General features: G+C 34.3%; 1 protein-coding gene across 1 annotated transcript; it reads left to right on the top strand.

Annotated features, from left to right (window-relative positions):
• Positions 1-44,022: 44,022 nt before the first annotated feature.
• Positions 44,023-60,486, top strand: Klrk1 (killer cell lectin like receptor K1). The gene is made up of 8 exons (XM_047550140.1): positions 44,023-44,139; positions 45,180-45,278; positions 46,693-46,800; positions 49,613-49,705; positions 49,903-49,938; positions 50,274-50,425; positions 50,730-50,833; positions 58,109-60,486. Exons 2-8 carry the CDS (start codon positions 45,239-45,241, stop codon positions 58,224-58,226), a joined length of 651 nt encoding a protein of 216 aa, XP_047406096.1. The 5' UTR covers positions 44,023-44,139; positions 45,180-45,238; the 3' UTR covers positions 58,227-60,486.
• Positions 60,487-72,089: the final 11,603 nt, after the last annotated feature.

The following is a 72,089-nucleotide window of genomic DNA, read 5'->3' as shown; positions in this document are numbered from 1 at the left end:
CTTTCATAGTGTCCCAGAGATTTTGATATGATGTTTCTTTGTTCTCGTTTACCTCTAAGAATTTTTTAATTTCCTTCCTAATATCTTCTGTTATCCATTCATCATATAATAGCATATTGTTTAATCTCCAGGTGTTGGAGTAGTTTCTGTTTTTTACTCTTTCATTTATTTCTAACTTCAATCCATTATGATCTGATAGAATACAAGGTAGTGTCTCTATCTTCTTGTATTTGCTGACATTAGCTTTGTGGCATAATATATGGTCTATTTTAGAGAAGGATCCATGTGCTGCTGAGAAGAAAGTGTATTCGCTCTTGGTTGGATGATATATTCTATAAATGTCTGTTAAGTCTAAATTATTGATTGTGTTATTGAGATCTATGGTTTCTTTGTTCAATTTTTGTTTGGAAGATCTGTCCAGTGGTGAGAGAGGTGTGTTAAAATCACCTAGTATTATTGTGTTATGGTCTATTTGGTTTCTAAAATTGAGAAGGATTTGTTTAACATACATGGATGAGCCACTGTTTGGGGCATAGATGTTTATGATTGTTATATCTTGCTGATTTATGTTTCCCTTAAGCAGTATGAAATGTCCTTCCTTATCCCTTCTGACTAACATTGGCTTGAAGTCCACATTATCTGAAATGAGGATGGATACTCCAGCTTTTTTGCTGAGTCCATGTGCATGGTATGTTTTTCCCCATCCTTTCACCTTTAGTCTATGGGTATCTCTTTCTATGAGGTGAGTCTCTTGCAGGCAACATATTGTTGGATCTTTCTTTTTAATCCAATCTCTGCCACTCTATGTCTTTTGATTGATGAATTCAGGCCATTAACATTCAGGGTTATTATTGAGATATGATTTGTATTCCCGGTCATTTGGTTCATTTTTAAAATTTTATTTATTTGTTTATTTATTTTTTGACACATCTTGGTTCCTCCTTTATTTGACAGTTCCTTTAGGGTAATTCCTCCTTTTGCTGATATGCTTCTTTGTTTTTTATCTCTTCCTCATGAAATATTTTGCTGAGAATGTTCTGTAATGCTGGCTTTCTTTTTGTAAATTCTTTTAGCTTTTGTTTATCATGGAATGATTTTATTTCATTGTCAAATTTGAAGGTAAGTTTTGCTGGGTATAAGATTCTTGGTTGGCATCCATTTTCTTTCAGAGCTTGAAAAATGTTGTTCCAGGCCCTTCTAGCTTTTAGGGTCTGGATTGAAAAATCTGCTGATATCCATATTGGTTTCCCCCTGAATGTAATTTGGTTCTTTTCTCTCACGGCCTTTAAAATTCTGTCTTTATTTTGTATGTTAGGTATTTTCATTATAATGTGCCTTGGTGTGGGTCTGTTGTAATTTTGTGTATTTGGAGTCCTATAAGCCTCTTGGACTTGATTTTCCATTTCATTCTTTAGATTTGGGAAATTTTCTGATATTATTTCATTGAATAGATTATTCATTCCTTTGGTTTGTTTCTCTAAGCCTTCCTCAATCCCAATAATTCTCAAATTTGGCCTTTTCATGATATCCCATAGTTCTTGGAGATTCTGTTCATGATTTCTTACCATCTTCTCTGTTTGTTCAACTTTGCTTTCGAGGTTAAATATTTTGTCTTCAATATCTGAACTTTGTCTTCCAGGTGTTCTATCCTATTGGTTATGCTTTCTATGGAGTTCTTAATTTGGTTTATTGTTTCCTTCATTTCAAGGATTTCTGTTTGGTTTTTTTTCAATATCTCTAACTCTTTATTGAAATGATCTTTTGCTTCCTGTATTTGCTCTTTTAACTGTCGATTGGTGCTATCATTCAATGCCTGCATTTGCTCTTTCATCTCATCATTCAATGCCTTCATTTGCTCTTTCATCTCATCGTTTGCTTCCCTAATCATTTTAATTATGTACATTCTGAACTCCCTTTCTGTCATTTCTTCTTCCATGCTGTCGTTGGATTTTATTGATGTAACATCTAGATTTGTTTGGGGCATTTTCTTCCATTGTTTTCTCATATTGTTCAGGAATCAGTGGATCATTAAGATATTGCAGATTTCCTCTATTGACTTACAATGTCCCTGAAGATTGCTAGTATATCTCCTCTTATCCTTCAGTAGCCTGAAGTCTTGGAGGAAGTTTATAATGTGGTGCTGCACAAGGAAGCTGCCTCTTTAGGGTTGGTGACCCTCAGGTGGGGTATATTCCCTTCCAGTGGGCAGAGGTGCCTCCACTTGTTGACCAATGGTCATCCAAAGGGGAACTAGGCTGCAGGCTGAGGCAAGGCCTGTTTGGGCCTGTTTCTCTGGTTTTACCGTCCTTGTGGGAAAACCTCATCCAGTAGGGAAGACTCACCCGGTGGGAAGGTCTTGCTGATCAGTTCCCCTCCTAGAGGTTCCCCTCAATCTACAACTACCGCCTGGGCTGGGCTGTCTTCCTCTGCAACGTTCCCAGGGGCCTGGACCTACCTCTTGGGCCTGGGAGCCTCACCCTTCGCAGACGAGTCTCCTTAGGCTGCCTCTCCCAGAGAATCTGCCTGTAGTCCTGGAAACTTCACTCCGCCCCTAGGCATGTCTCTGTGCGGCTCTTCCAGCAAGAAGCCACCTAGCTCCTGGGACCCTGCTCTGCACCTAATCACCTGGCTATGCGGCCCCTCCTCTGAGCCGCCACCTGGAGCCCCGTACAATAGCTCCGATACCCAGAGACCCGCCACACACCTCCTCCTCCGGACAGCGGCCGGGTTTCCAACGCAGTCACTAGGAGCCCAAGCAATTCACTTCGCGTCTCCTCCTCCCGCCAACCGCCCTAGGCAGTCACTCCAAGTGACCCGCCCTGTTCCTCCTCCTCCTCCTCGGGGTAGCCCCCCGGGTGTTCAGGAGCGGTGGCTCCGAGACCAAGTGACCCACCACGCTCCTCCTCCAGGCAGGCCACCAGTGTTCAGGAGCGGTCGCTTTTAGTCCAATCAACTCACCACTCGCCTCCTCCTCTGGCAACTGCCTGTGGCTCTGATGCAGTCACTCCTGGACCAAGTGACCTGCCGCACTTCTCCTCTTCTTCCGGGCAACCCCCCGGTGTTCAGGAGCAGTCGTTCTGAGTTCAAACAGCTCACCATGCAGCTCCTCCTCTGGCAACTGCCTGTGGCTCTGATGCAGTCACTCCTAGACCAAGTGACCCACCGCGCTCCTCCTCCAGGCAGGCCACCGATGTTCTGGAGCGGTCGTTCTGAGTTCAAACAGCTCGCCACGCACCTCCTCCTCTGCCAACCGCCTGTGGCTCTGATGCAGTCACTCTTAGGTCAAGTGACCCGCCGCGCTTCTCCTCTTCCTCCGGGCAACCCCCCGGTGTTCAGAAGCGGTTGTTCTGGGTCTAAACAGCTCACCACGCAACTCCTCCTCAGGCAGCCACCCGGAGCCCCAGTGGTTGCTCCGAGTCCAAGCGCTGTGCTGAGCCGCCTCCTCTACGATGATCCCAGTTGTCCGTGTTTACCGCTCCAGTGGGGGGGAGGGGCGTCTCCCCGAGCAACTCTACTTCACAAAGTTCCCTGCGTTCCAGGGCTACCACCCCATCCGGGACGCCTCCCCAATGGGAGAGACTCACCCAGCGGCTTTGAGTTGGTCCCAAGTCTCTCACTATCTCCTCTTTTGAATCTTGCATCCTGGAGCAACGTGAATGCAGCCGCCCCCTAGTCCGCCATCTTGAAACCTCCAGATATTTATTTTTAAATACAGACACTTTGAGCTTAAATTGAATATAATTATAATTATATTTAACATAATTATCACATTACTGAATATATTATGTATGATTGTATTTGTATGTATAGGTACATTAATATAATTATTAATCTTAATTTAAATTTAAAAGATTGCATGCTTTTTTGTACTCTTTTTCTCTGCTTTTTAAAATGTTTTTTATTGTTCAATTTCTACTATACAATACAAACATGTTGATTTAATTTTTTTTTTTTTTTTGGTACCAGGATTGAACCTAGAGGAACTTAACCACTGACCTACAACCCCAGTCCTTTTTTTTAATAAAAAAAAAATTTTTTTTAGTTGTAGATGGACACAACTTTATTTTACTTATTTATTTATTTATTTATTTGGTACTGAGGATTGAACCCAGTGCCTCACACATGTTAGGCAAGTGCTATAACACTGAGCCACAGCCCTAGCCCAAACCCAGCCCTTTTTTATTTTTAATTTTTATTTTGAGTCAGGGTCTTTCTAAGTTGTTTAGGGCCTTGCTAAGTTGCTGAGGCTAGTTTTGAATTCGCAATCCTCCTGCCTCAGTCTCCTGAGCTGCTGGGACCACAGGCATGTGCCACAGGTCCCAGCAATTTAATATTTTAAATATTTTTATTAGCACTCTACATTTTATAGCATATGTTTACTCATTAAAGTCTGATAAATTAGAAATTTTACCTTTTCTCAGTCAAAACTACCTTTTATTTTTACTACGTATGCTGTATTTTCTTCCTGAAATCTAATGCCGACATAGATTTTTAAATATGAAATTTGGCATGAATATTTTATACATTTAATATCCATTTTGGTATATTCACATCATTTCATTCCTTCACCTCCCCTTTTTGTATAACCAAGTTTTCATCAGTAATCAGTGTTTCATGTCTAGAACATCCTTAAATATTTCCTTTAGTTAGATTCAGTTTGTCATTAATTCCCATCATTAAAAAAATACTTGATAATGAATTTTTCAGTCATATTAAAAGAATAGTTTTACTTGTTATCAATTTCTACTTTACCCATCTCTCTTAAGACACTGGATATTACCATTATTAGAAATAGACACACTAACATATATTTAGGTTTTCTCTCATACACATATAAGAGAGAAAATATATATAAACATTTAGTATATATGCATGCATCATAAAAAGTAAATCATAATTATTCTTATAATATTGAGTAACTTTTGCAATTTTTATATTGTTATTTTCTTTGAAGATGAATATATGTATATTTTTACATCCAGATCCATGTATTTTTAACTCAGTGAATATATAACCAATTATGAGTTCATCTAAATGTTTTGGGAACCTGTTTAAAAATTTCCCTGATTATAGGGAATAAGGTAATATTAACAATAACTGGCATTTACTATATTTTAGTAAGTAGTATTAATATATATGCATATATTTTTCGTTTATTGATATAATACATGAGCAAAATTCACCAGAATCCCAGAGTCCTGGAGAGCCACAGTTAGCATTCTGGAGAGCATCTTTATAATCATCTTTCTCCACACATTTTAAGCATACCACATATGCACACTCATACAATTTTAGGTAAATGGAATCAAACTAAAGATACTATTTGTAACCTGCTTTTATCTACTCATTCCTTCAGTCAAAATGTTAACTGAAAGCTTAACATTTCCAGAATGATATTTTATGCATTTTCCTACTTTGATAGGAACAATGAAACATTGTTGATGAATAGATGATGAACAGATGAACAGATCAATCTTTACATGGGCAATGAAAGATAGATTTTATTGAAGTTATGCCAGAGAGTATTGTATTTATTACATGTAATAAAGGACATGATATATTACATTATTTAAATGAAAACATCAAGTGAGTGTCTGTAGGAATAGCAGATTTTCATAACTCAAATTAAAAAATAGAACATCTACTGGCAGAAGATGGTGGATTAGAGAATGGGTGCACTTCCCAGCACTTCCTCAGCTCAAGATTTAAAAAGCAGAAAGACTGCTCTTCACTGAGGTGGGTGATTAAGGGAATTCACTGAAATTCAATATTGGACAGCAAAATAATGATAGAGACAGAGCATGTCAGAGACTTTGAACATAATGTAGGAAATACTATATGAGAGATGTGCCAGCTTGATTGGCATTAGCATCACCAGGCCACTGCAGAGGGGAATGGAAGAACAGGCTGAGAGAGAGAAAAACATGCCAAATAAGATTGGCTTGGGGGAACCTGAGGATCAGAGTTGAGGAGGCTGACCTTTATTAGCCCAGAGACATGGGGGGAGTAGTTGGGTGAAAAGAATTTAAAATCAGTTGACCAAGGGGCAGAGAGTTTAGCCAGAATCAGTGCTGCAGAGGTTATGTAGCAGTAAGAGAGGCTAGAGATTGAAAAAATATTAAGGAAGTTGCCTGCCTGACCCAGAGATTGCCTATTGTGGGGTTCAGAATATATCTGGAATTGAAATTAAAACAGGTGCAGAGGGGATTTTTGCCTAGGGTGATCTGGGTTCAGGAAATTGAGGAGAAAGAGTTCCTTTTGTTGCTGTTGTCCCACCCAAGCATCTGTGAAGACACCAGTAACACACCAGACAGGTGCATCTGTACTCCAGGTGTGGTTCTGGGTAATTCACAATCATGGAGATGGAATATGTGAAGCTTGTCAACACTGAGACTCCCAATCCCAGAAGTGGAAATTTGGGGAGGCCCTTGAGGCCCAGGTATCCATCAGAGATGAGCATCTCCCCAGCAATAGGAGGGTGTGGACCAAATCTCAAATACCCACTGACAAGAGTTCCAAGGGTCAGTTGAGGCCAAACTCCTGCTACTGGAACTTGGAAATATCACCAACAGAACGGATTTCATAGAAAATAAAACTTCAAGCCTCAAAGACAGAACTTCAGTCCTTGAAAATAGGATGTTTGAATTTGAATACTCAGTGTGCAATAAAGGAAAAAAAAGAGACCATGATTAGAGTCTGCAAGAATTCCGAGCCAACATCAAGAGGTCAAAACTAAAAAACATTAGAATAGAAGATAGCATGGAGATAGAAGCTAAAAGCATTAAGAACCTGTTCAGTGAAACAGTAGCAGAAAACTTTCCCCACCTTAAAAATGAGATAGACATCCAGGAGATATATAGGAGCTCAAAGAGACAAAATAAAAACAGAAACTCTCCAAGATACTTCATAATCAAAATACCTAACATAGAAAATAAGAAAAAAAACTAAAAACTGCAAAAAAAATCAAGTTATTTTTATTGACAAACCAACAAACTCACTTCTAGCTTCCTAACTCAAATCCTATACTCAAGGAGATCTTGGAATGAAATATTCCAATATCCAAAATAAAACCATTGCCAGTCAGATTGTTAGATCCAGTGAAGTTTTCTTTCATCATAGATGAAGAAATAAAAATGTTCCATGATAAGGATAAATTAAAAGAATTCATGACCACTAAGTCAGCACTGCAAAGAATACTTAAAAGTTATAGTGCACATAGAATAAGCCAAAACCAAACCCCAAAGTTCTCAAATAGAAGAAACTCAGTAGAAGAGCAACCAATGAAATGAAAATCAAGACAGAATTAAATATAGAAAAACTATCAAAAATAGCAGGAGATAACAATAATATCTCCATAATAACACTGAAGGTGTATGTTCTCAATTCCCCATTTAAAGACATAGATTGGCACGGTGGATTAAAAGACAAGATCCAGTTATGTACTGTTTTCAAGAGACTCATAAGCAAAGACATTCATAGGCTGAAAGCAAAAGGATGGAAAAAATATCCCATGCAAATCAAGTCTAAAAAGAAGCAGGAGTAGATATTCTCATATCTGACAAAGTGACAAAACAAATTCCAAGCAAAAGTTAATCAGAAGAGACAAAGATCACTACATACTGGTACAGGGACCAATCCAACAAGAAAATATAACAAGAGCAATTACTTATGCCCCAAATATCAGTGCATCTAATTTCATAAAAAAAGAAAATTTCTTGACATTAAATCCCAGATAGACCTCAATACAATACTACTGGGTGATTTTAACACCAGTGGACAGGTAATTCAACATAAAATCAATCAGATATTTCTAACTTAAATAATACTTCAACTCAAATGGAGCTAAAACATATATAGAATATTTCACCCTGAAGGACCTGAATTTACTTTCTTCTCTGCATCTCATGGAAACTATTCAAAAATAGACCATACTCTAGGTCACAAAGTAAGTATTAGTAAACACCAAAAAATATTATAATCCCTTGCATCTTATCACATCAATATGGAATGAAATTAGAAACCAACAACAAGAAAACTTACAGTAACTATGTATACACATGGAGATTGAGCAATCTGTTTTTAAATGAAGAATGGATCACAGAAGAAATGAGAGAAGAAATCAAAAAATTCTGAGAACAGAGATATGGCATATCAAAATCTCTAAGAGAAAAGTTTATATCATTGCCTACATTAAAAAATAGATTCCAAATATAATGCTACATCTCAAGGCCTTAGGAAAGAAAGAATGTTCTAATACCAAAATGGGTAGAAGATAGGGAATAATTGAGATCAGAGCTTAAATTAATAAAATTGAGAATAAAATAATAATATGCAGGAACAATGCACAGTTGTTTTTTAAAAATAAAAAGATCGATAACCCCCTAGTCAAACTAACCAAAAGAGAAAAGACACAATTTAACAAAATTAGAGATGAGAAAGGAGACATCACTGAAGACACTTTTGAAATCCAGAGGCTTAATAGAAACTATTTTGAAAAGTTACATTCCAATAAACTGGAAAACGTAGATGATATGGACAAATTTCTAGGCAAGTATGACCTACCCAAATTGAACAATAAGGATATAGTAAACCTAAACAAACCAATATCTTACAATGAAACTAAAACAGAAACTAAAAGTCTTCCAACAAAGAAAAGCCAACGGTTTGAAAGAATTCTTAACTGAATTCTCCCCAATCTTTAAAGAAGACTAAACTCATCCTCAAATTATTCCATGAAATTGAAAGGGAGGGAACATTCCCTAATACATTCTACAAAGTCAGTATAACCCTGATACTAAAACCAGACAAAGACACATCAAGGAAAGAAATATAGACCAATATCCCTGATGAACAAAATTGTAAAAATCTTTAATAAAATATTAGCAAGTCACATTCAAAAACTCATCCAGAATGTAGTACACCATGATTAGTGGGTTTCATCCCAGAGACACAAAGTCAGTTCAACATATTCAAATTAGTAAACATAACACACCACATAAAAGAGTTAAGGACAGAAATAACATGATCATTTCAATAGATGCAGAAAAAATATTTGACAAAATTCAATACCCATTCTTGTTAAAAATGCTAGAGAAACTAAGGATACAAGGAACTTACCTCAACATTATAAATGTTATGTATGGGCTGCAGTTGTGACTTAGTGATAGAGTGCTCGCCTAGCACATGCAAGGCACTGGGTTTGATCCTCAGCACCACATAAAAATAAATAAATAACATAAAGGTGTCCATCTACAACTAAGACAATATTAAAAAAAAAAGTTATGTATGACAAACCCAAAGCCAACATCATAATAAATGAGGGGGGAATAAAAAAGCATTTCCTCTAAAATCAGAAACAAGACAAGAATGTCCACTCTCACCATCCTAGTCAATATAGTTCTTAAAGCTCAAGCCAGAGCAATCAGGTAAAAGAAGGAAATTTAAGGGATACAAACAGGAAAAAATCATCACAAATAAAAATAATAAATGTTGGTGAGGGTTTAGAGGAAAAGACACACTAATGCATTGTTAATAGGACTTCAAATTAGTACAACCACTCTGGAAAGTAGTATGGACATTCCTCAAAAGACTTGGAGTGGAAGCACTATATGACTCAGATATCCCAGTCCTTGGTATTTATCCAAAAGAATTAAAATCAGCATACTACAGTGATGCAGCTACATCAACGTTTATAGCAGTGCAATTTCCAATAGCCAAGTTATGAAACCAAACGAAGTGCCCATCAATAGATGAGTGGATTAAAAAAATGTGGTCTATGTACACAGTGGATTTTTACTTGGCCATAAAGAAGAATGAAATTATGGCATTTGCTGGTTAATGGATGGAACAGAGAACATTAAGTAAGTGAAATAAGACAGACTTAGAAAAATCAAGTGTCAGATATTCTCTCTCATATGTAGAAGCTAGGGCAAAGTAAGGGGAAAAACAGGGATGAGATATAAAGATAGAGGAAAAATCTGTGGAATAGAAGGAGAAAGAGGAGAAGGGAGGAGTGACCGGAAAGAGGAGAAAATGCAAATTTTACAAAATTACACAATGTGCATATGTAAATATACCACTGCAAATTTAACCTTTATGTATATCTATAAAGTACCAATTAAAAATCTATAAATGCTTGCAAGTCAGACCAGTAAAATAGAAGGAGGGTGATTGGGAGGAGGGAGGAGAAGAATGAAAGAGGAGGCAGTGGGAACCTAAGTAGACTAAATTAAATTTACACACGTATGATTATATAAAAATTAACACAATTATTATGTACAACCCTAATGCACCAAAAAAGCAAAACAAAAGAGAATAAAAATAGAACATCAGTGAATGTTACTTTATTTGACAGATTTAACAACTATTTCATTGTTTTAATTCTATAATGTGATTAAGAAAAAAACTACTAATTTATGAAAACATTAATATCTAAATAGAAATAAATTTAATTTTAACAAATAAAAATACAGGGTATATACATATAAACATCAAATTAATGACTTAATTTATGAAAATGTAATAAAATAAAATTAGTGAGAATATGTATAAGGTAATGCTTTACTTAACTACAGTGATGTATTATGAAAAGCATTCAAAAGTTTTATGATTTTGTGAACATCATACACAAGTAAGACTGTTATGATGTCCTAGGTGATATGATTTTGTGGGACCACTGTTTTATATTTGATTCATCACAAGGAAATTTTACCAAAATATCTTTATGTGGCACATAACTACATAGGTAGCCAACATTAGGCATTGTTATAAAGTACTTAATGAGTCAAGATTCCAGGGACATAGCTATGGATTTAAATTTTTGTAGATTTCAGGGGGCTAAAATTTTGGGTTTGGCGGGGCTCAATCTCCTAGAGATGGCATGGAGGTGAGTATCTTTTGTTATAATAGATAAACATTCTTTTCTGATAAAAGATGAGGAATATTAATAATAATTTCATTTTAAACAAAGCAGATACTTTAGATTTAAAGTTCTGTTTTTCATTACATTCACATGTCATTTAAAACATTTGTTTCAAACCCTTCTTCACTTTAGGGGCTAGGTGAAATGCTTAAAATTATTTTCTTTAGATCCTTGTCATTTCATTACTACCGTGATGAGATTTTTCTCATCACGGTAGTTTTGTCTTGGGCTTTTGGGCCTTACAACAAATATCCCTATTAACATGTAGACAATTGTTCATGATTGGAGAATGAATCAATAACTAATATAATAAAAAGTTATTTAATATTTTGATCTCTAACATGGTGATATTTCACTATTATTTAATATTTAGTACCCTCAAGAAGCATATAATTTTAGCAGGAAAATGTGAGTAACTTAAAAAGAGTCCTATTCAAAGCAATACATTTTGGGACCAAGAGAAACAAAGAAGGTAAATTTCAAAATTGAAATTTGGAAATTAATGCAAGAGGCAATAAAGTTGCAATAAAGTGATTATTCCTCAGAGTAATTAGTGACAAATACTTAAATACTTACTGGTAATGGGGTATAACTTTAGATTTTTCTCATCACGGTAGCAATGAAATGACAAGGATCTAAAGAAAGCAAGTATGTAAAGTCAAAATCTAGCAATTTTGTCTGACAATAGAACTGAAATATCTGTGTGGGGCTTAGGATATAGTTCATTGGTAGAGAACTTATCTAGTACATGTGAGGTCCTAGGTTTCATCCCAGAACCAAAAAACTCAAGTCAAAATATCTAAAATATTCTTAACAAAGTCTAAATTATGAGTATTTGAGATGGAATCAAGTTAAGTGTGCTTTGTGGTCAAACTTTTGTCCTACCATATCTTATAGAATAGGAAGACAATTTCTCATAGGCATTTAAAAATGACACACTAAATGACCAGTCTCCTGTATTCAGAAGGTGTGTGCTGAGATCAGCTGACTTCAAAATAACCTCAAAAGTGAAAAGTTCCTCTTTAAACTTTAAGTGATTCACTGATGAAAAATCTTTTTTCCATTTTTTATATTCTGATTGTTCACAGGACACACAGGACAGTCTGTGAAGATCACACACATTATTTGTTTCTTTATGAGAGAAACCTGGCCTCCCCTCCAAAGGATGCAAGACTTTTTGGTCATAAATGGTATGTAGCATTTTCCAGGCTCTAATAGCTCATCTCACTTAGCAGGAGATTATACATGCTAGATGTGATGCAACAGGGGTTTGTATACCAAACAAATCAATGCAGAACACAATCATCTTTATTTGAATAATTCAGGGTTAAAAAAAACCCTACAATTAAAAAAGTATATTAGAGGTTTTCTTAAAGTATTCAAGTTGTTGCTTGTGGAGAATTATTCAAGTACACATGCATAACATATTTGAGTTTGATATCAATATCAATATAATTTTTTTTTTTTGGCACTGGGGATTGAACCCAGAAGCACTTACCCACTGAGTCACATCACCAGTCTTTTTTAGAATTTATTAAGAGACAGGGTCTCATTGAGTTGTTTAGGTCCTTACTAAGTTGCTGAGCCTGGCTTTGAACTTGTGATCCTCCCACCACAGCATCCAGAGCTGCTGGGATTGCAATTGTGGGTCACAACTGCAATTGACATCATGACAATGTACAATTAATTTTGCATTTTGTAAATTTACAGGTTAAAAATATATTTATATATGCATACATGTATGTGTGCACATATGTATTATTAGGTATTCACACATATATACACACACATAAATTTATGAATATATTAATTTTACATGATCTGATGTGAGCCAGAAATAATAACATAAAAATTCTGTTAAAACTGTGTTTAAAAGTACTTAATATTTATTGAGAGTTTAGAAGTGACAGCTTGAGTGATGTTTTACAAGTATTGCGTTTTATAAACTTTCATTCCTCTTTTAGATAAGTAAACTAGATTATTAGTCATTAATTAACATGGTAAGGTGCCATATTGTAAGTTACAAAGCCACAATTAATTCTAGATCTCACTAAATGCACAGTCCATAGACTTATTTATTAAATTATATTATCTGAATTATTACAGTTACTTATACAACTAAAGTGATCTTCACTGTTAGAATTTTTCTGAAAGTTTGAAACAACAATGTCCTTTGTTTGATAAATTGTCTATAATTTTATGTTTCATATTTTAGTCATTTAATCAATAGCTAATTATTTCTATAAAACAAGTATTTTTCAGATACATTTTGTTGTTTTGTTTTCAATATTGTTTGCTATACATAAGTTTAGTGTCTCATTTTCCAATTGACTTTTTGGATTGCTTGTTAGTAGTGTAAAGAACAAAAACTTATTTTTGTGCATTGATTTTGTGTCCAGTTACTTTGCTTAATACATTTGTTAGTTTTAACTAGTGTTTTATGAATTTTAGGACTTTCTACATATAAGATCATGCCATATTTTACAGTATTGAAGGCCAAATGTAAGGCCTTATTTATGGTAGACAAGCATTCTGCCAGAGCCACACCCTTAAGCTGTTCCTTATTAATATTCTGTCTGATTATTAGACGCATTATTAAAATGTGGTACTAAAATATCTGACCATTATTGTGTTGCTGCCTACTTCTCCTCTCATTCTGTCAATATTTGATTCACATAATTTTCCTGATAAAGTCTCTTGTGATAATTTTGTTTTAATGTATATTTTCTTTGATATAAGTATGACCACCATTTCTCCATTTTGACTTTGGACCATTTGATTATAATATATTTAAGTGTGGGTCTCTTTGGGTCTTATTTTAGTAGGAGGTTGTTGAGATGCTTAATATTCTATTTCTGTTTCCTTCCATTTGGGAAGTTTCCAGTCAATATTTGTTTAAATAATATACCTGACCTTTCTTCTCTCTTCTTCTGAAAGTCTCATATTCATTACTGGTCTCCTTGATAGTGCCCCATCTGTTCATTTGACTCTTTTCACTTTTCATCATAACTTTTTCATTTTAGTTTTCTGATTTGATGCTTTTTAAACCAACTTATCTTCAAATGTGTGTATTCCTTATTATGACTGATCAATGGTACTATTGAACTCCTGTAGTAGGATTTTCATTCATTTATTTAGATTCTCAATTCTTGAAATTCTTCTTGGTCCTTTCAAATTTTTCTGTCTCTGCTGATATTCTCATTTTGTTCCTGCATTATTTTCCCAAGATTTAAAGATTTTTATCTGAATAGTCTTAACTTATGGGTCATTTTTAAAATATAATTATTTTGCATTATTTGTCAAGTAATTAATTGATCTCTATTTTGTACTACCCTTTGAAGATTCATTTTTTCCTTTCATTGAACCATGTTTCCCTGTCTCTGAATATCTTGCAGTTTTTATTGGGATTTACTCATTTAAAAAACAGCAAAATTTTCCATTCCTTATGGTCTGACTTTTTACAGCAAATAGCTACCAAATCAGCCCACATAGAGATTATGAGGATTCTCTCATAGTTTTATTTTATTTTTTTATGAAATAAGTCTCTGTGCTTGTGTGTATAATTACCAAGTTTAAAAGACTGCCTTTGTTTTTAGTGCTGTTAATCTTGTAATCCCCCTCGTGACTTTTTGTAATACTAAAGTACCTCTGGTGTTAGAATAGTCAAACACACTAGTCTTTGTTTTCAGCAGCCACCAGGTTTCCAGCATATACCACTCTTTTCTTCATTATTCTGGGTCAGATTAGACAGAAACCACTGCTTTTCCCTTAAGGACCCCCCAAAGCTGTATTGAGCAAACATCTTAACAAAAACTAGAATATCAATTACATGTTTCACTTCTCTCTTTCTTCCAAGAGATAATCCAAAGCTGTGGGTTTCCTTCTAATTATGCAGCCCTATATGTGGTTTACAGACGATTATTTCAGGTAAATGCATCACATTTTCTTACTTGAATCAATGGTGTTTTTTCTTTGCTTTGCATTCACCTGATGCACTGCCATCTCTTACCTGTTTTCTGAAGTGTTCTTAAAGGCAGTTTAGTTCTTGTGTTGTTGTTAAGTTGCTTCCTTGGGGGAATGAGAGCCTGGTACTTTCTATTCCTCTATCCTGGCAATTCCACTCTCTCTATTCTAGAATTGTGTCTAGGGCAAATATGAGTTCTGTGGTTGGTAGTGTGGTCTATGTACTGAAGGTTGTGAGAGATATGGACATCCGTTCCTGGACTTTAACACTGACTCAGTTCTGGGATCAACTTGGTTTCCTCTACACAGGTGCACATTTTTTTCTGTCACCCAATAATATAAGCACTCATATCATCCCATTGTGCTTTCACTTTTAGGATCTTTCTGTTATGTTTATGGCTGGCATTATACTTGCTGCAAAGAAAGCCACAGTTATCTCAGAGTAGAAAACCTGTGGGATTTTTTCCCATTAATTTCCTTCCATGTTCAACAATTTTAACTGAAAATTCAATGAGCTATTGCCCTCTTGTCCTCATGCCCCACATACTGCTGCTAATCAAGCATATTATCAATATTAATGATATAAAGCCTCATGAATTTTATTTGTATGTTTATAAAATATGTTAATCTCTACGTTTCTAATTCTCAATATATTCAGAAAGAGATTTATACATATTTGAAGTTTTTCACAGACTTTCTTCTGAATCCTGTTTAGAAATCAAAATATGTTTATAAACACCAGGCACTGGGGCTGGGGTTGTGGCTCAGTGGTAGAGCACTTGCCTAGCATGTGTGAGGCACTGGGTTTGATTCTCAGCACCACATGTAAATAAGTGAATAAAATACAGGTCCATCAACATCTAAAAAATTTTTTTAAGAAAATAAAGGCACTGTGGTTTACCTAAGTATGATGTAGCACTCATGCCATCTATAAATAATGTATTTCTACTTTTTGCCTATAGGATGGCAGAAAATATTTGCCAGTAACTTTTCTGACAGAGGACTAGTATCCATGATTTATAAAGAACTCAAAAACTTAATATCAAAAACAAAACAAATTTCCCATTCAATAAATGGGCAAATGAACTTAATAGACACTTCTCAAAAGAATAAGTACAAATGGCAAGATTTGAAAAAATATTCAACATCTCTAGCCATCTGGGGAATACGAATCAAAACTATGCTAAGATTCTATCTCACTCTAGTAAGAATAGCAATCATCAATAACACAATAATAAATGTGGATGAAGATGCAGGAAAAGGAAAACTTTTACATTGTTGATGGGAATGCAAAGTCATGTAGCCTCTATGAAAATCAGTATGGAGGTTCCTCAAAAAGTTAAAAATAGAACTACCATGTCGTCCAGTTAGACCACCTCTTGCCATTCATTTGAAAGAACTAAAGTCATAATACTTTAGAAATACATGTATGTTCATGTTTATCATGGTACAATTCACATTAACCAAGTTATAAAATCAGCCTAGGGTTAACTAATAGATGAATGAAGAAAAAAAATGTGACACTATATAATGAAGCAATAATGGAGACATAAAATTTTGTAATTTTCAGAAAAATGAATGGAGTTGGAAATTATTACGTTAAGAAAAATAAGCCAAAGTCAGAAAGTCAAGTATCATGTTTTCTCCCACATCTGGAAGCTATGGAAAATAAAAAAGGATGCCATGAATGGAGAATGGAGACCATTAACGTAGAGGAAGGAGAACAAAGGGAAAGGGGTGTGATAGAGTAAAGGGAGATATTGAAAGTGAAATTGATCAAATTATGTAATATGCATATATGGACATGCCACAATAAAACCCACTATTTTCTATAATTAATATGCACCAATGAAAATATATATTCCTATTTTCTTCAAAAGCAATATTGTTATTTACTTAGAATTACTTTAAAGTCTTTATTCTGATTAACTTTAAAATATATATGCTGTTTCATCATGTACAGAAAATTATTTTTAATGGGGGCAAATGAGGCAGCATTCTGGGTATGCTGTTGTCTAGAGCTTTGAATCTGTTGAGAATATTAGTTTGTATTTAAAAATTAGAGAGACATTAAATATGGAACATCTGGAAAATCATTAGCTAATGCAATCTATATACACATTTTTCTTTTTAATCAAAGTATTTGAAATATAGTACATAAAATAATTTTTCCATAGCAGAGTTAACAAAGTAAGTGAAATATAAATAAGGCCTAAGTATAATTTTAGTTTAGAAAATTGCACATAGTCTTCCTGATACTGCCCATTCTTGTATTATTATCTATGTGAAAAGGTAAGACTTCATGTCTTACCTATTGGGCATAATCTGAATTCAATCAAACTGAGTATAATTCTAGTATATTTTAATATTTCTTCTCAAAATTTTAGCAACTTAATAAAATAAAGAATGGAAAAAAATAAAGTATATATCCAGATATATATTATACATTTCTTAAGCTTTTGCTTTTTATTAAAATAATTTACATATACATTATAAATCACAATTTATCAAGAATTATTATTTCAAAATCTTGAATAAGATGATTAAGACCATCCATATTTTCAAACAAATTAATTTATTTTGGCTTGAAAGGTTTTAAAAATAAGAACTGAATAATTCTATCTGGAATAGTATATAGTAATATCCCTTTGTTCATGAGGGATATGTTACAAGACGCACAATGGATGCCTGATTTGCAGATAGTATTGAACCCTATATTTATTGTTTTATACATAAATTTAATTCCTAAATTAGGGACATTAAAATGTTTACAAAAACAATAACAAAGTAGAATAATTAATAAAATATAATAAGAGTAATGTGGTGAGGTGTTTCTTTCTCTCTCTCTCTCTCTCTCTCTCTCTCTCTCTCTCCCCTGCCCCCAACCAACTCAAGGCAGGGTGTATATACAATGTGCATATCATATTCTGGGCAAAGGGAGGATTCATATTCTGGACAGGACAGAACAAGATGCCAAAAAATTTCACTGTATTATTTAGAACTACAATTTAAAAACTTATAAAATTGTTTATTTCTGTAATTTTTCATTAACTGTGATTATGTCAATTAGTTTTGTATTATTGTAACAAATGCTTGACATAAGTCAGAAAACAGTAAAAATTTTAATTTTGGCTCACAGTTTTGGAAGTTTCAGCCCTTAGACACTTGACTCCATTGCTTTTAGGCCTGTAATAAAGCAGCACATGGTGAAGAAAGCTGCTCTCTTCATGGTGACTGGAAAGCAAAGAGAGAGGAAAGACCAAGATCCTAGAGTCCCTTTGAGGGATCATACCCAATGAGCTCCTACCTCCCACTAGGTCCCACCTCTTAGTTTTCATCACTTCCCAACAGCACCATAGGCTGAGAACCAAAAATTTAACACATGGGCCTTTTGGGAATACTGTAGATCCAAATTGTAGTAGTGATTAACAGAGGGTAACTGAAATCACAGATAGTTAAATTGTAAGTAAATGGGAACCATTATATAAGTTAGAATTCAGTTAGAAAACATAGATCAGGAAAAGTTTAATTTAAAGTCTTAACTATTTGCAGAGAAATTGTAATTCAGAGAAAGTTACAAAGAACACCTTAGCAGTAAAGGAGAGTACTTAAAGAAAGAATAGCTTTAAGGCAGTTCTACCCACTGAAGAAGGGTTTATTCCCTCACTGGAGACAATGTCATCATTGGGGTGAAACTGATGATGACAGATCTCAACCAGCATCTGGCCAGCAAGGAGGCTCCATGACACCGTGCCAGTAGTTAGAGGCTAGAGGACAGGGAACTACAATGGAGACTGGCAACAAATATTTGATGGAAGGTGAATACCATAGGATATCTTGTAGAACGTCCAGTCTCACCATAGAAGCAAAAGGAAGAAAAAGCAACAGGAAACCAGGAAGTGCCTTTTCTACAGTCTTCAGTGACTTTTACTGACCAAACTTAGCATGTAAGCTGGAAAGGAAGAAAAGTGACCAGGATCTGGCTCCATTATCTCAGTGTGGGCCAATGCAGGATATATTTGGCACTGACAGTACAATAAACCATTAATTAGTACACCGGGTTACTTCAGAACAACCACAGATTACTGTAAAATAGATTGGGGATCTGTCCCACTTCTTCAAAGAATGGAACCACAAGTGTTATCTTTTATCTTTAAACCATTAAATGTGTTTCAGTATAGCATTATCAATAATAAGTTCCAATTTCTGTTGGAGATTGACATTGTCACTATGTAATAATCAATGTCATCAGATAATTTTATGTACCTGCTTTTTCCTTGCTGGATTTCAGACATTTTGAGATGCCCTGTTTTACTAAATTCTCTACCTCTCTCTTTCTGTCACTATTATCATGCGTAGAAAAATTACGTGATGGAAAAAATAAAATGTTAAATAATGAAGAAAGAAGGATTAAAATGTTAAAAGTATTTATATGAGTCAAGCATCTATTTATTGGCAAATTAGTAATACATTTGAATAATCTGATAATGATTTGAGGCTGCTTTCACAATAATTCATTTAAAATAGGGAAAGAGCTTATTCTTGATTATTGCAAAAGAAACTAATATTTCACATGTATTCATCTCTTTGAATATAGAGATATCCTCTATCTTCTCTATATTTATTCTCCATATTCAAAAAGAGAAAATGAATTAATATTCAAAATCAATTTCATAAAATATATTTCTACGAATTATAGCTGAATCCAGTAGTGAAAGTTGTGTATTACACCACCCAAGATTGCATTGACAGTCAAAAATAAGCATTTTTCATTCAACGATTTGCTTCTGATTTTCAGTTGATTTATGCTGAGCTTGAATGGACTTTGTTCCAGACTACAGATTCAGCTTAAATATTTTTTTTATATATCTTATCCTCAGAACATGGTGCATGATCTTTTTAATAGTAGAGATTAGCAGCTCTCAGAAAAGCAAGCATAATTATATTTCTTTATTTAATGTACTATATATTTTGAAAAGCTAGAAGAAAGAGTTTTAAATGTTTTTATTATAAAGAAATGGCAAGTGTTTGAGGTCATAGATATGTTTAACCTCATTTAAACAAGACATCAAAATATCACATTTACCCTTTAACTATGTAGAATTTTTGCTTTTATATATCATAAAGAAATTTAATTATATTTCTTAATGCATGGGTTCAGAACTCATGTTGTCACTTTCCCACCCACCTAATAGTACCAAAATAAGTCACATGGCCACATCTATCATTAATTGACTGCAAATTCTACTCTTCTGATAGTGATCAAAGGAGGAAATATTTGCTGAAAAATAATTTAATCTACCATAATAGCCATAGGAACATTTTAAAATTATTTTTCTCATTATATATCATTTTTCATTATGTTTTATATACTTCATTATATATAGCTTGCTCATAAGAAGGAAAATATTGGAAATTAGAAAAATACATTCGCATTTTATTTATTTTCTACCCTATCATTTTGTTTCTTCTCTTCAAAAAAATTTTGTGAGGTGCTCTGTACAGTGTTTAAGAATGTCACATAGAGGGTCCTTGATCAATATACAAATAAGGAGTAAGCAATGTAGTTTAAAGTTTAATATCATGGGCAATGGGACTAGATCATGTAAATTCTAGTTGTACTTTATTCATTGTATAACTTAGTTATACATATATTCTGGCTTAGTGCCTACCCCTGTAAAATATTGTGGAAATAGCATCTTATTTCTAGAGTTACTTGAGGATTAGTGAAAAGCCCTTGTCTATGTATAGGAAAAGCACTTGATAACACATAAGTCTTCACTACATTTGTTATTTTTACTGACAAACTTTATGCATTAGTTTCCCTTCCTCCAATATGGCTACAATTTAATCTATCTAATAGAGCTGTTCGGAGTAATAAATAATAATATGGTCCTTAATATAAAGCCCAACCATATTAAGTTCTTACTATACGTGATGTTTTTCATATTTTTCTTGCTCAAATGTGAAAAAAAATTATTTCCAAGAGATCTTCTTCCTTTCACCTATCAAATCTTCATTCAGAGATGACCATGCAGCTGTTTATGTATTTGCTGTGATACTTCCTCCACCCAAAATCCTTTTTAAGTTCTGCCTTCTGCAAAGTTCTATTACATGGATGCAATGCAGCCAATTTCTTTACAACTGTATATCAGGGATGAACTTTATTCCAGTTTTTAATAAGCTATCTCTCATTTCCATCTGGGACCTCATGACAATGGCCTTTTGCCATCCACATTCCTCTCTGCATGTTGATAACAACTATGTAAAAAATCTCTTACATCATAGTAATTTTGTCTCTTGAATCCTCATCAGAATTACCCTCAAAGATCCACTGATGGGCTGCCATAAACACTACTGCTGCCCGCTGCTTCTGCCCGAAGATCGCCTGGAGATCGTCTGGAGGTCTTCTCTCTGGATGACGCTGCAGCCGCAGCTGCCACCACTGACCCCCTAGCTCGTCGCCAACACCACTGACCGGCTGCCTGCTGCCATGGACCCTGCCACTACCACTGCCACTACCACTCCACCACTCCACCACCACCCAGACGTCTGCTGCCAGGGAGACTTTAGGTTTGGTTGCAAGGAGCCACATCCATCTTGGAACTCCAGCCAGGGCCTGGAGGATCGAGGTGCCAGCATGTTTGCCATCTCAGAGTGCAGTGGCCCCTGTCTGGGGATCCTGGCCAGGACCCGGAGGTCCCCCGTGGGGTGCCTGTGTGTTTGGCTGCGCCTGGGATCTTACTGCTGGTGGCCACCATCTTGCTGCTGCTTCTCAGGATTGCTCATCCCTGGTGGTCTCTCTGCAATTTCCAGCGGGGCATTGAGATCTTGGGACTGCAACTGGCGTAGCCTTGGGTATCCGAGACCCAGATGGGTGGGACAGCGACTGAGTCTGCCGCAGCCAGTCTTGGCCAGGCAATCTCATGGGAAGTCAGACAGGGCTGAGAAACTTTCAAATGCCGACAGAGACAGTTGTTCAATTTTCCATCAAGATTTATTTATTTTTTCTTCTCTAACATCTCTTTACCATATTTGGAGCAAGGTATTTTTCACGCATCAGTTTGTTGAGGACAGTGATACATGAATGCTGCAGTTTCTTTGTATATTCTTATATTTTAATTTTTTTTCTCTTTGTATGTTTCTTCTTGTCTGTTTTCCTGGGTTCTCTTTCTACCTTTTCTCCATCTAACAGTCAATCTCTGTTGGTTCCTCATTCATTCTTCATGTGGATTTTTACTTCGAGTTTCTCTCTTCCTCCCTCAAGAACCATCACAGTCCTTCTGTTCTCTCTTTGTCCACCCTTTGAAATAGTAAACTCTTTTAGCAAATTTTCTGTTTATATTGTAGACAGTGATTGAACTCATGAATGAATTTTAGGTGTGAAATATAATGTGCTTTCTATATGAGACCCTACAGATAGGCAGTACTCATTTCAGGACTAATTTCAGAGAAAGATGGAGTCTTTTTAAAAAATTTTTGTATGTTGGATCTAAGTGGACTATTTGCTCTTTGCAGGCAGCTGGGAAAGTCTCAGTCTTTGGAAATGGCTGAGTGACTGACTGAGCTGGGTATGCCCAATCCTGCGTTCCCAATATACCAATCTGAATATTTTGGTTTTTTCATAATTGATAGTGTAAAGCCAGAAAAAAATGTTAATATCTAAAAAACCTGCCTAACATTTTATGAGACCACTTTCTTAATTATAATCATGATTCTTTGTGGCTCTCATAAGAAAAAATGTAAACTTCTAGGTTTTGCCCCCCAAAGTCTCTGAATTAGATAACAACAGTGCACTAGTTAAATGAACTATTTCTTTCTGTATCCAACGCTTATATTTTCATTGTCAATTTTACCTTCTATTGCAAATTGTATATGTCAGTAATACAAAATTTTCCTTGCAGAGATTTCACAATAAAATTAAAACAACATAAAATTTCTCAAATAGTACAATTCATAAATGCATACATACTTATGTCTCATTATTCCCATATAGGAGGTCATCATCCTCTTCCTTAGGTTGGTTATTCTAGTATTCTTTGTACTAGTGGTACCAGCAACAAATCATTCAGCAAAATCTGAAAGCATATGTATTTATCAGAACTAATGAATGAATTCAGCAAAGTTTTAGGATACAAAATCAATATGCAAAAATCAGTAACAAGAATGCTGAGAAGGAAGTCATCAAAGCAATTCCATTCACAATATATAAAACCCCCTCCACCCCCAAAAAATTAAAACTGAAAAAAGTAGGAATAAATTTAACCAAGGAAGTGAAAAATTTCATAATGAAAATTTCAAAACACTGGTGACAGAAACCAAATAAAATAAAATAAAATGGAAAGACCTCCCATGTGGTCGAACTGGAAAAATCAATACTGTTAAAAAGTCCATACTGCCCAAAGAAATTTATGAATTTATTACAATCCCTATCAAAATACCATGCCATTCTTCAGAGAACTAGAAAAAGAATCCCCAAAATTCTCTTAGAAGGTCAAATGACCCAGAATAACCAAAGCAATCTTGAATAAAAAGAACTAAAGTGGAGTTATCACAAAACCTGATTGCAAGACATACTACAGAGTCATAGTAACCAAAGTAGCATAGAACTGGCATAAAAATAGACACATAGATTAGTAGAAGAGAATAGAAATCCTAGAAATAAACTCACACTTCTAAAACCAAGTGATTCTTGATAAAGATGTCAAAAATACACTTTGGAGAAAGGACAGCCTTTTTAATAAATGGTTCTGGGAAAACTGATATCTATATGAAGATTTGAAACTTTAACATGTTCTCTCATCTTACAGAAAAATCAACTAAAAATGGAGCAATGACCTAACTGTAAGATGTAACATTATGAAACCACTAAAAGAAAGCATAGGGAAACACTTCAAGGAATTGGGATAAGCAATGATTTTTTTGTAACCCTCAAAGTACAGAAAACAAAAGTAAAAAGAGACTGCATTTTCCCGATTGCTAATGATGTTGAACATTGTTTTATATATTTCTTGGTCATTTTTTCTTCCTTTGAAAAATATCTGTCTGTACCTTTTGCCCATTTCTTAATTGGGTTATTTGAGTTTTTTGTTTGTTTTGTTTTTAGCTATTTAGCTTTTTGAGTTCTTTATTTATTCTAGATGTTAATCCTCTGTCAGAAGAGTGGCTGGCAAAGATCTCCCATTCTGTAGGCTCCCTTTTCACACTCAATGGTTTCTTTTGTAGTACAGAAACTTTTAACTTTAATACTATCCCATTTGTTAACTCTCAGTTTCATTTCTTGTGCTGGTGGTCATGTAAAGGAAGTCAGAACCTGTGCCAACAAGTTGGAGTGTTAACTCTGTGTTTTCTTCTAGCAATTGCAAAATTTATGTTCTGATTCCTAGATGTCTTTGATCCACTTTGAGTTGATTTTTGCACAGGGTGAGAAATAGGGATCTGACTGTATTCTTCTGTATGTAGCTATGATATTCAGTTTTCCCAGCACCATTTCTTAAAAAAAAAAAAAAAAAAAAAACTCTCTTCAATGTTTTCAGCAACTTTGTAAAGGATCAGATGACTATCTATGTGGATTTGTCTCTGTGTCTTCTAATCTGTTTCTTTGGTCTTCATGTCTGTGTTCATGCCAATACCATGCGGTTTTTGTTACTATACTCTGTCATGTAATTTGAAGTTTGGTATTGTGTGGCCTCCAGCATCACAGCTATTGCTTGGAATTTCTTTGAATACTCTGGGTCTTTTCTTTTTCCATTTGAACTATAGAACTTTTTTTTTTTTTTTTTGAGTTCTGTGAAAAATGTCATTGGCACTTTAGTGGGTATTGCATTAAACCTGTAGATATTTTTTGGTCACTTGGCTATATTTTTTTTGGATCACTTTTTGTAGTGCTTACACAAATAATATTTACACAGTGAAGAAAACATAATAGGAAGGTGTGTCTGATCAGTTGTCTTTCAATTCTTACAGTTTTGGAGATTACAGTAAAAATAATACTCTGAAAAATAAGCAGAACATGAACACAGAAGGGGCATGAAACCAAAAACAGTGCCTGAAGGCCATTATGGAATGATTTTTATAGTTATATTTTAAAAACTGATATGTTCCTTCCATATGGAAAATAAGCTGTCATGTTCAAATAAGTTGTCACATGAGATGTGCTCCAATTTTGGCTAGTATCGTCTACACTACTGCCCCATGCTACTGATATGCCAATCATTATTTAAATTATGACTTTAAATTAACTAAAAATTTAAATTATAATTGAGTTCCTCACAAGCTCTTCTTGGCTAGGGGAGAAAACGAATTTAATGCTGATGGAAATTTTGAGTTTGGGGATCACTAATTTACAATCAAGGACAGGTTTAATAAGATTTATCTTCCTACTAACAAACTACCTAAATATTCAATATAGTTTGGTGACTTATTTTTTTTTGCTTGAATTATAACCAGATATTTTGTGAATGATAGATCAAAAACTCACCTACGCTATTATAATTCATTTCTTAATGATTTCAATTTACTTCAAATGTTAAAAATAATCCAAAAAGTAATGACTAATATTTCAAATAGACAAATTGAAGATAGAAAATAATAACTTCCACTGAACCGTTAGGTTAAATTTCAGACTGTCAGAGGTTACAACTTTATCTATGGATCATTACCCAAATTATTACTCTATACAAGCACTCGTTAATGTTTAGAGTTGAAAATATTAAACACATCTCCCAATTTTGCTTGCTCTCTTTGGCAGAATTGTGTGATGTCAGACTCTGACTTCCAGTTGCATATCTCCCAGATATGGTGAAACTTTAACATATCTATCTTAGCCTATTTTAACTAGGTTATTTTGACAATATTAATTCTACCTATCCAACAATATGGTAGGTCTTTCCATCTTCTAATGACATTTTCAATTTCTTTCCTCAATGTTACATAATTGTCATGATAGAGGTCTTTCACATCCTTTGTTAATTTTTTCCTCAGTATTTTTTGAGCCTATTGTGAATGGAATTATTTTCCTAATTTCCTTCTCAGCAGATTCATTATTGAAATGTAGGAAAGCTTGTGATTTATGGATGTTGATCTTATATCCTGCTACTTTGCTGAATTTGTTTATTAGCACTAAAAGTCTTTTTTTTTATTGTAAACAAATGGGATACATGTTGTTTCTCTGTCTGTACATGGCGTAAAGGCATACCATTTGTGTAATCATAAATTTACATAGGGTAATGTTGTTTGATTCATTCTGCCATTTTTTCCCTTCCCCCCCTCCCCTCCCACCCTTCCCCTCCATCTATACAGTCCTTCCTTCCTCCATTCCTGCCCCCCTCCCTAAACCCAACTCCAACCCCAACACTAACCCTTCCCACCCCCCATTATGTGTCATCATTCACTTATTAGCGATATCATTCATCCTTTGGTTTTTTGATATTGGCTTATCTCACTTAGCATGATATTCTCCAGTTTCATCCATTTGCCTGCAAATGCCATAATTTTATCATTCTTTATGGCTGAGTAATATTCCATTGTATATATATATCACATTTTCTTTATCCATTCATCAATTGAAGGACATCTAGGTTGGTTCCACAATCTGGCTATTGTGAACTGAGCAGCTATGAACATTGATGTGGCTGTATCTCTGTAATATGCTGATTTTAAGTCCTTTGGGTATAGGCCAAGGAGTGGGATAATTGGGTCAAATGGTGTTTCCATTCCAAGTTTTCTAAGGAATCTCCACACTGCTTTCCAGAGTGGCTGCACTAATTTGCAGCCCCACCAACAATGTAAGAGTGTACCTTTCTCCCCACATCCTCACCAACACCTGTTGTTGCTTGTATTCTTGATAATTGCCATTCTAATTGGGGTGAGATGGAATCTTAGGGTGGTTTTGATTCGCATTTCTCTTATTACTAGAGATGTTGAACATTTTTCCATATGTTTGTGGATTGCTTGTATATCTTCTTCTGTGAAGTGTCTATTCATTTCCTTAGCCCATTTGTCAGTTGGATTATTTACATTCTTGGTGTAGAGTTTTTTGAGTTCTTTATAGATTCTGGAGATTAGCGCTCTATCTGAAGTATGATTGGCAAAGATTTTCTCCCACTCTGTAGGCTCTTTCTTCGCATTGCTGATAGTTTCCTTTGCTGAGAGAAAGCTTTTTAGTTTGAATCTATCCCAGTTATTAATTCTTGCTTTTATTTCTTGTGCTATGGGAGTCCTGTTGAGGAAGTCTGGTCCTAAGCCGACATGTTGAAGCTCTGGACCTACTTTTTCTTCTATAACATACAAGGTCTCTGGTCTGATTCCGAGATCCTTAATCCATTTTGAGTTTACTTTCGTGCATGGTGAGAGATATGGGTTTAGTTTCATTCTGTTGCATATGGATTTCCAATTCTCCCAGCACCATTTGTTGAAGAGGCTATCTTTTCTCCATTGCATATTTTTGGCCCCTTTGTCTAGTATGAGAAAATTGTATTTATTTGGGTTTGTGTCCGTGTCCTCTATTCTGTACCATTGATCCACCTTTCTATTTTGGTACCAATACCATGCCGTTTTTGTTACTATTGCTTTGTAGTAGAGTTGAAGATCTGGTATTGCGATACCCCCTGCTTCACTCTTTCTGCCAAGGATTGCTTTAGCTATTCTGGGTTTTTTATTCTTCCAGATGAATTTCATAATTGCTTGCTCTATTTCTGTAAGGTACGTCATTGGGATTTTAATTGGAATTGCATTGAATCTGTATAGCACTTTTGGTAGTATGGCCATTTTGACAATATTAATTCTGCCTATCCAAGAACATGGGAGATCTTTCCATCTTCTAAGGTTTTCTTGAATTTCTTTCTTTAGTGTTCTGTAGTTCTCATTGTAGAGGTCTTTCACCTCTTTTGTGAGATTGATTCCCAAATACTTTATTTTTTTCGAAGCTATTGTGAATGGGGTAGTTTTCCTAATTTCTCTTTCTGAAGATTCATAGCTTATGTATAAAAATGCCTTAGATTTATGTGCATTGATCTTATATCCCGCTACTTTACTGAATTTGAATTCACTTATGAGATCTAAAAGTTTTCTGGTGGAATTTCCTGGTTCCTCTAAGTATACCATCATATCATCAGCAAATAGGGATAGTTTGAGTTCTTCTTTTCCTATTCGTATCCCTTTAATTTCTTTGGTCTGTCTAATTGCTCTGGCTAGAGTTTCAAGGACGATATTGAATAGAAGTGGTGAAAGAGGGCATCCCTGCCTTGTTCCAGTTTTTAGAGGGAATGCTTTCAGTTTTTCACCATTTAGAATGATATTAGCCATGGGTTTAGCGTAGATGACCTTTACAATGTTAAGGAATGTTCCCACTATCCCTATTTTTTCTAGTGTTTTGAGCATGAAGGGGTGCTGTATTTTATCAAATGCTTTTTCTACATCTATTAAAATAATCATGTGATTCTTGACTTTAAGTCTATTGATATGGTGAATGACATTTATTGATTTCCTGATGTTGAACCAACCTTGCATCCCTGGGATGAAACCCACTTGATCATGGTGCACTATCTGTTTAGTATGTTTTTGTATGCGATTTGCTAAAATTTTGTTGAGAATTTTTGCGTCAATGTTCATTAAGGATATTGGTCTGAAATGTTCTTTCCTCGATGTGTCTCTGTCTGGTTTAGGAATCAGGGTAATATTGGCTTCATAGAATGAGTTTGGGAGAGTTCCCTCCTCTTCTATTTTCTGGAATACTTTGAGAAGTATTGGAATGAGTTCTTCTTTAAAAGTTTTGTAGAACTCAGCTGAGAACCCATCTGGTCCTGGACTTTTCTTTGTTGGAAGGCTTTTGATGACTTCTTCTATTTCATTACTTGAAATTGGTCTATTTAAATTGTGTATGTCCTCCTCGTTCAGTTTAGGCAATTCATATGTCTCTAGAAACCTGTTAATGTCTTGGAAATTTTCTATTTTGTTGGAGTATAGATTTTCAAAATAGCTTCTAATTATGTTTTGTGTTTCGGTTGTGTCTGTTGTGATATTTCCTTGTTCATTCCGAATTTTAGTGATTTGGGTTTTCTCTTGTCTTCTCTTTGTTAGTGTGGCTAAAGGTTTATCAATTTTGTTTATTTTTTCGAAGAACCAACTATTTATTTTGTCAATTTTTTTGTATTGTTTCTTTCGTTTCAATTTCGTTGATTTCAGCTCTCAGTTTAACTATTTCCTGTCTTCTACTACTTTTGGTGTTGGTCTGTTCTTCTTTTTCTAGGACTTTGAGCTGTAGTGTTAGGTCATTTATTTTTTGAGTTTTACTTCCTTTATTAAATGCACTCCATGAAATAAATTTTCCTCTAAGTACTGCTTTCATAGTGTCCCAGAGATTTTGATATGATGTTTCTTTGTTCTCATTTACCTCTAAGAATTTTTTAATTTCCTTCCTAATATCTTCTGTTATCCATTCATCATATAGTAGCATATTGTTTAATCTCCAGGTGTTGGAGTAGTTTCTGTTTTTTACTCTTTCATTTATTTCTAACTTCAATCCATTATGATCTGATAGAATACAAGGTAGTGTCTCTATCTTCTTGTATTTGCTGACATTAGCTTTGTGGCATAATATATGGTCTATTTTAGAGAAGGATCCATGTGCTGCTGAGAAGAAAGTGTATTCGCTCTTGGTTGGATGGTATATTCTATAAATGTCTGTTAAGTCTAAATTATTGATTGTGTTATTGAGATCTATGGTTTCTTTGTTCAATTTTTGTTTGGAAGATCTGTCCAGTGGTGAAAGAGTCGTGTTAAAATCACCTAGTATTATTGTGTTATGGTCTATTTGGTTTCTAAAATTGAGAAGGATTTGTTTAACATACATGGATGAGCCACTTTTTGGGGCATAGATGTTTATGATTGTTATATCTTGCTGGTTTATGCTTCCCTTAAGGAGTATGAAATGTCCTTCTTTATCCCTTCTGACTAACATTGGCTTGAAGTCCACATTATCTGAAATGAGGATGGATACTCCAGCTTTTTTGCTGAGCCCATGTGCATGGTATGTTTTTCCCCATCCTTTCACCTTTAGTCTATGGGTATCTCTTTCTATGAGGTGAGTCTCTTGCAGGCAACATATTGTTGGATCTTTCTTTTTAATCCAATCTGCCAGTCTATGTCTTTTGATTGATGAATTCAGGCCATTAACATTCAGGGTTATTATTGAGATATGATTTGTATTCCCAGTCATTTGGTTCATATTTAAAATTTTTGACACATCTTGGTTCCTCCTTTATTTGACAGTTCCTTTAGGATAATTCCTCCCTTTGCTGATTTGCTTCTTTGTTTTTTATCTCTTCTTCATGAAATATTTTGCTGAGAATGTTCTGTAATGCTGGCTTTCTTTTTGTAAATTCTTTTAGCTTTTGTTTATCATGGAATGATCTTATTTCATCGTCAAATTTGAAGGTAAGTTTTGCTGGGTATAAGATTCTTGGTTGGCATCCATTTTCTTTCAGAGCTTGAAAAATGTTGTTCCAGGACCCTTCTAGCTTTTAGGGTCTGGATTGAAAAATCTGCTGATATCCGTATTGGCTTCTCCCTGAATGTAATTTGGTTCTTTTCTCTCACGGCCTTTAAAATTCTGTCTTTATTTTGTATGTTAGGTATTTTCATTATAATGTGCCTTGGTGTGGGTCTGTTGTAATTTTGTGTATTTGGAGTCCTATAAGCCTCTTGGACTTGATTTTCCATTTCATTCTTCAGATTTGGGAAATTTTCTGATATTATTTCTTCAAATAGATTGTTCATTCCTTTGGTTTGTTTCTCTAAGCCTTCCTCAATCCCAATAATTCTCAAATTTGGCCTTTTCATGATATCCCATAGTTCTTGGAGATTCTGTTCATGATTTCTCACCATCTTCTCTGTTTGTTCGACTTTGTTTTCGAGGTTAAATATTTTGTCTTCAATATCTGAAGTTCTGTCTTCCAGCTGTTCCATCCTATTGGTTATGCTTTCTATGGAGTTCTTAATTTGTTTTATTGTTTCCTTCATTTCAAGGATTTCTGTTTGGTTTTTTTTCAATATCTCTAACTCTTTATTGAAATGATCTTTTGCTTCCTGTATTTGCTCTGTTAACTGTCGATTGGTGCGATCGTTCAATGCCTGCATTTGCTCTTTCATCTCATCGTTTGCTTCCCTAATCATTTTAATTATGTACATTCTGAACTCCCTTTCTGTCATTTCTTCTGCCATGCTGTCGTTGGATTTTATTGATGTAACATCTAGATTTGTTTGGGGCATTTTCTTCCCTTGTTTTCTCATATTGTTCAGGAATCAGTGGGTCATTAAGATATTGCAGATTTCCTCTATCAACTTATAATGTCCCTGAAGATTGCTAGTATATCCCCTCTTATCCTTCTGTAGCCTGAAGTCTTGGAGGAGGTTGATAATGCAGAGCTCCACGATGAAGCTGCCTCTCTAGGGGTGGTAACCCTCAGGTGGTGTATATTCCCTGCTAGTGGGCAGAGGTGCCTCCACTTGTTGACCAATGGTCATCCAATGGGGAACTAGACTGCGGGCTGAGGCAAGGCCTGTTTGTGCCTATGTCTCTGCTTTTACCGTCCCTGTGGGAAAACCTCCCCCGGCCGGGAAGAGTCACTCGGTGGGGACATCTCGCTGGTCAGTTCCCCTCCTAGAGGTTCCCCTCAATCTACAACTACCACCTGGGCTGGGCTGTCTTCCTCTGCAACAATCCCAGGGGCCCGGACCTACGTCCTGGGCCTGGGAGCCTCACCCTTCGCAGACGAGTCTCCTTAGGCTGCCTCTCCCAGAGAATCTGCCCGCCTCCCTGGAAACTTTGCTCCGCCCCTAGGCATGTCTCTGTGCGGCTCTTCCAGCAAGAAGCCACCTAGCTCCTGGGACCCTGCTCTGCACCAATCGCCTAGCTATGCAGCCCCTCCCCTGAGCCACCACCTGGAGCCCCGTACAATAGCTCCGAGACCCAAAGACCCGCCACACACCTCCTCCTCTGGACAGCCGCCCGGTTTCCGTCGCAGTCACTAGGAGTCCAAACAACTCACTTCGGGTCTCCTCCTCCCGCCAACCACCCATAGCCCTAGGCAGTCACTCCAAGTCCAAGTGACCCACCCTGTTCCTCCTCCTCCTCCTTGGGGTAGCCCCCCGGGTGTTCAGGAGCGGTGGCTCCGAGACCAAGTCACTCACCACGCTCCTCCTCCAGGCAGGCCACCAGTGTTCAGGAGCGGTCACTTTTAGTCCAATCAACTCACCACTCGCCTCCTCCTCTGGCAACCGCCTGTGGTTCTGATGCAGTCACTCCCAGACTAAGCATCCCACCGCTCTCCTCCTCCAGGCAGGCCACCAGTGTTCTGGAGCAGCTGCTCCGAGTTCAAACAGCTCGTCACGCAGCTCCTCCTCCGGCAACCGCCTGCGGCTCTGATGCAGTCACTCCCAGGTCAAGCAATACGCTGCGCTCCTCCTCCTCCTCCTCCGGGCAACCTCCCGGCACTCAGGAGCGCTCACTCTGAGTTCAAACAGTTCACCACGCAGCTCCTCCTCTGGCAACCGCCTGTGGCTCCGATGCAGTCACTCCCAGACCAAGCATCTCACTGCGCTCCTCCTCTTCCTCCGGGCAACCCCCCGGTGTTCAGGAGCGCCCACTCTGAGTTCAAACAGCTCACCACGCAGCTCTTCCTCTGGCAACCGCCCGTGGCTCTGATGCAGTCACTCCTAGACCAAGCGTCCCGCCGTGCTCCTCCTCTTCCTCCAGGCAACCCCCCGGTGTTCAGAATCGGTCGTTCTGGGTCCAAACAGCTCGCCACGCAGCTCCTCCCCAGGCAGCCGCCCGGAGCCCCAGCGGCTGCTCAAGTCCAAGCGCTATGCTGAGCCGCCTCCTCTACGATGATCCCAGTTGTCCGTGTTTACCGCTCCAGCGGCGGGAGGGGCGTCTCGCCGAGCAACTCCACTTCACAAATTCCCTGCGTTCCAGGGCTACCGCCCCATCCGGTACACCTCCCCAACAGGAGAGACTCACCCGGCAGCTTTGAGTTGGTCCCAAGTCTCTCACTATCTCCTCTTTTGAATCTTGCGTCCTGGAGCAGCATGAAATGCAGCCGCCCTCTAGTCCGCCATCTTGGCCCACCCCAGCACTAGAAGTCTTTGAATGGAATTTTTGAGTTTTAGGAGTATAGGATCTTATAATCTGCAAATAGATAATTTGATTTCTTCTTTTCCTATTTGTGTCCTTTTAATTTTCTTTTCTTGCCTGATTGTTTTGGCTAGATTTTAAAGAACTATATTGAATAGGCAGGATGAGAGTGGACATCCTTATATTGTTCCTGATTTTAGAAGAAATGGTTTTAGCTTTTCTTCATTCAGTATGATGCTGACTTTGGGTTTATCATATATAACCTTTATGATGTTGATGGAAGTGCCTTCTATACCTACTTTCCTCAGTACTTTTAACATGAATGGGTGATGATGGTATAAAAAGCTTTTTCTGTAATTATTGAAATCATTATGTGATTTTTTTTGTCCTTGATTCTTTTTATGTGATGAATTACATTTATTGATTTGTATATGTTGAACTAAACTTGCATCCCTGGGATGAAACCCAACTAGTTGGTGGTGTACAATCTTCTTAAAGTGTTTTTTAATACAGATTGCTAATAATTTATTGAAGATTTTTGGATCTATAGTTATCAGGGATTTTAGTGTATAGTTTTCTTTCCCTCATATCTTTATCTAGTTTTGATACCAGGGTGATATTAAACTAGTTAGATTTCATCTCACTCCAGTTAGAATGGCAGTCGTGAAGAATACAAATAACAATAATTGCTGGCAGGGATGTGGCATATAATGTACATTTATACATTGTGGGGCTGTACATGTGTGCTGTACATGTGTGTTCAAATATCATGCTGAACCCCATTAATATGTATAATTGGCACATATTAATAACATAACAAAATATTTAAAAATAAGAATCATTCTTGTCCTTCCTTCTACCTACTCATCTTCATCTACTGTCAGATTTAATGTCAGCAGCTTATCAATTTACTTACCTAAGTAGTATCATCTGCATCATTTCTGATATCATATTTTCAGGTAAAAACATCAGTTACTTCTACTGCCTGATACTCAAAACTATTTGTGTTTTTTCCTTTATCTCTACTATTATGGAATCCATTGTCCCCTGAACAGATCAAAATGTTACCCCAAGCATGCAAATCTGACCCTGTTCATTAATCTTAAAAATCCTTAAAAACTTTTTATGAACTACATATTACCTACTACTCCAGCACCACAATTTAGTTTATGGATCTTTTTTCTTTGCCCATGCCTATTTCTTGTCATTCCATATTCTTCAATACTTCATCCTCATCTCTAGCTATTCATAACCCCACTTAATAAAACAACAATGCTAGAAAGCATATAGCTGTATATTTTCATTTTGTTTCTTCTATGTCTCTACCTTTCTGTCTTTATTCTTTAACCACATTCAGCGTCATATATAGCATATTGAGTACAGGTAATCTCTAAATAAAAGCCATGTCATCTGAAACACCTTTTGTGACACCATTTTCTAATAGTTGATATTGGCAACCCACTGGGAAAGTGTCATCTATAACACTATCTTCAAAAACATCTAGTGTTTGTGTCTTTCATGGAAATTACATATAAATTTAAAACCATATGTTTATATCTATGTCTTTAATAGACTGTAAACAATTAGATGGAAAGGGTTGTGCTTTACAGTTTATTCAATTTTGTATACCCATTGTCATTCGCTATGCTTGCCACACAGAGATTTTAATAGATACTAGTTCAACAGATATTAGTTTTCATAAAAATATCAGAAATTTCCTATTATTTGTTTATTTTTATTTAGCTTTGGTGTTGCTAATTTTATGTGAAATCATGGGGAAAAGAACTAAATGTACTACAGAGAGACTCTAGGGCCATTTGCCCAAAACCCCAGAAGGAGCATTACAAACCTTTAGAACTTATTCTCATGGTCACCAGGAAGACAGTGTATGAGTTGTAGACTTAAGTCACATGGATTTTGTATTTTCTTGATGCACAAATGAATTTACTGGGGATACATGAAGGGGAAAATAAGTCAATATAATTTGAGGACTTGCTCTCAGTTGCACAAGAGAAAACAAATTGTGTCTTTGGAAACTTTGGTTCCACCTGGATCTGCAACAAATGAGGCTTTTTCCTGATTCCCTAGGTACTTGGGAGAAGTAATGTCCAAATTTTATGCCATTTTCAAAATTCTAGGTTCTTTGATACTTGAAGCATTGAAATAAACAATAAAAAAAAATCCACCTGAACACAAAAGGTAGAAGTTGTTAAAGGCATTGTTTCATTTATGTAAGTTATTACCACTGTGGCAGGAAATGGAAAGTTAAATGGCAAACAAGAAAAGAAGCAATCAAAATTAACCAAGGTGCTAATAAAAATTTGAAGTGTCAGGGTACAAATCGTCATCATGTTGGCTTAGGACCAGACTTCCTTAACATGACTCCCAAAGCACAAGAAATAAAAGCAGAAATTAATAAATGGGATAGATTCAAACTGAAAAGCTTTTTCTCAGCAATCAACAATGTGAAGAGAGAGCCTACAAAGTGGGAGAAAATCTTTGCCACACGTACCTCAGATAGAGCATTAATCTCCAGAATTAACAAAGAACTCAAAAAACTTTACAGTAAGATTACAAAAAACCCAGCCAATAAATGGGCTAAGGAAATGAGCAGACACTTCGCAAAAGATCTGCATGCAATCAACAGATAATATAAAAAAATGTTCAACCTCTCCAGTAATAAGAGAAATGCAAATCAAAACTACCCTAAGACTTCATTTCACCCCAATTAGAAGGACTTAAAATCAGCATACTACAGTGATGCAGCAACATCAATATTCATAGTTGCTTAATTCACAATAGCTAGATTATGGAACCAACCTAGATGCCCTTCAATAGATGAATAGATAAAGAAACTGTGGTATATATATATACAATGGACTATTATTCAGTCATAAAATTATGGCATTCGCAGGTAAATGGATTGAGTTGGAGAACATCATGCTAAGTGAAATAAGCCAATCCTGCAAAACCAAAGGCTGAATGATTTCTCTGATAAGTGGATGATGATACATAATGAGGGTGGGGGGAGAATGGAGGAAGGATGGATTGTATAGAGGAAAATGAGGGATGGGGAGGGGGTAGGGGGAACAGGAAAATAATAGAACAAGACAAACATCATTACCCTTTGTACATGTATGATTACACAAATGGTGTGACTACTTCGTGTACAACCACAGAAACAAAAGTTGAACCCCATTTGTGTACAAGGAATCTAAATTTTAAAAAGTAAAAATCAAAAAAAAAATTTAAATTTACTTGAGAGAAATTTTGAAAGTAGTCACTATTTACCTATGACTCTTTATTCACCAATTTAAACATAATACCACAGGAGGGGGAAAACTTTTCTGTTCCATTGTATCATATAGTTTCCAATTAAACAAACACAAAAATTAGATGTCTAATCATGGACTAAGTTATATATAGTGAAAATATTTCTTTGTTCAAGAAGACATCTTCATAAAATCTCTGAATTTTAAAATTTTAGAATTAGAGAAAGTTTTGACTGATAGGCAGCCAAAATATTAACCATTCCTGACTCAAGTAAGTGTGCCAGAGGAAATTAGTTGTGGAGATGGTGACCTATTTTTTCTCCCAAAGTATACATTCAATATTTATGAAATCTGTGCTTTGGGCTCATCCTATTACAAGGTACTGGTTGACATGATATTCGCTTGCTCAGGACACAACATCTTGCTGAATACTATTCCCTTGCTCAGGACACAACATCTTGCTGAATACTATTCCCTTGCTCAGGACACAACACCTTGCTGAATACATAAGAGACTCTGAATAAATATTTGTTCAAGTATTTTTTTTTTTGTTTAGTATTTTATATTGTTTCACTTCTGCCTCAATATACCAAGCATATTCAGAGACTCAGCTTTTAGTTTTCCAGTGCCTTTTTTTTACTTTATTGCTCATGTAAATTTTATAATTTGTCATTTTCTGATGAGTCTTTCATCACTTCATCACATTTACAAAAAAGTCAAGATTATGAAATTTTCACTTAGTCACAGCTGCACATTTTGTTTTCATTTCTTGGCAACTGTCCAGGAAACACCTCTGACTATATTCAGATTTAGCATCATAGCCTGAAGTGAGAATCCTCCCAAGAACCCTATTTCTCACCACAAACTTGTACTGTGGCCTCAGCGCCTCCTCCCAGTGGGGAACACAGGAAGGTCTTTATACACACAAGGCCATTTAAGCCAGCCAGAAGTTTAGTGTCCAAGAAGGCTGTTGGATTGGGTCTTGGTGATCATTCTCAACTAAGAAAAGTAATTTCTAAATGGTTTGTGGTAGTGGTGAGTGTTCCCAAGTAGTCTGAACTCAGACTGTTTGCAAAGCATTGTAACTTTTCTTCTGCAATAGTTGTAAGAGGTCAAATAAATATGTCCACATAAAGCCCATACATGTACGTTTCTAGTCAAATTATTATTTCTGCACAAATTTGTTTTTGTTGGTTTTATTCCATTTATAAAAGCTTGGTAATGCATTTTGCAATTCCATGTATCATAAACAACAGTAATACTTAGAAAATCCATGATGACAGTTGCAGAGTGAGTGTATTCTCAACCCTGAGAAACAGACTGGAGTTTCTTTGAGCTTTTTTTTTTCAAGTAGTGTGTATTTTATGTAATTCAGCATTCAGTACTCACCTTAGTTTTCCTTTTTAAGAATCCTTTCCATACTCCTATCACCTTTGTTTAGGGACTCATATGAACCCCTCTGCACAGCTTCATCTTAGTATTTATTTCACAAAATTTCTTTTGCAGATATATTTTTGTAACTTCCCTTCAGGTTGTCAGTTGCTATTTAAGGAATGGGTAGGACATTTTCAAGTATTCTGTTTCTACCCTATTCTGCCTCTTTTTCTTAATGTTGATTTTAAAAGACAATTTTCAGTTAAAGCCACAAATATAAAAGTAACTCTTCAGTTAAGTGCAATAATTTAGGTTTCCTCACAAAAAGTCCACATTTAAAAATGTGATTTATGAAAATATGAGTATAAAAAAATGCCAGCTACTATTTCTTCCATCTTGATTAATTTTTACTGGATACAATAGTAAAAAAGGAAAATGTGAATTAGTTGAAAAAAAATAGTATAAGAATGTCAGAAAATTGCATTTTTCTTTTTTTTCTTCAACTTGATTTAATTTTTTATGTCTCTCATTCTTGAATTTGTTCTATACTTCATTTTCTGTCACCTAAACTAAAACCTAGACTTCACTAGAGCAGGACATTTTGTCTAGGCTGTTTAACATTCTTGATGCCAAGTAAATAATATTCATTAAAAACATGTTGAATAAATGTTTATTGTCCCAACTTAAATATATCACTGCACAGTAGTTGTTTTCCTTTCCTAGTATATCTTTGAGTTTTGAGATTTCCTTTCTTAGTATATCTTTGAGTTTTTCTCAAAAATTTTATAATGTTCATTATTTTATTTTACTTTAATCTTTTATATTATTTTAATATCTTGAACAATGTAATATGTCAGATGCATAGTTAACCAATCTTATCAATTGGCACCAACTCACATGTTTCCTTATTTTTTATGTACACCAGAGATGTATATTTAAGTTGCTAATTTCTGCATGTAACATATATTGGTAGACATTCAGTTTTGTGGTTTTCCATTGGTTTAAAATTTCCCAGCATCAATTGGATAGGATCCCATTTCCTGCTATATCAAAAAAGCTGCCTTATATTTTTTTTCATATGTGCACATGGCTTCTTTTTTTTTGTCTGTATCTTTTTCTTTTTTAATTTGTATATTTGTGCTCTCAGATCACTTTGTTTCAATTAGCATAGTTTTAACATGTCATTTATATCTAATAGGATAAGAAAGCATGCCCTCTATGACTGAGCTATATCCTCAGTCTCACAAGAGCTTATATGACATTAGAATGATCTCTTTCTTTAAAACTTGTTATTATTCTTCTGTAAAGATATTTGGCCTCTGTATTACACATTCAGAAAGATCATAATTAACCTACTTAATTTATTAAAATTATTCTAACTTTCCATTTATACCTAGATCAAATTTGGAAAATTATATTTTTCTACCAATTTCTCCTTTTCACATACATTTTCTTGACTATTTACAAAATTATCAAAGTGTGTCTTGTCATCTAAATCATCTTTATTTACATTTTGGCCATTTAAATTCAGTACTAATAACTTCCTTTCTTCTTTATGTGTTTTACCACAGTTTTGTCTACTTTGTTATTACAAAGTAATAGATTATGGCTTTGTTTATTAATTTTATTTTATCTTTATTTCTTCTGCAGCTCTGTTACTTCCCTTATTCAGATATTGATGATCTATCCACTGCATTATTTTTTTAAAAATTAACTTGTTGGCTTCTAATGCTTTTCACATCAATTTCTAGAGCATAGTTGTGAAAGATAAAAATTTTAACATACTATTAACATATATCACAAGTAATTATGTTTTTTTAATTAATTTACCAGTTTTATCACCAATATTATTAGTATCGACCCATTCATGAAATCTTATCATCATCATTTTTATTATTACTATGTGCATAGTATTCTTTTGCTATCTTTTTCCTTCCTGCTAATGCTAAATTGTGTTTATTTTTCTCTTCTTTCAATCCTCTTTTTAGATATACAGGACAGGAGAGTATATTTTGACATATACATACATGGAGTATCACTTATTCTAATTAGGATCACATTCTTGTGGTTGCACATGATGTAGAATTTCACTGGTAGTGTATCCATATATGAACATAGAAAAGTTATGTCAGAATCATTCTTCCATCTTTCTTATTCCTATCCTGCTCCCTTCCCTTAATTCCCCTTTGTCTACTTTGTTGAAATTCTATTCTTAACCTCTTCCTTGTTGTGTGTTAGCAACCGCATAGCAGAGAGAACATTTGACCTTGGGTTTTTTGAATTGGCTTATTTCAGTTAGCATGATTTTCTGCAGTTCCATCCATTTACTGGCAAAAGTCATAAAGTCATTCTTTTTTATGACTGATAATATTCCATTGTGTATACGTACCACATTTTCTTGATCCATTCATCTGTTAAAGGGCACCTAGGTTGTTTCCATAGCTTAGATATTGAGAATTGAGCTGCTCTAAACATTGATCTGGCTGTATCACTGTTGTATGCTGAATTTAAGTTCTTTGGGTATAATGGGATAACTGGGTCAAATGATGGCTCCATTCCAAGTTTTCTGAAGAATCTCCATACTGCTTTCCATAGTGGTTGCACCAGTTTGCAGTCCCTACATCCTCAGCAACATACATTGTTACTAATTGGAGTAAAATGGAATCTCAGGGTAGGTTTAATTTGCATTTCTCTAATTGTTAGAGATGTTTAGTTTTTTTCCATACATTTGTTGATCATTTCTATTCTGTGAAGTGCCTGTTCAATTCTTTTGCCCATTTTTTGATTGGGTTTCTTTGAGTCTTTACATATCCTAGAGATTGATGCTCCATCTGAGGTGCAGGAGGCAAGATTTTCTCCCATTCTGTAGGATCTTTTCATACTCTTGAGTGTCTCCTTTACTGTGATGAAGCCTTTTTGTTTGAATGCATCCCATTTATTGATTCTTGATTTTATTTCTTGTGCTTTAGAAGGCTTGATGAGAAAGTCAGTTCCTAAGCCAACATATTGGCATGCTGGGCCTAAACTTTCTTCTAATAGGCACAGGTCTCTGATCTAACGTCTAGGTCCTTGATCCACTTCGAGTTGAGTTTCGTGCTGGTTGAGATATAGAGGGTTCAATTTCAATCTACCACATATGGACTTCCAGTTTTCCCAGCACCATTTATTGAAGAGATTATCTTTTCTCCAATGTATGTTTATGGTGCCTTTGTCTAGTATGAGATAACTGTATTTATGTGAGTTTGTCTCTGTGTCTTCTATTCTGTCCCATTGGTCTTCATGTCTGTTTTGGTACTAGTCTATGCTGTTTTTGTTACTATAGCACTATACTATAATTTAAGGTCTGGTATTGTGATGCCTCCTGCTTCATTTTTCTTTCTAATGTTTGCTTTGGCTATTCTGGGTCTCTTATTTTTCTAAATGAATTTCATGATTACTTCTTCTATGAAAAATGTTATTGGAATTTTAATAGGAATTTCATTAATCTGCATAGTGCTTTTGGTAGTATGGCCATTTTGACAATATTAATTCTCCCTATCCACAAACATGGGAGAACTTTCCATCTTCTAAGGTCTTCTTCAATTTCTTTTTTTAGTGTCTTATAGTTTTCATTGTAGAGGTTTTTCACCTCTTTGTGTGAGATTGATTCCCAAGTTTTTTTTTTTTTTTTTTTTTGAGGTTATTGTGAATGGAATAATTTTCCTATTTTCTCTGTCAGCTGATTCATCATTGGTGTACAAGAGTGAACACACTCCTCTCATCATTGGATCTTTCTTCCAAACAAGAACTAAATAAAGAAACTACAGAACTAAAAATTACAATTAATAATTTAGAGTTAACAGACATATATAGAATATTTCATCCATCAATTACTGAGTATACTTTCTTCTCAGTAGCACAGGATCACTTTCTAAAATAGACCATATGTTAGGCCACAAAGCAACTATTAGCAAATACAAAAAAAAAAAAAAAAAACATAATATTTTGCATTCTATCAGATCACAATGAAATTAAATTAGAAAATAAAGATAAAATAAAAAATAGAAGATACTCTAACACCTGGAGACTAAATAATATGCTACTGAATGACCAGTGGATAGCAGAAGAAATCAGGGGTAAAATAATAAAATACTTAGATGTAAATGAGAATAGCAACACAAGATATCAGAATCTCTTGGACACCATGAAGGCAGTTTCAAGAAGAAAGTTCTTTGCATGAGCTCATTCATTTTAAAATAGAAAGTCAACAAATAAATAACCAAAGAGTACATCTCAAAGCTCTAGAAAAAGAAGAGTAAATCAATACCAAAAGCAGTAGAAAAGAGGAAATAATTAAAATCAGAGCCAAAATCAATGAAATTGAAACAAAAAAAATTTCAAAAAATTAATGAGATAAAAACTTGGTCCTTTGAAAAACTAAACTAAATTGATAAAAATTTAGCCAAGCTAACAAAAAAAAAAAAGGAAAAAACTCAAAATTCCTTCCTATAGATGATAATCAGAAACTATTTTAAATTTATACTCCAATAAAATTGAAAATCTTGCAGACAGTGAAAAATTTCTAGAGACATGTGAACCAGATTGAATCAGGAGGACATAGAAAATTTAAGCACATTCCACTTCTATTCAACATAGTCCCTGAAACACTACCCAGAGCAATTAGGCAAAAGAAAGAAATTAAAGGGACCCAAATAGGAAAAGAAGGACTCAAACTATCCCTATTTGCCCAAGACATGCTTCTATATTTAGAAGACCCAAAACACTCCACCAGAAAACTTTTTTGAACTCATAAATGAATTCAGCAAAGTAGCAGGATATAAGATTAACAGTCATAAATCAATTATGTTCCTATACACCAATGATGAAGCAGATGAAACAGAAATTAGGAAAAGCATCCCATTCACAATAACCTAAAAAAAAAAAAAATACTTGGGAATCAATGAGTCATGTTTTTTGTGGGGTGACAATGGAGGTGGCTTAAAATGTCTTGCTAATGAGCTTTCCATTTTACTAAACTTTTGCAGAATCAGTTTTTGCCTATACTAATTTTCTCTCATATATTTTATACATAGTATAGTTACAATGTCTAATTGTTTTGTTAGCTGAAGCTTATTGACTAATAATTATTTTGTACTTATAGAATGACTGGATTTATTGATGGAAGTTCTGTTTTCATGAGTACTTAAGTCAGTGAAAATTAATGAGTGACCCTGGTGTCCTAGCTGCTTCTATGTGTGTGTGTGTGTGTGTGTGTGTGTGTGTGTGTGTGTGTGTGTGTTATTTTCTATTGTCTTCTCTGTTCTTCTTTCTGTTGTTTCTTCTGCTCCAGGTGCATTTTTTTCTAAAGAAATTTCAAATACTCATTTTAAAAATAAGCTTTGTATTTTAATATAGGTTTAAATTTAGAGAAAAATTACAAAGATACTACAGAGTTTCATGTACCGATACCTGATTTTCCTTATTATTAATGTTCTATATTTGTATGGTAATTTGTCACAACTGATTTTTCCATATTTGCTATATAAGTGTTTAAAAATATGTTTTATCCAAATTTCCTATTTCTTTATATAACATACTTCTCATGGCCCATCATTCCAGTAAAATTACAGCATTATAATTAGTTGTCAAGTTTCTTTCATCTCCTTTTGACTGTGAGTTTATCATATTTTTCAGTGAAATAGAAATTATAAGGTCAAAAATTGAAACACAAAGGCAGATTATTATGTTGCTATTCTCACATGGGATTTGGTATTAGGAATAATGAGGAACTCATATGAGTTAAGGCTAGACAGAAAAAGGAGAAAAGACTAGAGAATAAACTGGGAAACACCCACAAACATACACATGAGTTGATAATTATTTATGCTACATATATGACAGCTCATTGTGGAATTATTTATTTTTATTCATTTTGGCTTCATAATCAACAGCACACACATGCATAATTTTCATATCTGTGTGTGTGAAAAATTTCTCTCTGGTTTCAGTCTACTTGATGCAGCACACTTGAGTTCACTTAAACTCATAGCAACTTGTTCATGAAGTGACTAAGTTTCAATTTCTTTTCTTATCTTCATAGGATTCTTGCAACCATACTTTATGTAGGTTTTCACACTTGATATAAAGATTATATAACATCATCATTTGTTTTTCAAAATTCTGTGCTACTTCTTATCACTACAATAATCATTTTCAAGTCCTAAAATGTTGTTAAGACCTAACCTTTATCCAGCAGTGGGTGGTTATACTTCATTCTCCAAATTAGCAAAGTTTTCTGTGTAGTGATAAAGAGGAAGTGCTGTGGTTTGTATTATCTTCACAGGAAGATGAAATCAGAAGAATAGTTATCATACCTTTTCTCAGGAATCAGAATTAACTGGACATCTCTCTTATCAGTTCTAAACTAGGAGTACAGAATTTTCTAGTTCTGTAGAAGGCTTTTATCCACAAGAACCAGGATCTTCCTTCTTGATCAGGTGTGTGTGTGTGTGTGTGTGTGTGTGTGTGTGTGTGCACGTGCATATTTGTTTCTAACAACTCTTATTCGAGAAATGCGGAGCTATAAGATAATTCTAATTATTTAAATGACTAGAATTGCTGAGGGCAAGGAATGCATATCCCTTCTGAAATGCACTCTTTTTATAGTATCCAATTAGTAATTAGGATATACTTAACTGAAATGTCAGAAATAATGACTTTTTATAAGAAGAAGCTTTGTCTAAGCAAAACTAAAGAATAAATTATTATATTTAGGATTAGAAGGATTTTTCAATTTGAATTCTTGCATGGGTTTTCTAATCTTGTGGAAGGCACCTACCTTCGATGATACACATCTTTACATGCAAGATGAAACATGTCATATTCATTTTTTCCAACTATTATGATCAAATATGCATAAATCTTAATTTTAAAATATCAACACTATGCATATTTGTTAAATAGCTGTTTTTTCTGGGAGCTCTGCTAGACACTGTAAAATGTTTCTATATAAAATTGTGCTATGATAATGGTGATAATAATAACTTGTTATTATTTATGATGATAATGATAATAGACAGAAGCTGGATTAAAATGCAACAGGAAAATCCCCAACAAAAATTCATACATCTTGCATAAGTTTATCTTACAAAGAAATCAATAAAATAAATAACTATAAATAGAAAACTGTGTTGTTATTCAATATCAGTGATGTGATATATTTTTATGAAATATCTTAATGTGGATAAATAATAATATTCATTATATTTTATAACACTTTGAACTACTTAATTGGTCATTATTTTATAACCTAGAAAACTTTATATATTAATTTAACCTGGCTTTACCTGAATCATTATTTTCATTCTTTCTCCCTCTCTCTCTCTCTCTCTCTCTTTTTTTTTTTTTTTTTTTTTTTTTTTTTTTTGGTAAGCTATGCAACAGGGGAATTTTTTCTGTATTTCGCTTGTCCACTCAAAATATTTCATCTCGTATAAAGGAAACCAAAAAAATAAATGTTCTATTTTATTTCACTCAGGAATCCTGTGTGAGTTGAGTTTGGAGTCCCCGCAGTCGACATACAATTGTCATCATAGGATGGGATTGATCCGTGATCGGAGGTGTCAACAGGGCTTGGGTACGTACTTACTGTTCACATGAATATGTACTTCTGCTTCTGTGTATTTTTAAGATATTCAGAATTTTATTTTAAATCAAGCCTTCAAAAACTTCATTTCCTCCCCGCAAACCAATTTCATTACCTTTCAATAGTAAAGTCATCCACAGTTGAAGGCACCTTGAAACAGTGAATAGCATCACATTGCAGTTAGAAGAAATGAATTTTCCTCAAACCACTCTTTAGTTTTGAGGTGGGGGCAATGAAGCCTTTATGTGATCCTGTCCCCACAAATACAGAAATAAAATGTGCCTTATCTTAGTGGGGTTTTGTAATATTCAAATCAATATATAATTTGAAAGTACATCTTATTCTGAAAGTATCATCAATTCATAAATTATTTCTAGTTGGTAACATTATGTTAAAGAATCCATATGATTTTTGCAATCTGTAATTATTTCATCTATAAAATAATTACTTTCTTCTCTTCAGGTTTAATCAGTGAATTATATATGCACAAACAATATTTACATCTAATTTTAGTTATAAAGACAATTAGTAAACTGGGTGTGATTGGGTACACCTGTCACCCCAGCAACTCAGGAGGCTTAAGGATTACAAGTTCTGGGCAAACCTCAGCAACTTAGCGAAGCCCTAAGCAACTCAGGGAGACCCTGTCTCAAAATAAAAATAAAAATAAATGGTTGGGCATGTGGCTCAGTGATTAAGATATCCTGGGTTCAATCCCTGGAACCAAAAAAAGACTATTAGTATTATCATTTCATTTAGAAAAGACTTTTAAGCTTTCAGTAAGTGATTAATAGTTCAAAAAGAAAGCATTTTTGTTGTTGTTCAGAGGCAAGATTCTTTGTCTTTATCCTAAAACTTTACACCCTACCTGTTTAATCTGCATTATAAAGGAAATTATACTAGTATTTACTAAATGTTTGCATGTGATTGGCATTATTGACACTAAATTCATCATACTTTATTTTTTAAAGATCTCTAATAGATTGTGTTGATATCTTTTCTCTCTGCTTTCTTCTTTTGCAAGTTAGGAAACTGGGATGCAAAAGTTAAATGCTATGTAAAATTATCAAGTTAGTAAATCTGAATCTATAGTGTAAATAAGTGTCTCTCTCTGTAGTTGTTTTTTTTAAATGTTAGATTTCATTATATATTATAAATTAATTCATTTTAAAGTATATAAGATCTTACTAAGAATACTTTGCTATGGAATATTAAAATAATATGATATATATAACAAATATAAACATCATAATAATGAAGTAATGTAAAGCAAAAGTAAATTCATGTTGCACTTTTAAAAATATGTCTGTGGGAAGTATATTCATGGCAATGATGAGTTTAATTTGAAGTACCTCAAGTGATAGAAAGGCTATGTCTTATATTGGTTTGAACTGTTTTTCTCCAGAGATGAGTGAATGCCACAATTATAACTTTGGACTGAGAAAGCATGATACTTCTAAAAAATGTCAAAAGCAAAGATCTACACTAATAGCATGCACATATAGACAAAAATGTAAGTCCTATATTCCATTTGTTCTCTCTCATTGTACTGAAATGAATCATGGAAACAATATGACTTAAATCAGTGACAATCATTCAATTTATTTTACCTTCATTGTAGAAGCAGACATGGCATTTACTTTAACAGATTATTGAAAAATATAATAAAATTAGGAGAAAATACTGTTTAGGACCTTTTCATGCCCTGAAATGATGAACTTATTTATCACAATTATGACAATAAGCAGAAGATTGTCTATAAATTTAAATTTAAAGTAAGCAACTAACTGTCAGAGGAAAGACAAAAAGAGAAAACAAAAGAGAAAAACATTTTAAATTCACCTGAGTTATGTTCTTAAACATTTAGAAGCAATAACTTGGTTATTATTTTTGGAATGTTTCTGAGAGCAGTTGAAAATATGTGTACTCAAATGTCTTTTTCCAATCCAAAATATTATTGACATTAGCACTTGAGGCAGCTTATAGAAAAGGAAAACCAAGAGACCACCTTCACTTAAAGATTTTGATTACAATTGTTAACAATAAGAAATTATTAACAAATACCATGACTCTATGAGTTGGTTATAGGCATGTAAATGAGCTGTATGTAATAATCAAAGAAGAAAGATCACAAGATCATGTGCATAATGTGAAATGTCATTGAATAAAAAAATCAATGTGAATTCTTAACTAAAAAGAACTTAATTTGAAAAATCTCAAAAATGTAAATACTGCTCTTGATATACATACATACACACATATATATATAAATCATTACACTTAATGTTAAATGCATTTTTATTATAGTTAGAAAAAGATGAATATATTTACTATTATTACTGTTGCTTATTATATAGTTTTCATGATGAAGTGACTAAGCAAGAAAAGAATATGAAATTTCTATAAAACCAGAATTAAAAGGCAAAATTAATATAATTACAAAATATGTGATTTAAAATATTTTAAAACTCATAAATATACAGGTCTTTAGTATCAAAAACAGTTAAAATTGATATTAAGATTTGATTGAAAGTTAATATTTAAAAGTCAGTTGTCTTCCTAACTATAAATACAAGGAAACAGTGCAGGTCATATGTTATGATCCAAAACTTTTTGCTAACAAGTCTAGAAATAAATTTGCTAATTAAAATTTCTACTGAATAACATAAAATATAAAGCATTCAAGGATAAAAGACAACATTTTTGCAGACCTAATTATCTCTATACATCTGTATATTTAATGTGATTCTGTTGGAAGACAAAGCTCTGTATTTCAAAGTGTTACGCTATTTAAACACTCATTTTAAAGTTTTAAGGCAAAATTAAATTATAATAGGCAAATAGTCTGAAAATGAAATGTACTATAATATTGTAGACACTATTAAGTATTCAAGCATTTCATAAAGGTAGATAATTTGTACATATGTGAATGAGCAAACTGATTAGAGTATATAGGAATAAATGCAAGCACATGTAGGGATAGATTATATGCTGATAGTGGCATTTCACATCAGTGAAGGAACACTAATTTATTCAATAATTAGTGTTAGAAAAATTCAGTACACATCTGGAAAAGAAAAAACCTCCTGTAAATCTGAGTTTTTACCAAATGTATTTTACACACACACACACACACACACACACACACAAAGTCAGATGAACCAAATAAAAATAGAAAGCATATACCATTATGATGGAACATGGATGTAATTAGTTTTATAAACTCAGAATAATAAACACATTTTATTCATATTAAACAAGCATAAGTCATAAAGGGAAATTTGTAAGTCAACCAGAGAAAAATTAACCATTTCAGCCTTTCAAAGTTATTATAAAGAAAGTTATTATAAAGTTATTGTAAAGAAAGAGAAATAATGTCTAAGCCATATATTTGCAAAACATATTTCAAGAAATGGTGTCATATTCCCAACCTATAAGGAATAAACAGTGACTTTGTAGAAACAAGAAAAGGCTCAGAGAAATAAGAGATGTTCAACCTTATTCATAAGAGGAAATATAAAACTAAAATATAAATATAAAAATATTCTCTATCAAATGTATACATTAAAACATGCAAATAACATTTACTACTGAGGAAGATGTCAATGAAACAGGAAGATGAAGTATAAATAGGTTTTTACATTTATTTACATTTTACATTTTGTTATTATGTATATTGGTATAATCTTTCGAACTGAAATTTTCAATCATTACAGAAACTTAACATATACACACCCTTTGACTCAATAATTACTATAGCAGGGATTTCTTTTAGAGAACTGAAAAATATGCACAGGTGTAACTGAAATGTATCACTATTTCTAAAAGCAAAAACTAATAATTTATCCAATAATTAGATTTTGTTCAGATAACAATAAAATGTAATGCAACTTTCACAATTTAAGCATTCTTATAAGTTATGATATGGTATAATCATCAGAATATTTTAATAAGTGTCAGAATATTTTGTATGATTTCTTAAATATATATATATTTAAAACATGGCTTGAAAATACATATTTTTAATACATGGTTGAAAGAACTGTCTGTATTTATTATTGTGTCCTCAAAGAAAATAAAAACATTGTGATTTGCACTAGAAGATGACTAAAGTACTTGTAAAGAATTATGGGAGGGAATATTACATTTTTGGGCTCTTGTTTCTTAATCATTTACAAAGTCCTTATATTACCTCTTCCGAGAAAAAGCAGAATAAACACTTGAGGTATTCCCTCATTAAAAGCACAATACCATTAATACTAACCACAAAGATAACTGTGTCCTTTATCCTTCATTTCTCTTCTGATCTCTCTTTTCTTTGACAGCATCTCCATTTTTTCTGGGTCGTTTCATTGCCATTGGGATGGCGATACGTTTCATTGTTATGGTGGCCATATGGACTGTCGTATTTGTACACTGTAAGTCATAATAGAAAAAAAGATTGTAATGTTGTCTATCAAACAATTGTAATGCATTATTTTGATTTGCATTCAGTAGCACAGAAACATAAACTAATAATACTGAATGAGAGTTCTCAATGTGTTTTTGCTGTTAGTCTAGAAATTTACCAATTACTGAGTACAAATTTTTAAAATAATTATGATTATTTTCCTAGCATTTCTCAACCAAGAAGCTCCAATTCTGCCAAATGGTAAGTGAATTTTTAAAAATATTTTGAAGAATAAATTGAGTACATCTAAACATATTACAGTGTATTATCCAATGGCATTTAAAGTGGGGAAGGAAGTAGTTGATTCTTGTCCATATTTCACTGTAACTTTATTTTGTTGAAACTGTGGAGTAGAAAATTCTTACATTGGGTATCTCCTTCCTATGAATGTGTAGAAATACTTTGGCTATGACTATAATAGTTTAATTGTTTTCTAACTTTGGAGTTGGAATGAAAAAGTCATTTGACTTTTTTTAAGATATAATCTGCTATATTATCTAGATATGTGTAGAATTAATAATATATTCTCTTTCTAGAAGGCTACTGTGGCCCATGCCCTAAAAATTGGTTATGTTATAGAAACACCTGCTACCAATTTTTTAATGAGAGCAAAAACTGGTACCAGAGTCAAGCTTCTTGTATGTCTCAAAATTCCAGCCTTCTGAAGATATACAGTAGAGTGGAACAGGTTGGTATTTGTTTTAATCCCCCTTCTTTTATTTAAACTTAATGCATGAAATAATTCATGAGCCTAAAACATAAAAGATGCACTAAAACAGATATTCTAATACCCCCTCAGAATCTTTCTGCCTTAAAATTAAGAAAGCACAGAAACCTCAGATATTATGTATGTCTTGCTTAAATTGGAATTATGTTAGTTAGGGAACAAAATGCATTTTCCCCCCAAGTGTGAGAAGAAATGATTGAGTATGACCTCATACTTAATAACATTCTGAGCATTGATTTTATTTGCACTTTGTTGTTTCAAACAGGATTTCTTCAAATTGGTGAAGTCATATCATTGGATGGGACTAATACACATTCCAACAAATGGATCCTGGCAGTGGGAGGATGGCTCCATCCTCTTGCCCAACCAGTAAGTCTCAGGTCCAATAGATTTCTTTTTCTTTTTTCCTCTTTTTAATAGATGAATCTCAATGATACCGAATGGAGAATTTTGTTATGGCATATGAGCACACACAGAAAAACACAATTTGATCAATTTCACTCCCCAATATTCTCCACTGTCCCCTCTCTCCCCACAACAGGATCCTAGTTGTGGATTTGTTCCTAATTTATCCCTTTGATCACTCATCTATCACATTTTTTCACAAACCCAAGCATTCCTATATTCTCATTTATTTAGAAAAAAATACTTATACCCTAAATTTAGAAGAGAATATTATTGAGTGGCCAATATGAATAATTATGAGAAATATATTTTGCTTACTATGTGGTAAATGCTGTGAAAGATAGATCTAATATTACATCCACTTTACAGATAGGAGACTGAAGTAGAGGTATTAAGAGGTTAAGTATTACATTTTCTTCTGGAATTTATTACTACATTTGCTGTAATGTAATTGATGTGCAATAAACTGCACTTATACAAAGTGTACAATTTGATGCACTCATGAAACCATTAATAAAGTCAAAATAATTAACATATCCATCACCTGCAAAACTTTCTTTTGAACCTCTGTCACACTTTCTTTGTGTTATTTTCAATATACCTCCTTCTGTTCCTAAGAAACAAATCTGTTTTCTCTCACTGTAGACTAGTTTGCAACAACTAGAATTTTATATAAATGCAGTCATACAATATGTACTGGTTTTATGTCTGATTTTTTCACTTGGCATAATTATTTGAGATTTAGGCATTTCATAGCATTAATAATTTTCTTTTATTCCTGAGAGGTATTCCTTATTGAATGTAGAACAACTATTGTCTCTTGAAATATATTTAAGTCGTTCTCAGTTGTTATTTACAAATAAAGTCACTTGCTGTGAAAATTGGTGTACAACTGTTTCCATGAAAATAAGTTTTCTAGACTGGGGTTGTAACTCAGTGGAAGAGCACTTGCCTAACATGTTTGAAGCACTGGGTTCTATCCTCAGTACCACATAAAAATACATAAAAAAAAAAAGTATTTTCTTTTCTCTTATACAAATATTTAAGAGTAAAACAGAAGGATCATATAATAGGTTTATGCTTAGATTTTTAAGAAACTGCCAAACTATTATCAAAGTTGTTAGGAAATTTTACAAATTTCATATTCCCTCTAGCAGCATGTGCGTGTTCTAGTTGCTCCACATTACAGTCAACACTTGTTATGATCAGTCTTTTTAGATTTTAGATTCTAATAAGTATGAATTGGCATCTCACTGTGGTTTTAACTTGCAGTATCCTAGTCACTAATGATGTTAAGAGCCAATTTCTGTGTTTGTCATAATTTCAAATTTTCTTTCAGTGATTTCTGGTCCGATATTTGTTATTTATTATCTTCTTATTTTATGTTAAATTTGCTTCACATTTTCTGATTTTTCAGAGTGAAAGCTGAGGTTTCATTTGAAAATCTTCTTCTTTTCTAATAAAAAGATTTTTTTTTTTGCCATGCCATTAATGTGTGAGATCATTTGGTAACATCCTTGAACATTTTGATATTTTGTTTTTGGTTCTGTTCAATTCAAAACCATTTCTAAGTCTCTTTCTGTACTTGTCTTCAATTCATGGATTAGTTTCTAATATTTTGGAAAATTTCCAGAGCTCTTTCTGGTGCTAGTTTCTAATTAAGTCCCATCTTGATTAATTTAGTATGACTTGAAACCTCTTAAATTTGTTGAGATCAATTTTATGAACTAGATTATAATCTGTTTTGAAATGCTCCATGTGTATTTGAACAGGTGTACTGTGCCATGTTAGAGTAGAATGCTCTATAAGTTCTAATTAATTCAAGATGATTTAGCATGTTGCTCAAGTCTTCTATATCTTTTCTGATTTTCAAATAGAAAGTTTTGTTTGACTATTTTTGATATAGGTAGCAATTATTAAAAAGGAAGTATTAAAACACTGAACTATAAATATTGTTACTTATATTTCCTTGCATTTCAAATGCTTTGTTTGCCTGATGTATTTTGAAGCTCTGTTGTTAGGTGCATAAAGGTTTAGTTTTTGTGTACTCTTTCCTGAATTTATAATTTTATCATGATGTAATGAACTCTTGAGCTAATAATATTTTGTGCTTTGAAATTCTAATTGTATCATATAAATATAGTCATTGTAGATTTTTTTAATAGGGTTAATGTAGCATATATTTTTTAATCTGTATGGGTCTTTATTTTTAAAGTGTGTTTCCTTTGGACAGACTACAGTTGAATTTTACTTTTTCATCCAGTCATGCTTTTTAGTTGGGATGTTTTCTCCATTTCTCCATGTTTCTCCATCTCCAATGGTTAAGTAATCTTGCTATTTGCTTTTTTTTGGTTTTGTTGGTTTTTTATTCCTGTTTTTCTCTTTTTGAGCTTTATTAAACATTTTAATTACAGTAACATTTACTTCTTGTTTTACCTTATTGGGTATATCTTTGTTGTTATTTTAATTTTCTCTGTAATTTATTGCATATATCTGTAACTTATCAACTGATATTCTATCACTTCATGCATAGTATAAAATTTTTGCAATATTACCTTTCCATTTCTCTCTTGCAAACCATGAGCTATTTTAGTTATAAATTTACCTATATGAATGCCCTAAGTCTCACACTGTGTTAATTTTATTTAACACAATTATAAGTGCCTTAAGTAACAGGAAATAATTATACAAATTATGTTTATGCTTGTCACAATTTCTTTACTCATTTTCATAGAACGTAACTTCCATCTACTGTAATATTCCTCCTACATTGAGGATTTTTGCAACATTGCTTGAAGATGTTCTTTTCCTATTGATAAATTATTTCAGCTTTTATTCTGGAAATGTTTTTATTTCATCTTAATTTTTGAGACATTTTTATTCTTTACATACTTCTGAATTTATGTTTTTTGTTGTTGCTTGTTTTTGGTAATTTCAGTAAGTTTCTCCTCATGTCTTTTGTCTAAGACATCTGCTCTCATATTTATCTTTGCTCAAGGGTATATGTCTTTTTTCTCCCTGTGACCACTTAATCACTTTTCTTTATCATTGGGTTTGAAAAATGTGCAAATAAGCCTGTTTTCATTTTCTTGATATTTCTTATGCATGTGGTTTCTTGAGACTCTTAGAAGGGTTTATAAATTTCACTAAAATTAGAAAATGAAATGTAATTATATCTTCAAATGTTTTTCTCTCCCCCATTTCTTTGTCTTCTTCTTCAAGACAGCCAAGTTCAGGTACATTAAGCCTGTTGAAATTGTGGTGAAGTTCACTGATTTTCTATTCATATTTTTACTTTTCTTTGTGCTTTTGGATAGATTCCATGATCATGAAAGTTCACTAATCCTTTCTTCTGTAAAGTCTAATGTTTCATTAATCCTATAAATATATATTGCATCTCAGACATTGAAGTTTTCATATCTAGAAGTGTGATTTGATAGAAGTCTTTAATACTCTCCCTGTATGAACTTGAATTTCTAAAATGTGGAATGCAGTCATATTAGTTGTTTTAATATTTTTGCTCCCCCCTCTAACATCTGTGATAGTTCTGGATTCATTTTGATTGATTGATTTTCCTTCTCATTAAGGTTAATTGTTCTGTTCCTTTGCTTGCCAGGTACTTTTTTGTGGAATTTTATGCATTGTGAATAGAAGTTCCTTTTATGGTGCATATTTTTATCACTAAAAAATATTCTAGGTGCAAAGGTACTTGCCTTTATCAAGTACCCTTACTTATAAACCACTTGATCTGTTTTGATCTTTCTTTCAAATATTACTAATCAGGACATTCAGCCTAGTTTATTATTCCCACTCTAAAGCAGTACTCTTCTAAGTCATCTACTCAACTCTATGTGAAATACAAGGTTTTACAAATTGCTGGATAAGATAGCCTTAGTTTCAGACCCTAAATATGCACTCCATACTGTTTCCTCTAAATCTTTCTAGATAGTTCTTTCCCCATCTTTGAATATTTTTCTTGCACACATGCCTTAATTAGTACTCTGCTGAATACGCTAGAAAGGACTTCTATATGTCTGGGTTTTTTTTATTTACTCAGCTCTTTCCTCTTCAGTTCTGTGTCCAATGAAATATAGTTGCTTTGACATTTACAGACTAGAGTATCTTAAATAATTTTTTTTATAGCCTGCTCTTTTAACCATCTGATAGCATAGATCAACTCTGCACACCTGGGCTAAATGACAATAATTTAACATTCATTTAGCTTATGGATATAGTTTTTATCCTTTGAATGAATGCTAGAGTAACTCTCAGAAAAAGGTCATTTCTATTATTTGGAATATCTGGCCTATCATATTTACTGTTCAGTAATTTACTTATTCTGGCACAAAGATCAGGAATAAAATCTAAATATTTTAATAGTACTGCCTTCTCCTTTGGTCTCATAAAATCACAAATGAAGCAGAAGTTTTCTAGACTATAAATAGTTGAAATTCTTTATTTATATTTTAGTTATTTGAATATTCAATTCTTCCATAAATGTCAGGGTCTTTAGCCCCCTTGCTCTTCTCGACCAGCAACAAGGGAAGGGGACACTCCCCAATAAGGTCAGACTGGGAAAGGTAGGGCTGACTGACCGCCCGCACCCAGCCCTCTGGGCGGAGGACAATCAGACTTGTCAGGGAGACCAGTCACAGCAGGAACTCGTTTATTGAGGAAGTCACACAGCTTTTATGTAGGGTGGAGGCTAGGAGGAAGCCAATCAGCTTAAAGGTCAGCAAGGCACAGGGGTTCACACAGGCAAGAGTCCCATAGGACTATATGGCAAGCACGAGCTGATCACATTCCTGGAACTGTTGTTAATCAATCCCTGACGGTGGTCCGATTTATCGTCATTAACTTTTGAAACCGCCTTTGAGGCCTTGATCTTGCTCACTCACCAGGGAGTAAAGGAGTCAGCCTGAGTTAGTTAACATGTCATTAGTCCCAACATATAAACAATAAAAATAATCACAATATCAATGTTAATGTTAGATTAATTAGGTGTTTTATGTCTTTCAGACACAATTTCAAGCATTTTATATGTATCTCCTTATTAAGTACTTTTAAAAGTCCTACATAACAAGTCTTATTTTAGCCTGATTTTACAAATAAAGAACAGAATTTTAGAGTGTGTAATAACTCACTTAAGTTCTAAAACACATCACTGTTGCAGCAGGAATTCAGATATACACATTTCTGACCCTATCACAAGAGTTATCATTGAATGAGTAAAACAGTGGTCTTTTCATTGGTTTTTAATTTGCTTTGCTACTTTAATGGTTAATTGGCAGTGGTTGGTGAACAACCCTTTACTGTCATGTGTTCTTTTCAAGTTTTCTATTGTATTCATTGAAACAGGAACTACCTACCTTCTTATCACATTTTATATTTCTGACCTGAAGACCCCAAGAATACCTTAGAATTGATGTAGGATGGACTAATTTCTACATGACTTGAGATTTTTCTTTTAGCAAAACCTTTTTCTTCAAAAATACTATTAAGCTTGTGTATCATATTATCCCAGTATTTTCTGATCTGCGAGTGTAATATTTGTTCATTCATATGGCAAATATTTTTGAGTGCCTGTAAATGCCCAGCAAATGTCCACAGAGGTAACTGCAGAGTTGAATAGGACATAACTCCCCTCAAGAGCTTCAGACTGCAGTCAAACATGTAGTTAAAAGGGGGCTGGAGGTGTAGCTGTGGGAGAACTCTTGTCCAGCATGTGAGAGGCCCTGGGCTCCATCCCCAGCACTGAAAAACAAACAAGCAAACAAAAAAGGAAATGTAGTTATCAAAAAATAAGCATACTACAGTGTGATCAGTACTCTGCCAAAAGAGTGATAAGAATGATATGGGAAAACAGGCACAGAAATCAAAAGAACGTGTGAAGAAAGTGAAATCAGAGAGAACGGGCACTATTCATTTCTCTGTGGTGAGAACGTTCAAAAGCCACTCTTCTAGCTAATTCTGAAATATAAAATACCTGATGGTTAACTAGTCACCCTGCTGTGCTGTGGAATGCCAGAAATGACGAGTTAACTACCCTTATTTAATCAATATGCATTAGAACATCAAGTTGTACTCCAGAAATATGCACAATTATAAAGTCAAAATTTAAAAAATTAAGAATGAAGATCTATTGTGCTTAGATGGACACTCACTAACAGTAGTTACTAAAAACTCCAATCTTGCTTTCTCTATGATATCCAATTATTTCCATATGAATAGAACTCATTTCCTTGTCCTTTAAATACAGATAATGTCAGACCACCATCTTTCCCTTTGGTTTGTCAATTTCCCATTGAAGTGACATGAACCCCTTTCTTGAATATTTGATTTCTGACCTGTTCTTTGAAGAAAAAAAAATCACTAAGTATATTAATAATATAACTTCCAAAACACTAAAGATACCAGATTAAAATACATATATAGATTTAGCCATCTCTGCATAGAATGCCTAATACAAACACACACACACACACACACACACACACACATGCTTGTATATATGTTTCAGAATTTTATGATTTATTTTCATTTCTTTAACATCTAATGCATATATAGTCCTCCGATGGTATCCTTAGGGGAATATTTGGTTCCAAAGCCTACTCCCCTATGCATATTAAAATATAAGGATGCTCAAGTCCCTTATATTAAATGCATATTATTTGCATATAACCTATGTACAACTCTGTACTTTAATCATCTTTATGTTACATATAATACTTAATAGAATGTAAATGTTGTGTAAGCAGTTGTTATTCCATGTGTTTAAGAGAATTATGACAAAAAGTACAATTTTTTTCAGAGTATATTTTATCTGTGGTTGACTGAATCTGCACATGTAGAACCTGAAAATGTTACAGTCAACTCTATCTGAAGATTTTTTTTTGTGCAAAACATTGCAGCTATTGAATTCTAAATTTTGAATTTATTTCTTATCTAAATATTAATTTTTAAGTAAACATTTTGAAGCTTTTATTTTACTCGGGTACATATATGAAGAGAATTTAAGACTTCTGAATCATCTGATTTTGAAGGTATGAAAAAAAAAGCCAGTGGCTCATAATTTAAAATATGAAGCTTTTATTTTCTGACATGGCTATATTTTGTATATCTGTGAATTAGGAAGGTCAAGCATGATACTAAACTCTCCTGAGCTCTTATAAGTATTGCTTTTTTATATTCGTGCATTAATGAAGTTATGAATGTCATGTGTAATTCTCTCTAATCCAGACTAACAGTGGTGGAAATGCAGAATGGAACCTGCGTTGTCTATGGCTCAAGCTTTAAAGGCTACACAGAAAATTGTTCAGCCCTGAACACATACATCTGCATGCAGAGGATTGGGTAGACTCAATCAACCATCTCAACACAAAACAGGACTAGAGAAGGGATTGCATGGGCAGGAACAATGCCATCTAGTTGAAGGAAACAAACAATGGGACAAACACAGGAAGAACACAGACCCTCTAGGATCTCCAGGACAAGGATTTCTAGGACAAGACTTCAGAACTATTCTGCAGCTGTAAATATCCTGTATTCTGCAAGACAAAGAAAGGCAATTCAGAAATCATCAAGTCTGCCTCTACTATGCTGCAGACTGCACAGGATGGAGCTGGGCTTAGCCTCCATTAAAAAGAATGGAACCAATCCAGGAAGTGGTGAGGCAAAGGTAGCCCTATAAATCTGTGGTGGTGCAGCCCCACCACCACAGGAGACTGACACATGGGTGGAGCCTCAGCAGAGAGCCATCGGATAGGCAGTGCTATGCCCAGCTGTGGGGGAGATGTTGCCATCCTAGTCAGTCAAGAAGGCAGGACTGCTGCTCCACTGGTCCTGGAGGGCAGAGCAGAAAGCCAAAAAAATTATTTTTAGAACTTAAGATCTCATGGAATTTGCCTAGCTAGGCTTACTTGGAGCCCATTATCCTTTCTTCTTCCACATTTTCCCCTTTTGGGATGGCAAAGTCTATCCAGTGCCAGTCCAACCCTTGCACTTAGAAAGCACATAATTTGTTGTATTTCACAAGTTCACAGTTGGGACAGGCAACATTTGGATAACTATTAAATATTTAGATAATATTTAGATGAGACTTTAGGCTTTAGATTTTAGAGTTGGTGCTGGAAGGAGTAAAGACTTTTCGGGTTGTTGGAATGGAATGAGTGTATTCTGCCTGTGAGAAGGATTTCAGGGGCCAAGGGTAGACTGAATGTTTGTGTACCTCTGAACTTCATATTTGAAATCCTAACCCCCCAAATTGTAATAGAAGGTAGGACTTTGGAAGGTAATTTGAGTCATAAGGGTTAAGCCCTGGTGAGTAGGATTAATGCTTTTAATAAAAGACCTCAGAAACCTCTCTAATCTTCTTTACATAACAAGAGGATACAAGGAGAATTTGAGTCTACAACCTGCAGGAGATCCTCACCAGAGCCCAACCATGCTGGCGTCTGATAACTTTCTGTTTATAACTCATAGAGTCTATGGAACTAAGAACAGAGGGAAAGATAGCTGGTCATTAGCACTGAAAATAACAGAAAATGATTTATAATGTTGTTGCATAATATATTGCAACTTGGGGAAAGCATTGCTAAACCGGTGGGCAGGTAAAAATGTATTGAATAGAGAATTAAGGGAAAATGGAAATCACAACAGAAAAGCAATCACAGGAATTAGCTTTTATTCTGAGAGCTTATAATAAACCATGGGACAGTTAGTTTCTGTTTTGATGTTGTTATGGAGCTGGGAAACACAAAGTTTCAGGGTCACCTAACCTGAAAGGGAAATGCAAGTTCTCTTTTTAAAATTGAGATCCCCCAAATATTACAAGTTCATACAAAAAATAAGAAAGCCTCCCATGAAACATTTTTACCCACAGATAAGTTCTCATTTATATTTACAGCCCAAGTCTGGGCTAACAGTGAAGTCCAAAAGTATGGCAGTCAAATAATTTAATTGAAGTAGTTCAAGGTTAATAATATCCTGACTACTAACAATACCAATATTTTCTGAAGGAAAATAACTTCAATCAGTTCTCAGAGAACTTTGACAACCTACCAAATTCCTCAAACAGAAATATAAAATTACAAAAGGTGGAAATTAAGGATGGGAGGTTGGAGAGAGAAGGGGGAGACAACAAATATGGTAATAGTTTAATATTCAAGTAATATGGGTGAAGGGTCTTGAAAGTCTGAAATCATATCAAAATAAAGAGCTAAAATAACCAAATTGATGTCATCCTTGAAAACTTTCTCATATACAATATGCCCAATACATCAGCAAATTCAAGTCTCTCTCTTTCTCTCATTCTCTCACACACATACACACACACACAAACAAACACACACACACATTCATATGTGCACACAATTCATATATGTACACAATTACAAATTCATATGTGTACACAATATAGCAATATATTTTGGCCAATATCACTCCTCAGCACTTGCCCTGGCAATGAGTTTTGACAAGTTCAAGAGAAATACTATTAAATCCTGACTTCTAATATTTCTACTAAGGAGTTAGCTTCTTAGTTTATTATTGTTTCTCCTCTTCTGGCTACTATTAAGATTTTCTCTTATGGTAGTATGCTCATTTTAAGTCCTTTAGGTATAAACCAAGAAGTGGGATAACTGGGTCAAATGATGGGTCCATTCCAAGTTTTCTGAGGAATCTCCACACTGCTTTCCAGAGTGGCTGCACCATTTTGCAACCCCACCAGCAATGTATGAGTGTACCTTATTTCCCACATCCACGCCAACATTTATTACTTGTGTTCTTGATAACAGCCATTCGAATTGAAGTGAGGTGAAATCTTAGGACAGTTTGGATTTGCATTTCTCTAATTACTAGAGATGATGAGCACTTTTTCATATATTTGTTGATCACCTGTATATCTTTTGTGAAGTGTCTTCCTGGTTCCTTAGCCCATTTATTGTTTGGGTTCTTTGTATTTTTGGTGTGAAGTTTTTCAAGTTCTTTATAAATTTTGGAGATTAGTGCTCTAACTAAAGTTCATGTGGAAAAGATTTTCTCCCACTCTATAGGCTCTCCTTATTGATTGTTTCCTAGCTGAGAAAAAGTTTTTCAGTTTGAATTCATCCCACTTACTGATTCTTGCTTTTATTTCTTGCACTCTGGGAATCTTCTTAAGTCTGGTCCTAGGCCAACAAGATGAAGATTTGGGCCTACATTTTTTTCTATTTGGTGAGGGTCTCAGGTCTAATTCCTAGATCCTTGATCCATTTTGAGTTGAGTTTTGTGCAGGGTGAGAGATAGGGGTTTAATTTCATTTTATTGCATATGGATTTTCAGTTTTCCCAGCACCATTTGTTGAAGAGGCTATCTTTTCTCCATTATATATTTTTGGCCCCTTTGTCTAGTATGAGATAACTGTACTTTATGTGGGTTTGTCTCTATGTCTTCTACTCTGTACCATTGACCTACCTGTCTATTTTGGTGCTAGTACCATGCCATTTTTGTTACTGTGGAACCAATCTAGATACCCTTCAATCCATGAATGGATAAAGAAACTGTGGTATATATACAGAATGGGAATACTATTCAGCCATAAAGAAGAATAGAATTATGGCATTTGCAGGTAAATGGATGGAGTTGGAGGATATCATGTTAAGCGAAATAAGCCAATCCTAAAAAACTAAAGGCTGAATGTTTTCTCTGATAAGTGGATGATGATACATAACAGGGGGCGGGGTTAGAGAAGAATGAAGGAACTTTGGATGTGTGTAGAGGAAAATGGGGAGGGAGGGAGTGGAGGAAGGAAAGATAGTGGACTGAGACAGAAATTATTACCCTTTGTACATGTATGATTACACAAATGGTGTGACGCTACATTGTGTACAAACATATAAATAAAAAGTTGACCCCATTTGTGTACAATGAATCAAAATGCAGTCTGTAAACATAAAAATCATTTTTAAATTAATTTTAAAAAAAAAAGAAAAAATATTTTCTATTCATCTTTGCTTTCAGCATTTTGACTAAGTTACAGCTTGGTATGATTTTGTTTATGTTTATTCTGGTCCAAGTTTATTTATTTATTTTTGTTCCATTTAGTCTCTATGCTCACCCTACAACTTCAGTTCCACATATATTTCCTATTGAGTATCTCATTTCATTCATCCATTTACCTATTTGCATTTTCATATTTTGTCTATTTCAGTTCATATATTTTTATGCTGACTTTTCTTTGAGTTCATCAGTATTAGTTTAGCTTTCAATCTTCTATTTCATTTTCATTTACTGAGTTCTCAATTTTGGAAATCTCAACTTTTAAGTTTTAGAATGCCCATTTGTTTGGATTTAGAGATTCAGATCTTCTAGTGACATTTATACTTTTACATCTTCTTTTGTCCATGTTTAAATAATTGTTAAATACATATACATAGTTGTTATAAAGTCCCAGTTTGGTAACCCGGATAAGGGACATTGCATATCTGAATTTCTTGTTTGTGCTTTATTCCCCTTGATTATGAATAGTACTTTCTTATCTCCTGGTAAGTACTGTATTTTTTCTATGATATGTCAGATATTGTATATGAAAGAACCACAGAAGTCCAGATGAATTTTTTTTTTTCCTGACAGAAAAGGCTCCCTCTTATTTTTCTCTAAGTGGTTAAGAAAGGGAATCACTTTAATGAGGGAATTCAAGGGATTAATAATTTTGGCAACACTGAGTTACTCCAGCCTTGTAATATATGAGAAATTCAGTTCTTTCCTTGAATAATTTTCATTTTAGTTACTTAACATCTTGCTACACACAGCATCAAAGTTAAGCAAATATCTTCAGTTGATGGGGCCATGCATTTAATGCCCCTCCCTTCTCCAGTTTTGTCATGATTTTCCTTTGTGAACAACTTTTTGCCAAGGGCCATTGCCAAGGGCAGCTTCCAGCCATTTTCAGGAGCCACAGACTCCAGGTATGCCTGCTTGGTCAGTCTCTATCCATCCATGGCTTTCTTAGAGGGCTGAATTTAGTTTTGCTTTTGCTTTCCTGCTTTCCTTCCTTCCTTCCTTCCTTCCTTCCTTCCTTCCTTCCTTCCTTCCTTCCTTCTTTCCGGGGATCTGGGGATTGAGACCAGGGACTTTTTTTTCAATGGAACTACATCTCCAGTCCCCTTTTTTCACTTTGAGATAGGGTCTAAGTGGCCTGTGTTGACCTGGAACTTGCCAAACTCTTGCCTCACCTCCTGAGTAGCTGGGATTACAGACCATGTGCCACCATGCCTGACTTGCTTTTCTCCATAAACTTCTTCTAAGTAGTCTCTGATTCTAAAAAATGGAGGACTTTGGGAGGTTTCACTTTTCTTTTCCCCAGAATCTTCAGCCCATCTCTGTTCTGTCTTAGATTTAGCAAATGACTTGGAGGAAAAGTGAGTGACATTACCACTCTAGTTCACATAACCAGTCAAGCTTTCCAGTCTCTTTTTTCATAAAAATAGGTCCTTTGTTTTGGTCAGGGTCTGGTCTATGAAAAACAGTGAGGGAAACAACAACAGTTGCAGGTTGCCGAACTGTTCATCCACTTTGACATTAAAGTTATTTAGTTATTATTCCTTAGATTTCTATGCTTTCAAAAATGTACTTTTTTCTGTTTCTGTTTTGATTTTTCTTTACCATGCTTTATCTGGATGCAGAAATGTTATCCTTTGAGTCCCTACTTTGTGTTACGCATCACTTTCATGAGGATTTTTGAGAATGTTTATTTATAGTTTTTGATGTATTATTAATCATATCATCTGAAATTATTGATTACATCATGTGATTACCACAAAGAATATCATCTGGGACTTTCTGCCTCTGGCCTCACATCATCTGGTAGGTTCAATGACCCCAACTGAGATTTGTGGGGTGAAGAAACTAGTAGGATGTCTACATCCATTTTGTTCTCCTTTGTGGAAAAAACTTTCTTTTTGTGCATTTTTTCCATTGTGATCACTTTATTAATTAATGTCTTCTTCCCTCTTAGTGTGTAAGCATGATGAAGACATAACTCCATGATTTGTACAAATGTGCATTTCTAGCACTTAAAATTTACTTTTCAATGTTAAAAAAAACAAGACTTGTTAAATGAGTGAAATTGCCATGGAACTATTCATTTCCATAGTCCGCACATTAAGTAGCTAATAAAGTTTTAATATCTCCTGGATCTCTATAACCTATCCCAAACTATTATTTTCTTATTTAAAATGTAATTTTTCTTTGTGGTTCATTTTATTAGGCAACTTTATCTTCTTACCCTGACCACTCATTTTTTTTTTAATTGGATCAGGAATTGAATCCAGGGGTGTTCAACCATTGAGCCACATACCTAGCCTTTTTAATTTTTTATTTAGATACAGGGTCTTGCTAAGTTGCTGAGGTTAGCTTTGAACTTGCAATCCTCCTGCCTCAGCCTCCCGAGATGCTGAGATTACATATGTGTGCTACTGCACCTGGTGTGACCACTCATAGATGATCATAACCAGGCAAAGAAAGACTAGTGTTTTATATAAACCTAGATATGAGTATGAAACTAGAATAAAATAATAAATTTTGAAAGTCCTGTAAGATCAGAAAGTCTTAAAACTTGGTGCACAAAGGTTTGAGTTAGCACTTCTGCCTCAGTAATGTTCCTTCATATTTTTGTTTTCTTTGTGTTTTTACTAGCACTATTGTGTATTGCATTTATCTTTTTATACAGTAACAATTAAAGAATAAAGGAAAATATATGGATTTTAATGTTGAATAATATTTATTTTTAGCTAAGCAAATAATTCACATAGTCGAAGTTATATCATTGGAAAATTTCAAATGTTCACATTTTTATTTCTTCCTGATTTATTTTATTTAATCTGAATGTGTTGTTTTCTACAGATAAAATAGCCATAATTTAGCAATCTTCAGTAATTATCTAACTATATTTTATAAGTATGCATTTATTATTAGCATTCTATGCTCTATTGAAGCTCAGAAAAGGCATGCCATTAAATACCAAATCTACTTGATATCACTTTTATTTTTTAAATCCATTAAATTTGGCTATAGTTATAAAAGTCAGAAATGCCACTTTCTCAGTTTTTTAAGAAATACAAATAATAAACAATATATTAAGCTCTTCCAAAATTTAACTCTGGAATTAAAAATGATAATAATGTATCATTTCTGACCTAAGGCAATTTCAGAATATTTTCATTTTCCCTGGGATTTACTGCATTTCCTTTTATAGTAGAATTTTGACAAACAGATTCTACTATATGTACAGTACAATATAATTGTTAATCATCCATAACAATTAACTTCTTCCCCGAAAAAGTTTAATTTGTTCCTTCTAGATGAAAACTCAGAACACTCTATACTAGTAAGTATAGACAATAATTTCAAAAGATCAAATACTTGAATTTAACAATGAGAACCAAAAACTTCAGAAAATGTTTCATGAAATATGTCCTATAATTCCTGACAGAAGGTATATACATATATATATATTTTTTTTTTTTTGGTGCTGGGGATGGAACCCAGGGCCTTGTGCTTACAAGGCAAGCACTTTACCAACTGAGCTATCTCCCCCGCCCTGGCATACATTTATTATATTAAGTATAGCAATTAAAAACAAATATACAATCACTTATAATTCTAGATGAATGTAAAGTCTTAGGTGAAGCTAAAGTGAATCTCGATCTAGTCATTCACAGCAGAGGAGTTACAAGAAATTGGTAAGAGTAAGATTATAAATGGCCTTAAACACACTATTGTGCTTTTATCCTAAGTGCTGAGGAAAACCACTCTAATGTCAGGAACTGCACATTCAAAATTACAGTCAGATTGTAAAGATTTACATGATTGCAATGTAGAAAATATTTTAGAAGAACATTAAATTTGAGTGATGGTTATACTTCTTGAAATTTTCTAATCCTTAAAACCCACTGAAATTTATGAAATACAACCTCATCTTTACCATCTCTTTTCAATATTCAATCTCAGAAATCTTAGCTCTAAACCAATGCAATATTGACGACCCTCTTTCAAGGAAACATGTTTCTTGAAAAATAGAGGCCATATAATCCATGCTGGTGCTAATTTTATGAAAAAAAAGTATATTTCCTACAGTGTCAAGAATAGAAAAAATATGTAGTTGAATGCCTTCCATCAGTGAAAGTTTGGATCCAGTAAGTTTACATAGCAAATCTACCATGTATTAATAAAAACAACATTTGAGTTTTACATTATGAACTGCATACCCTTAGATTTTTATTACACATCTTTAATAATCCACTATTCTAAAAAATTTTTTTGATCTTCAAGATTCATAAGATACATATAAAAAACAGTTTTTTTAAAACAATTACAGGCCTGAGAATATAGCTCAGTGGTAAGATCTTGTCTAGAATATGGTAGACCCCTGGGTTCAATTCTTACACAACCAAAAAACTGTTCACAGAATTAAGCCAGGTGAAATAAGGTAGTCTCACCTACTTGAGAGGATGAGATGGAAGCATTGCTTGAGCTGAGGAATTTGAGGCCATTCAGGGAAACATGCTAAGATCCTGTCTGAAAAAAAAAAAAAAAAATCCAAAAACAATATCCCTCCACACACAAACCATTGTCAATGTAATATAGTGTTTGAAATTTTAAAAGTACATGTGTATTTATGAAAAGAAACAAATCTATAAGCTTAAAAATATCAGCTAGGTGTGGTGGCACATGCCTATAATCCCAGTGGCTCGGGAGACTGAGGCAGGAGGATCTCAAGTTCAAAGCCAGCCTCAGCAAAAGCAAGTCACTAAGCAACTCAGTGAGACCCTGTCTCTAAATAAAAAATACAGTCGGGCTGGGGATGTGACTCAGGGGCCAAATGCCCCTGAGTTCAATCCCCAGTACCAATATATATATATATATATATATATATCAGAGAAGAAGTATATAAAATCATAAATGTGTCCACTCATATAAACCAATATCCTATGAAATTTTTATTCATCTTCAGGTCAACATTTGATAGTGCCATCATTTTGAATGTGTAAATAATATATGTCACAGATTATGTTAGAAATAGTCTTTGAGATACAAATAGATTTGACTGGTAACATGCTTACATCTATGTAAGTTTATCTATCAGGTTAGACAGATGAAACATCAATTTCTCTTCTCTCTTTAACAAATAAAGTTCTGACTCAGAAAGTCTTTCAAAATTGCCTGCTTAATTTGCTTCTGTGATGGAATACAGATTTGATGGATACTCTTCTGATTCATCCAAAAATTCAGGAAGGTAAGTTTTAAAAATACTTGGGTATTCCTATGTTTAAGACACTTTAACTAAATTTAGAAATACAAAAATAACAAAAAAAAATCACTTGCTTCAATGAACACAAATTAGAGGGTCATAAAACATAAGCAACAAATCAGAATGCAAGTATGACAAGTTCATGCAGCATTTGGTCATAGAAGAAGGAAATCTTATGATAACAGTGTGAGCAAGATTTTCAGATTTAAGAAAGATTTGATAAAGGAAACAGGAAAAGGTATGAAAATATTTAAGTCATGTTTATGATATGCTTAGAAAGTGGTCAATAATTTGATATGTCTGGTAGTAATCACCCCCAGTTCTATGCAGAGAATATTTTATTTCATCAACAAATTGAGTTGATTTAAAAATATAAAACAAAATATGTAAAGAAATTCCACCATGTATCTACTGGGAAAGTAGATTTATACTTTGTGACTGTTTCAAACTGATGAAATCAACAGGCAAACACCAGAGTTACTACAGTGGATTTCCATGCAGAAGACAGAGCAGGAAGATTTATAGAAAGATATAAATGAAGCCTGTCATATCAGCAGCTGACTATTTATTCAGAGTTCATATCTATTGTAAGTATAGTAAACTATACAATAGTATGACTTACAATTTAAGAAGAGGGAAAAACAAATAATTATAAAATTGTAATCCTTTTTAAGTTAGTTGAGTTAAAAAAAGTAAGCAGGTGAACTGAATTCCAAAGAGGAGCTAAGCCCTGCTTCTGCAGGTAAAGAAAACACCTGCTCTACTCACCTTTGATAAAGCATAGCAGGTATAGGTGGCATCCATAAATGCAACATTTTAATATTTTAAAATGTTAAAGGCTAAGGGCAAGCCAACTTGAGGCTTTAGAGTCCTGGTAGCCACAGACCAATAAGAGTTCACACTCATTTGCCAGTTATTTTCTTTGGGCTTCTGCCAGTTGCTCAATGGAAAGATGGGGAAAGAACAGATGATCCTAAAGGGAGATCCCCTTTATGTTGCCCAGGTATATAGTGCCTTTCAAGGTCCATGGATACCTCTGGAGAAGACCTGTACTCTGGGCCCTGCCTGAGTAAAAAGGTGATGATGGGTTTTTCTTGGAAGACAGAGATAAGACCCACCTGGTCTTGATTCCAGGACACAAGTAAAGACAAGCAGTCATGGGGGAAATAATACATGCTAAATGCTCTGCTACCACTTTGGTGCCCTCCCAACTACATCCCTTATTTCAGGAAAAGATCAGCTGCTACTAGGGGAAGAAGTAGAAAACCAACCTGCCCACACACTGCAGTGACAATAGGTAAAGTCATCTGCTTCTAGAAGAGGGACAGGAAACCAGCTTACGCCCAAAATCCTGTAGTGGTACGAAGTGGACGATCACAGCTGGTGGGGAGACGGGAAATTGCCTCACATACGAGATACCGCTGATATTAGACAAATGCCACAGAGTGAGAGTGTAGGGACAGAAAACCTGCTTGCCAGAGCAATAGACAATACCCAGGAAGACACATCTTAAAAAGACAAAGCCTTGAAAATCACATATGGAGTTGGTCCAGATATAATTTCAAGACAAGGAATTTGAACTAGCAATGTTCCATACTTTAAAGCATCTAATAAGAAAAGTAGAAATCATCATGAACATAACGTATACAATTTATAAGGAAAAGCAAGGTATCAGAGGTGAATAACTCCATGAACTAGTCAGGACACTCAATACAGCGGATAAAAGACCATTACTATGATCGTACTGATGGGTCTACCTTTTAGAACTTCCAAACCTTTACTCTAAAACCTGGTACTACACATATCCTTCTTTCTGAACGTCCTGTGTTTGAATTTATTGAACTTGCATTCTCTGGGGTCTCAAGTAATATAATGTAAATCCACTTGTCAGAATTAATTCATTCACAAATTACCCATAACCAACTTGTATTCATCTGACTGAATTCCATGTCTTTCATGCCAGCATTATGTTTATGCAAAGCATTTAGACAATCATCATGGGGAGCACACATAAATATGTGACTCTTTCTTCCCTCTTCCCCCAACCCCAACATTGAAGAGGACTACAGAATACATAATGCAAAGCTTATTTAGATTTTGTGGTCATAAGTAGAGATATAAGAGCCTCAACTATGAGATATTAGTCAAATAAGGGACACAGGCAAAATGTGACTTTTTTTTTTTTTTTTTTTGGTACTGGGGATTGAACTCAGGGGCACTCGACTACTAAGCCACATCCCCAGACCTATTTTGTATTTTATTTAGAGACGGGATCTCACTGAGTTGCTTAGCGCCTTGCTATTGCTGAGGCTAGGTTTGAACTTGCAATCCTCCTGCCTCAAACTCCCCAGCTGCTGGGATTACAGATGTGTGCCACTGTGCCTGGAAAAATGTGACTTTTTAAAGACATTCTGCATAATAGAGAAAGCAGTCATGAAATTTATTTGGAAAAATAAGAGGCCCAGAACATACAAGCAAATACTTGATGAGAAAAGCAAGTAGGAGGCATCATAATACCAGATTTTAAACTATACTACAGAGCTACAACTACAAAACAGAATGGTATTGGCACCCAAACAGACATGAAGACTAATGGATTAGAACAGAAGACAGAGAGTCAAACTTACATAAATACAGTTATCTCATATTAGACAAAGTCACCAAAAACATACATTGGAGAAAAGATAGCCTCTTCAACAAATGGTGCTGGGAAAAGTGAAAATAAAATTTAATCTCTATATCGCATCCTGCACAAAACTCAACTCAAAGTGGATCAAAAACCTAGGCATTAGACCAGAAGCCCTGCACCTACTATAAGAAAATGTAGGCCCAACACTCCAACACGTTGGCTAAGGAACTGACTTCCTTAACAAGACTACTAAAGGGCAAGAAAATAAAAAATCAATAAATGGGATGACATTCAATTAAAACATTTCTTTACAGCAAAGGAAACAATCATGAGTATGAAGAGAGAGACTCAGGAGAAAACCTTTGCCATCTGCTCCTCATTAGGGCATTAATTTCCAGGATATACAAAGAACTCAACACCAAAAAACAAACAACCCAGTCAATAAATGGTCGAAGGAATTAAGCAGACACTTCTCAAAAGAAGAAATAAGAATGTTCAACAAATACATGAAAAAATGTTCAACAGCTATAGCAACTAGAAAAATACAAATTAAAACTACGCTGACATTTCATATCATTCCAGTCAGAATGTCAATTATCAAGAATACAAGTCACGACAAATGTTGGTGAGGATGTAGAAAAAAGGGTGCATTCATATATTGTTGGTGGGACTGAAAATTGGTGCAATGACTCTGGGAAGCAGTATAGAGATTCCTCAAAATCCTAGGAGAGGAAGCACCCTTTGATCCAGTTATCCACTCCTCAGTATATATCTAAGGAGTTAAAATCAGCATCTCTTTTATGGACCAGAGTATGTTCTACCTCAGTAAAAGTTTGCATGCATGGGAAAATTAAGCACATTCTTTTGTCATTAGGTGAAGTGTTACATAAATGTCGTTGAGGATAAATTGTTTGATGGGGTTATTTAATATCTTTAATATTTTTGTTTATTTTTTGCTGCTCATATTATCAGTGACAGAGAGGATTTCCAGCAAAGTCAGATTTCATTTCCGAGACTTTGAAGTTCTACTATTACATTCAGAACGTTTGGGAATTGTCATGTCCTCTTGATGACTTTTTACTTAAAAGAATGATTTTTATTTTAAAAGGTTAAAATGAAAAAATAAAATTATATTAAACTTTATATTTCTTAACACCTGTGTCAGTTCTATTATTCTTTTTTCTCTGGTGTAGGGGTCAAGTCCTACAGGCAGAGTTGAAAAGAAATTCTTTTAACACTTTTTATAAAAGAGATCTGCTGTTGAGGACTCCTCTCAGCTTTTGTTTTCTAGAAATGTCTTTGTCTTTATTTTCACTGAATATAAGTTCTGGCTTGGCAAACCCCTACCGACCACAACCTCAGCTATGACACTTTGAAGGTTATGTTCAGCTTGCATAGTTTGTGAATGAAAGTCTGTGGTGAGTTTCTGACGTGATGTCTGCAGATATCCTTTTCTTTCTTTTCTGCTTTTTCTCTGTGCAACATCTTTTCAATTTCCCTGAATACTTATTTTACAGGAACTTGTGTTATGATTTTTCCATGCTTTCTTTCTTTGTTTTCCACTATTCAAAGTTTGTTCAATATCTGTAACAGTGGATTTGATAATATTCATTAAATTTGAAAATTGTGGCCACTATTATCTCTTCAAATAGTTCCCTGTCCATATATATCTTTTTCTTGTAGTCTCCAAATCCACATTTTTGATAGAGTCCTATGGTTATGTTAATTTTTAGTCAGCATTTTTTTTTTTCTGCGTTCCATTTTGAGCAGTTTCTATTGCTATGTCTTGAAGTTCTCTGGTTTCTCTTTTTTTCTTTTAACCATGGCTGTTTTAATCAGCTTTTCTTGCTACGATCAATGACTAGACAAAAACATCTTAGAAGAAAAAAAGTTTATTTTGGCTCAGTTTCAGAGGTTCCATTTACAGTCAGCTGATTCCATTATTAGTATTATTTTAATTAGTGCATTGTAATTATATATATACACTTATATATATAAATGGGATTCATTATAGAATATTAATTAGTAGTCCAGTTTCTAATTATCCTTGGTAGAATTTTGATTATTGTTAATTTTTACATTAGCTATTATAGCTGCATAGTGATTTCTTTTTGTTTTAAAAAGAAATAAAACCAAAACAACTTTATTTGACAAAAGACAAGAACATAATTATTTACAGAAGTTTTTCACTCAAATAAGTCAATGGGACAACTGTGCTTTATCCTCCAGGTTTCCCTCACAACCAAACCCAAGCAGAGGCCCCATTTTACACAGCAGGGAATGCCAGACAGAATTCAGCAGCA

Source organism: Sciurus carolinensis, chromosome 4, assembly GCF_902686445.1.
Source record: "Sciurus carolinensis chromosome 4, mSciCar1.2, whole genome shotgun sequence".
In the NCBI taxonomy this organism is placed as follows: domain Eukaryota; kingdom Metazoa; phylum Chordata; class Mammalia; order Rodentia; family Sciuridae; genus Sciurus; species Sciurus carolinensis.
The sequence above is the reverse complement of the archived record's forward strand: the minus strand, read 5'-3'. Positions and strand labels throughout refer to the sequence as shown.

Bases quoted from the DNA above. Each gene is read 5' to 3' on its own strand.
- Klrk1 (XM_047550140.1), top strand. From the start codon at position 45,239: ATGGGATTGATCCGTGATCGGAGGTGTCAACAGGGCTTGG. The intron at 49,939-50,273 runs GTAAGTGAATTT...TTCTCTTTCTAG, and splicing joins AGCTCCAATTCTGCCAAATG to AAGGCTACTGTGGCCCATGC. The intron at 50,834-58,108 runs GTAAGTCTCAGG...TCTCTAATCCAG, and splicing joins TCCATCCTCTTGCCCAACCA to ACTAACAGTGGTGGAAATGC.